Source organism: Cuculus canorus, chromosome 1 (genome assembly GCF_017976375.1).
Source record: "Cuculus canorus isolate bCucCan1 chromosome 1, bCucCan1.pri, whole genome shotgun sequence".
NCBI lineage: Eukaryota > Metazoa > Chordata > Aves > Cuculiformes > Cuculidae > Cuculus > Cuculus canorus.
The window spans coordinates 15,027,033-15,088,278 of NC_071401.1; the positions used below are offsets into that span (position 1 = coordinate 15,027,033).

General features: G+C 45.6%; 2 protein-coding genes across 2 annotated transcripts in view; one reads left to right on the forward strand and one right to left on the reverse strand.

Moving 5' to 3' along the window:
* The window catches only part of LIPT2 (lipoyl(octanoyl) transferase 2), a 2,889-nt gene extending 2,660 nt beyond the window's left edge, over positions 1-229 (reverse strand). Inside the window, exon 1 of the mRNA XM_054068474.1 lies at positions 1-229. This exon is cut by the window's left edge and continues 207 nt beyond it. Within this exon, the coding sequence (XP_053924449.1) occupies positions 1-226 (226 nt within the window). The 5' untranslated portion in view covers positions 227-229.
* Positions 230-20,200: 19,971 nt separating this feature from the next.
* Positions 20,201-50,421, forward strand: POLD3 (DNA polymerase delta 3, accessory subunit). Its single transcript, XM_054068453.1, has 12 exons — positions 20,201-20,450; positions 22,707-22,762; positions 25,258-25,360; positions 27,707-27,746; positions 29,329-29,461; positions 32,157-32,421; positions 33,762-33,834; positions 36,221-36,383; positions 37,695-37,810; positions 43,573-43,661; positions 44,478-44,559; positions 48,347-50,421. Exons 1-12 carry the CDS (start codon positions 20,391-20,393, stop codon positions 48,550-48,552), a joined length of 1,386 nt encoding a protein of 461 aa, XP_053924428.1. The 5' UTR covers positions 20,201-20,390; the 3' UTR covers positions 48,553-50,421.
* The last annotated feature ends 10,825 nt before the right edge of the window (positions 50,422-61,246 follow it).

Here is a 61,246-nt window from a genome sequence, read left to right on the forward strand (position 1 = left end):
CGCCGCGCCGCACCGCCGCCAGCCCCGCGCCCCGCGCCCGCAGCGCCGCCGCCGCCGCCGCGCTCGGCGCGCCCCGCAGCCCCCAGGCGTACACGGGCCGCGCCGGCTCGCTCAGCACCACGCTCTCCGCGCCGTCCCGCGCCAGCCCCACGCATCGATCCTGCGCCCGCACCGCCGCCGCGTACGGGCACAGCCCCAGCCGCACCGCCCGCACCGCCACCGGCATGGCGGCACCGGGGGGCGGGGGGAGAGCGGGGAGGAGGCGGGGAGAGGGGGGGCGGGGAGAGGAGGGGAGAGAACGTGGAGAGTAGGGAGAGGGGAGAAAGGACAGAGAAAGGGGGAAAGAACAGAGAGAGGGAGCGGGAGTTAGGGGATAGAGATGGGGAGAGGGGAGAGGGAACAGAGACAGAGACAGGATGAGACAGACAGAGACAGAGACAGAGACAGAGACAGAGGATGGGACAGGGATGGGGGAGCGGGGATAGAGAGAGTAGAGATAATAGAGGTAGAGAGAGAGAGGTAGAGAGAGAGAGGTAGAGAGAGATGATGATAGAGATAGAGATAGGGAACAGGGAAGAAGGGACGGGGATGGGGGACAGGGGCTAGAGGTGGAGTACGGGACGGACAGGGGAGAGGGGACGGGGGTGGGGGATGGGAGAGGGAATAGAGGTGGAAGATGGGACAGGGATGGTGACAGGGGATAGAGATGGAGGATGGGATAGTGATGGGTAGAGAAGAGGGGAAGGGATGGGAGACAGGGGAGAAGAGATAGAGATGGAAGACGGGGCACAGGTATGGGGGACGGAATAGGGATAGAGGATGGGTCAGGAATGCTGGAGAGGGTACAGGGATGAAGGTTAGGGAAAAGGGGACAGGGATGGGGGACTGGGGAGGGGGGATAGAGATGGAAGACGGGACGGGGATAGGGGACAGGGGATAGACGTGGTGGACGGGACAGTAATGGAGAGAGGGGACAGGGTGGGGCTTGGGGGAGAAGGGATAGTTATGGAAGACAGGGGACAGGGATGAGCAACGGGAGACAGGGATGGAGGACAGGTTGATGAGAAGCTTGACATGGTTCGGGATTCTGGTTGATGAGAAGCTCAACATGAGCCGGCAATGGGTGCTCGCAGCCCAGAGGTCCAACCGTGTCCTGGGCTGCATCAAAAGAAGCGTGGCCAGCAGGGTGAGAGAAGGGATTCTGCCCCTCTATTCCTGTCTTGTGAAACCTCACGTGGAATACTGTGTCCACTTCTGGAATCCTCAACGTAAGAAGGATATGGAGCTGTTGGAACAGGTCCAGAGGAGGGCTACAAAGATGATCAGAGTGCTGGAGCACCTTCCATATGAGGACAGGCTGAGAGAGTTGGGCTTGTTCAGCCTGGAGAAGAGAAGGCTCAGAGGAGATCTTCTAGTGACCTTTTAGTACCTGAAGGGGCTACAGGAAAGCTGGGGAGGGGCTGCTCATGAAGGCTTGTAGCGATAGGACAAGGGGCAATGGGTATAAACTGGAGAGGGGCAGATTTAGACTAGACATAAGGAAAAATTTCTTCACTACGAGGTTGGTGAAGTACTGCCACAGGTTGCCCAGGGAAGCTGCAGATGCCCCATTCCTGGAGGTGTCCAAGGCTGGGTTGGATGAGGCCTTGGGCAGTCTGATCTAGCGGGAGGTGTCCCTGCCCATGGCAGGGGGGTTGGAACTGATGATCTTGAAGGTCCCTTCCAACCTGAACTATTCTATGACAGGGTATAGAGGTGGAGAATGGGTCAGGGATGGGGGTTAGGGAAGACAGGACGGGGACCGAGGACAGGGGAGAGGGGATAGAGATGGAAGACGGGACGGGGGACAGGGGTGAGGGTTGGGGTGAGGGTTAGGGTGATACCGAAAATGCTGGCTAATAAAACTCTCTTAAGACTCATTTTGGGGGTTTAGAAAGCAAGCATCCTTTATCAGTCCTGGGCAACAGGAGGGAGTGATCTCCGTCAGTCATGTGCAACAAGAAAAAAAGCTGGGTACAGAATATATTTCCTATTTACATGCATATGTATAAATTTTCCCAGAAATCTTATACATATTCTGTTACTTTCCAAGGTCTAATTTTAATGTAATTATGAACTTCACAACAGTCAAAACTCTTGCTCGTTTGGACCTGGCTCCAGTTCTCTGCTTGACCTTGTCTTTAAGATACGAAAGTAGCACAAACAGAGGTGATTACAGAGGAAGAGACATCCATTCAGCACAGATCAGACTTCACACAAGACGTTATTATCTTCAAAGAATGAACAGTGTCTGGAAAAACGCTGTCTAAAAGAAAACATGCTATCAGAGGGACATTCTGTCTAACTTTCAAAAACCGCAATTGTTTAGACAGAACTTAACTGTACTTTAGCTTAAATCAAATATTCCACTTTTAGTAATAGTAACTACTTCGTGTATCAAGGTGAGAGGGGATAGAGATAGAGGACAGGGGACGGGGATGGGGGTCAGGGATGGGAGATAGGGGACAGGGATAGCTGATGGGGATAGGGGACAGGCACAGGGCGTGGGGGCAGAGGATGAAGGGGACAGGGGCACAGGGAATGGTAGTTGGGACTGGGACATGAAGGACTGGAGATGGGACATGGCATGAGACATGGTACAAGGAATGGGGTCTACGGTAGGGGATAGAAGACAAGGATGGGGATGGGAGACAGGAGACTGGGGACAGGTTTGGGGTTTTTTTTGCCTAGGGACAGTGTTAAAGATAGGGGCCAGGGCCTGAGGAGGGGGGATAAAGTATGAGGATGAGGTCAGGAGCCTGTAGGTGGCTGATAGGGCCCAGGGCTGCAGGAAGGGCACAGGGAGCAGAGATAGAGCCCCTGTTGCCACAGGTTGTGGGGCACAGCACACCAGTGGTAGTGAGGGGAGAAAGGGTGAGGTCAGGAGACGATGCAGCAGTGGCAAGTGGGATATGGGCAAGGCACAGGGATGGGACATCCTGGTGGGCTGGGCAATCACAGACCTATTCAAAATGGGGTAAAATTGTCATTCTGGGGTGGCACCTCAAGGTCATGGACTGTGAATAAAGTTATTGTACTGCTAAAGCGCTGATCTGCACAGCAATTAGTCACCATGTGATAAAACATTCCCACCTCCACTTTTTATTACAAATGTAGAAAATACCCAGGTCTGGTCAGACCACTAATGAGTCAACCATTAAAATCTGAGCAAGCTGTTCCCAGACCAAGTTATCAACTGGATTGAGCGTGTGAAAGTGTGTTTTGATTTTATAGAGCAATCGACTGTGTTAATAAACTCTTGTTTTTATCAAAAATACGCCTTGCTGGTAATTTGTCCCTGGCCACTGAAGGTAATTCGGCTATTGTCTGACAACAGTATTCTCTTCTGTGCGGGTATTTGCAAGGAAGGGAAGGCGCTTTCCTTTGTTTACTCATTTTCTTGATGAAAAGGAATGAGCGCTATAACGTCTGATAAAATAAATACAGCCTGGGGAGAGAAAAAAAGGGGGGAAAACACCATAAACCCCACCAGGTCGTTGTGTCAGCTTGTATTTGAGCACGGAGAGCAGCACCTGGCTTGCTTTGGGTAGGATCATCACCTCAATCACTAACTTCAGGACTGCTGCCTTTGGCAGGAGAAACTCATATTTTACACTAACATTGTGTGTGTATCAAGTTATTTCCTTTTTTTTATGATTAAGCATCAACTTCTTGCCTGGAGATCAAAGCCAAATGCTCTTCCTTTTTGGCTTGCTGTGCCACTGCATGCGTAAGAGGAGGAGAGTTTTGTGTAATAGATCTGGGTTCCTCGTAAATAAGATGACAGAGATGAGCGTGGTTGCATTGCTGGGGTATTTACTGTCAGTATCCTGCTTTTGAAGCAAAGAGGAAATGTGTATGGACAGTAGCCACAGATGGTTCACATGTTATCCTATCATGGTCTGAGTGGTTTTAAAGTGCTGGGTTTTTTTCTTCATCATAGGGTAATTTGCTGTTCTGTCATATCTTTTCCTTCAGGTACCTCAAACCTTAGCAGAGCGTCTTGAATTCTCACCAATCCTTTGATTAAAGAGCCCATTTTTCTGGCAAAAAAGCCTCCCCTGGGGAGCCTTAGAGCTAATGCAAGTCAGGGTTTAATAGCAGGAAGGGAAAGGGAGGACAAAGGTGGTGGCTGTGAAACAGGTGCCTGGCAAAAGGGACTGTTACAGAGAGCTACAGGCGGATGTGAAGAGCAACATCTTGGCTCCAGTGAAGTCCGGGACAAAATTCCTGTTGACTTTGGCAAGGCTAAGATGCCACATATTGGTGACAGAGCTATCCTGGAGTCACAAGCAGAGCCAGGAGCAGAGTGACAAGTCTGGGCTGTCCCTCGCACTTCCAGGTACAGCAACAGCAACCTCCTTCCCATGCAGCCCCAAGGCTTTCAGCAAACCTATTTTTTTTTTTTAAGCAAATTGTAACTCGAGGGCCACACCAGCAGTGGGACCAACTCTGCTCTGTTTGCAGGTACTAATAACAAGAATTATTTGAAGCATGCAGGAGTTCAAAGCACAGACTAGAGGACTAGAGCCCAGCTGTGCTATGGGCTACACGAGCTCAGAAGATAAAGCCTGTCCCAAAGACACTGTTGTATCTCTGACTGCGGTTCTGGAATGTCACTGCCTGCCTCGCTCTCCCATAAGGCTGGAAGGTGGTCAGAGGCTACCTCCTCCGTTGCCCTTGCCTGATGGGGTTTGACCCTGTCTGGTCATCTCCACCGACATCCAGCTGGGTCTCTAAGATCTCCAGCGATGGGGAGGTGTCCCAGCTTGGTGCTGGGAACCCTCAAGTTGTCGATTTACTTTTTCTTGATACCTATCACACCAGTCACATACCTGCAGGTTCCCATACAGTAACTTCTAAGGGTCAGCCAAGTTTCCTTTACAGAACACCAGCATGACACAATTCCCGCAAGAACCAGCTACCTGCATTTATTTGGAAGGACAAACATTTACAGTACATCTTATTCCATATTAAATCTTTCCTTAAGAGTGCTGGGAGGGAATCATTCAGACAGGATCTCAGTGGACGTGACTTGTAGGCAGAACTGCTCCTGCCTCCCATCTATTCTGACTGAAAAAATCCACATCCTCCAAGGCTGTGACAAAGGGGAAGAAAAACAAGGAAACGCACATGTAAGGCTATGCCGTGGGCTGCATGCGCCATAGGGTTTATTAAGGAAGTAGTTAAGGAAGCTACTTGCTGTACCTGGGGAGATGGGTCAGAGCCAGTGTGAGTTTCTGTGTTGCTTGTGCTTCTCTCAATGGTTGTCATCCTTTGACCCATCTTGGAGTCAACATTGCAGGCAGCTGTGCTTCCCCAACTTCCCATGCCACCAGGAGCTGGTGTTTCCACTTACAAAGCTTGGATGCATTGTTTGGCCTTCATTGACCTGATGAAGATGCTCTCAGTTTGCACCCAGCTACTGGCAAGTCACCCTGTCAGAGGTCACCTTCCCCTTTTACCCTGAGGGTGGTGAAACACTGGCAGTTTGCCCAGAGACATGGCAGATGCCCCACCCCTGGAAACATTCAAGACATGGCTCTGAACAACCTGATCAAGTTGAAGATGTCCCTGCTTATTGCAAGGATGTTGAACTGGATAATCTTCGGAGGTCCCTTCCAAACCAAACCCTTCTGTGATTCTATGACTCAATGACACATCTCCAGAGCTGCAGTAGAGGTGTGTAGAGATTAGAGCAAGGCTAGCTGCAAGGGACAGCCGTTTTAGTGCCCTGAGGGTGTTATACCTCCTAGTTGTGTGCTTTGAAATCACTACAAACTTCATCTGTCATATCAAATAGCTTCTGTTTGGCTATCTGGCCCAAGTAAGTTTGGTACAAATCACACATGGAGCCAAGCCTCAAATTTTCCTAGAATAACTCTCCCATGCACTTCCACCTGGCCTCTGACTCAAGAGGCAAGAGCAGAAGTTCCTCAGATGGGTTGTTAGGTTGTTACATATCTCCAGCATCTGGGAGTCAAACCTGCTTGTCAGTGTGTCCTTTAGAAATGCAGCTCTTTTGAAGTACCCTTGTTTTGTTGACTCTCTGCTTTTCATACCTTGGGGGAGCTGAAGCTTAGATTTAAGAGTTACCACAACAGAGAGAGAAAAAAGTAGAGCTAGTGTGTATCGATAGATCTCAAAATATTTTACCAAGGAGACCAGAATCCAGTGATAAAACAGTCAGAGAGATATCATACTGCAGTCATGGTGGTGCCACAATTCAGGACCAGGAGGAGAGCCCAGTCCTGAGCCTGCAGCTCTGTGGACCACTGCAGATGCTGTGCCAGACTAGACTACTCCAGCATTCACAGTTCAGGCAGGAAACGATGCAGGCAGTGGCTCACGTGGGCAGGGGATTAGTAAAATGAGCACACACTGGGCAGGAGTTAATGTTAGGAAAATAGAAGTGTGTGCTCATGGCTAGCATAGCAAGGCTTGGTGCTACAATCTTGGTGAGCAAAGTTCTTCACATCCCAGCCCCAGCTTTTTCATTTTTATCTCTATCGAACATGAATTTCGAGATGTCTTTGATTTGTTCTCTTTGTGCCTTATGCAAAAAAATTTGAAAAGTGACAGTTGGGATGGTAAAAACTGCCACTCCTTCTGTCTTCTCTTTCTGCTGCCAAAACCCTGCCTGTTCAGAATATTTTTCAGGAGTTAGCTCCCAAGAGAAGTTATTTCTGCTTTGAAGCATTGGTCTCATTTAAAAGATCTTATTTCAGATATTAGACCAGAAAAAAGATCATTTATTCCAACTGTCAGGTATTGGGCTTGATTCTTTTGCTTTCTGTGACAAGGAGCAGTTGAACCCATAAATGGTTGTCTGAGAGCTGGGAGCTGCAGTGGCAACAAAGGAAATTTGTTTGAGAAGACATCTCAGAGACCCACTCCATTTTTACTGGCACATATTCACACCAGTTGCTGTTCTAGTCATGTTTAAATCAATAATATTCTTAAAAAATATAAGTTGGTTGCATTCTGCTGCATTCAGGTGCAGATTTGCAGTTTATACTGTCTGTGTGCTTGCTATTTGTGTGTCACTACAGGGAGAACAGGGCTGGCATCACGAGGGACCAAGGAGAGGGACCAAGGTAGGGGTCTGAGGCACTGTCTTTTTCCTCAAATCTGAGCTAAAGCAGTGCTTAGAGGCCACAAACACACCACAGCATCCTTCCAGATAGCGATGTGATGGCTGCCTCTGTCTTACTAGCTTGGAACGCTGATTTCTCCTGTCTCTTCCTCACCCCACCAGGACTTCTGCGGGTCAGGGCCAGCTCCTGAGGCCACCACCTCCCACCCTCCCTGCTCCTCATCCTCCTTCACGGGCAGTTTGGTGTGGTCTGCGCAATCTTTTCACAGACATCCCCTCCAACAAACTATTGCTTACTCTGCCTCCACCAAAGGATCCCACGTAGCACTGGGGAGCACAAGAGCCCCAAATGCCATCTAATTTACTGCAGAGCTGGCAGGTCACTCTCACATCAACCCTCACGCAGCCAGAGTGCTGTGCAGCAGGGAAGGAAGTGCTGGGATGAATCCCTCTAGGATGATTTCTTCAGATGATCCTTTTTCCTTGCACTCTATGACCTTCTGTTGGAAAATGAGCTGGGAGAGACATAAGCTGTGCAAACTTGGGACCCAGAGCAGGGAAGAAACTAGTTAGGAATTAGAAGATGTTCACATGTCAAGTGGAAACAATTTGGTTTGCCTTTATTTGTTAAATGATTTTAGATTCTGAATGGGGAGAGCTTTAACATCTAAAACAACGCTCTTTAACAGTGCTCAGTATCTTCAAGGCCTTTTAAAACTCAGCAGCATAAATCTTTAGGCATTAGTGAAGCTCCTACCCCTCCAGCTCTTTTCTTCCATACTAGAGACCTGCTGCTTCTCTCATTTCCATGCTGCAAAACAGGTATCATGGAAGCTCATAAGATCATAATTCAGGTCCAAAGGGACTCAGGAGGTCTTGGGCACAACCTGCTGTGCAAAGCTATGTCAGCTCTGAGATTGGTCTGGGTTGCTCAGGGATTTATCCAGGACTTTATCTTGAAAACCTCCAAGAATAGTGATGATCAACCACCCCAGGGCCCCCTCCCACTGCTTGACCCTCTGCATGGAAAAAAGGTTCACTTTATATCCAGTCTGAACCTCTTTTGTTCTAACTTATGCCCATCTAGTTACCTCAGAGTATGAAGCAGGTATGACTGAGATCAGAACCAGATGCCATGGCATTTTCATTAACAAAAGAAATCTTCAGCTAGAATAAATTAATTCTTTCCCTCAAGCCAAACTGCAATACCGAGACACACACTGTGCCCTGAAGGTGAAAAGTGTAAATTTACAGTAACCAGGCACGTTAACCCAGGTCAGGAAACCATCCAGACAGCTCAAAGCAGGAAACTTAAAGGAGGAAAAAACAAAAGATGAAAAGAGACCTTTTTTTAAAAAAAAAAATTATGAGTAATGTATTAAGATCTGCACTCTCCTTCCGTAAACCAAACGCAAATGTCAACCCAAGAGCAAAATGCCGCAGCACGGGAATAGCTACAGTGAAACGACGAAAAAGAGAGAATGAGAGTGAGAGAGAAAGTTCATGGGAATGGAGGAGGAAGAGGATGTATATAATTTGTTACCAGCAAAACAAACACAATGCCAGCTCAGTAATGTGATTGTTGTGACCACAAAAGAAAGACTAGCACGCTGTGAGCCTGTGTGCGTCATGTGAGTTTATTTTAACACTTATTAAGCGTGTGCAATTTCCTTCCGCAACCTTTGCCAGGTAGAAAATTGTCACATTCAAGGAAGGATCTGTATCTGCCCAGAGTTCTCATGAAGTGAGTGACTTTGCTCAGAGCAAGGTGCGCTTCTGCTAGACGTGGTTGCTGTCACTGCATGCCCTTTTCAGCCAGCAATTCTTCCTCGGGGCTCTGTGCCCATCGGAGCTGTGCAAGAGAACAGTTGCTTGTAGGACTGTGCAAACTGTTCACCCAAACCCCAGATATTTGTTTATAATGGGTTATTCTTCAGCTTGTGCAGCACCACCGCAGCAGGTGATTTCAGAAGTGCAGTGCACACCATGCAGTGAGGATGGAAGGGAATGGGCTCACTTCAGCCACAATTTGAATGAGCTGAAGCTGCTGTGAAGCAGCGGTTGTATGAGGCGAGGTGCCAGCTCTTCCACTTGGGACACAACCCCACTCAGTGCGACAGGATTGGGGAAGAGTGGCTGGAAAGCTGCCTGGCAGAGAAGAACCTGGGGGTGTTGCTTGACAGACGGCTGAATATGAGCCAGCAGCGTGCCCAGGTGGCCAATAAACCAAATAGTATCCTGGCTTGTGTGAAAAAATAGCATGGCCAGCAGGAGTAGGGAAGGGATGGTGCCCCTGTACCCAGCACTGCTGAGGCTGCATCTCAAATACTGTGTTCAGTTTTGGATCCCTCAGTACAAGAAGGACATCAAGCAGCTGGAGCATGTCCAGAGAAGGGCAACAGACCCGGTGAGGGTCTGGAGCACATGTCTTATGTGGAGCAGCTGGGGGAGCTGCGGTTGTTTAGTCTGCAGAGAAGGAGGCTGAGGGGAGACCTTATCACTCTCTACAACTACCTGAAAGGAGGTTGTAACATGATGACAGTCAGTCTTCTCCGAGGTAACAAGTGATAGGACAAAAGGAAATGGCCTCAAGTTGCGCCAGAGGAAGTTTAGATTGGATATTAGGAAAAATTTCTTTTTTCAAAGAGTGGTGAAGCATTTCCAGGAAAGTAGAGGAGTCATCACTCTTGGAGGTGTTAAAAAAATGTGTAGACATGGCATTTCATGGCTTGTGGTGGACTTGGCAGTGTTAGGTTTACAGTTGAACTCAATGATCTTAAGAGTCTTTTCCAGCCTAAACAATTCTGCGATTCTCCGATTCTCTGATTCATGCCGCAACTCCATTGACACTTTAAACTGTCATAAGCCTGCAGTGCTGCCAGGCACAGCAGTGCGACCGTCCTGCTGCTCCTCAGCAGCAGCGTTTCTGTGACAGGGTGTCATGCTGGTTCTGGGGGGGACTGATCCAGCCTAAAATTAGCCTAGGAAAAAGTTTACTTTAACCTAAGTTGATTTCTCTGACCCAGTTTGCAGCATAACAGCACAAACACTTGTGCTGGCAATAAGGAGGAGATGGTGGGTGGTGGGAAGCAGTCAGGGAAGAACAGCAGAAGCTCTGGCTTGCACAGTCTGCAGAGTAACGTAGCTGTCTCGCTATTCCCAGCAATAGCAGCAGACTTTCATCACTCAGGCTGGCACTGTGCACCTCCAGGGCTGCCAGGCCAGCACGGTGCCCAGCTGTCACCTGCTGACTCAGACAAGGAATTGCATGAGAAGAGAGGATTTTGGAAATGCAGTGCCCAGGCTGCACCTTGGGGTCAGACCACCTCAGCTGTCATCGCTGTCTGGCCATTTGCAAGCTCTGTTAATTAGACAAAACTCTGACGACTGTAGTGGGTCTTTTTCAGAATTGCTGTTTCTTGCTGCCAGTTATCAACTCTGTTATTGGTTATTTTCCCCCACTAAACAGCCTTTTTATGAAGTCGAATCTCACCAGCAGTACAGATGCACCGAGATATCAAAGGACACACCTTCTGCCTGTTCTCAGAGCTTAGATCTTGCAGTGCAAGGGGTAGCTTAGATTTTCTAACTATTTTCTTCAACTTGAGTATAAGACAGGGAGGAGAGAAGAACTGACCCTGTTTTTTCATCCCGGGCACAGTATGTGACATGGCTGAGCTGGCACCTGAGATTTTGCTTCTGCTATCCCCTTGCTTGCTTGCCCTTGGGATACTGCAGCTGTTCATGACCCTGTGTTTGGGGAGACGCTTTCCTGTCCACTCAACTATGCTTTATCAGTCATTCTTTGGAGGATTTCCATTATTTCCTGGCTGTTGCTCTTGTTTACCTCCTTTAATAACCTGTCTGCTTGTGGAAACAGATCTGCATAGCTGCTAGAAAACAAGCTGTTCTGCCACAGCTCCTTCTGTGCCCATCCTACTATTGAATAAATGTCAAATACTCCATGCTGAGGCACACTAATTATCTTGACACAAAAGGCATCAAGAACAGGAGTTCATAACAGAACTATTCCATCAATCTTCTCATGCAAACAGCCCCGAGAACATTCTTGGCAGGAGGTGTGAGTATTAGTTAATAACCTGAAGTCAGAAAGGCCAGCTACTAATGTGTGTGGCTCAACATGAAAAATCTGTCATGATGCTTTTGAAGACGTTCATGTCAGTCATCTTTGTTTAGATGTGATAACACGTACTTGGTGTTAGCAGAGATTATATTCCTCTGGCTGATACATTCCCAGATGGCTTCATACACTCTTTTTCTACGATAGTGCTTGAACTTTATATTTTTATGTTTTGAAAAGAAACTCAATACAAAAATGCAAGAAATTTTGGCTCAAAAGACTGTAAAAGTATAAAAGTAAAGTGCTTGTACCATTATATGATCTCCATGATATTTGAAAAGTTACAGGAAGTCCCTGGTGACTGGAAGAAGGGCAACATTGTGCCCATTTTTAAAAAGGGTAGAATAAATGACCCTGGGAAATACCTAAGTGTCTGCCTCTGTGCCTGGGAAGATCATGGAACAGATCCTCCTAGAAGCTACGCTAAAACACATGGAGGACAGGGAGGTGATTAGTGTCGGCCAGCATGGCTTCACCAAGGGCAAGTCCTGCCTGACCAACCTAGTGGCCTTCTATGATGGGGTGACAACATCAGTGGACACAGGAAATGCAATCAATGTGATCTATCTGGACTTTTGTAAAGCCTTTGACATGGTGCCCCACAACATCCTTCTCTCTAAATTGGAGAGATATGGATTTAATGGGTGGACAGTTCAGTGAATAAGAAATTGGTTGGATAGTACCATTCAGAAAGTAGTGGTCAATGGCTCAATGTCCAGATGGAGATTCATCACAAGTGGTGTCACTCAAGTGTCCGTACTGGGACCAGTACTGTTTAATATTTTCATCAGTGCTACAGACAACGAGATCGAGCACACCCTCAGTAAGTTTGCAGATGACACCAAGCTGAGTGGTGCAGTTGTCACAGCAGAAGGACAGGATGTCATCCAGAGTAATCTGGACAAGCTGGAGAAGTGGGCCTGTGTGAACCTCATGAGGTTCAACAAGGCCAAGTGCAAGGTCCTACACCTGGGTCAGGGCAATCCGTGGATTCAGTACATGATGTGGGATGATGTGATAGAGAGCAGCCCTGCAGAGAAGGACTTGGGGGTGCTGGTCCAAGAGAAGCTCAACATGAGCTGGCAATGTGCACTCGCAGCCCACAAGGCCAACCATATCTTGGGCTGCTTCAAAAGAAGTGTGGCCAGCAGGTAAAGGGAAGTGATTCACTGCACCTATTCAGTGCTACAGACTAGAAGTCTGGCTAGAAAGCTGCCTGGAGGAGAAGGACCTGGGGGTAATGGTTGACAGCTGACTGAACATAAGCCACCAGTGTGCCCAGGTGGCCAAGAAGGCCAATGGCATCTTGGCTTGTATCAGAAACAGCGTGACCAGCAGGTCCAGGGAGGTTATTCTCCCTCTGTACTCGGCACTGGTGAGACCGCACCTCAAATCCTGTGTTCAGTTCTGGGCCCCTCACCACAAGAAGGATGTTGAGGCTCTGGAGCGTCTCCAGAGAAGAACAATGAAGCTGGTGAGGGGACTGGAGAACAAGTCTTATGAGGAGCAGCTGAGAGAGCTGCGGTTGTTTAGTCTGGAGAACAGGATACTGAGGGGAGACCTTATTGCTCTCTACAACTACCTGAAAGAAGGTTGTGGAGAGGAGGGAGCTGGCCTCTTCTTCCCAGTGACAGGGGACAGGACAAGGGGGAATGGCTTTAAATTGGAAGGGGAAAGATTAAGATTAGACATCAGGAAGAAATCCTTCACACTGATGGTGGTGAGGCACTGGCACAGGTTGCGAAGAGAAGTTGTGGATGCCCCATTCCTGGAAGTGTTCAAGGCCAGGTTGGATGGAGCCTTGAGCAGCCTGGTATGATGGGAGGTGTCCCTGCCCATGGCAGGGGGTTTGGAACTAGATGATCTTTAAGGTCCCTTCCAACCCAAACTATGATTCTGTGATTACCTATGCAACATTTTTTTTCATGAAAGCATGTAACACTGTGACACACCTCAAAACACGTGAGTGGACTGGGGACCAGCACCAGATTAAGACACTTAAATTTAGGTGTCTTCACATATGCTGGGTATCTCAAACTTTCCATGTCGCTAGTGGAGACTTCAGTTAGCACTGTCAGGGATGCCAGGAGTGATTTGGCTAAGACAGACAGCAACCAGCTGTCAGCAGTCATGCTGCTGTTCTCCACTGGTTGTCAGAGAGGACATTCATTTCTGCTTCCACCTTGAAGCTTATCTTAATAGTTTCTTAGTTGCCTTCCCTTTGTATTATTGCTGCCTCACTCTTTGAGCTTCTCAAGATTTTTTTATTATGAACATGTGTAGAAAAGAACATAGAAAGACCACTTACTCATGCAAACACAAACATCTGTCTCAAACATAGCTGTCTCCTACAGTATCCATTTTGTTCTAGTTTATGGACTTGCCTGTACTGATTATGACCCTCGAAAACCTAGAAGCTTGTCTTAGGTTTACAGTTGGACTCAATGATCTTAAAGGCATTTTCCAACCTAACTGATTCGATGATTCTAATTCTCACTTTTTCTGATAGTGTTTGATTGTAAGTCTTCCAGCTATGCTTTTCCATTTTGTATGGTTAACGAAGGAATCATCACCTTGACTCCTGCCTTAGCCATGACTCATCCATCACACAAGTTTCCTGCTGTAAAGGTCCCACTTATTCTATCTGGTTATTTGTAATTAATCTTGGTGGAAGGCAGAAGGGTGAGGCTCTGCATCTCCTTAAGCATCTGTCTTAGGACCTTCATTTTGTAACTGAAATCCTTTATTTTGCTCAGATGGGACGAACTTCTGCCCAAAAACTGGATTTTCATAAGTCTCTAACAGATTTGATGAGCTCCAAAAGGAAATGGGTGCCTGGATCTAGGTGGTTTTTGGACAGAGTCGATTAACTGTGCTTTGACACTGGGATGTCTACATTGCTGTTCTCCCTTCAGCACCGCTCTGTTGCTCAAGGAAGCCCCCCCTCATACGGCATTAGTTAAAACTTTAACAGAACTCCTTTCACTCAAATTCCTCCTCAGGCAAATGCTTGCCAGCAACTATATATAATAAATTTCCAGAGACTCTGCCCATTCTTTTTCAGTTTTTGGAAAGCACTTGTGAAACAACCATTATTACAAGTCCTCAGGCTCAATTTCTGCTGGTGCTGGTGATTTTGGCTGTGGGCACTTGTAAGTAAAAGACGTTTTGTTAGTAACAAACGATCTTTGAAAGAATTCTTTATAGTGCTTTGAGGGAAAAAAAAGGCTGGGAGTAGGGATACTTGAGCTTTACACCTGGGACTATTGAAAGATTCTTGGACAAATCACATAACCTCTCTGTGTCTCAGTGTAGTCATCTTTGAAACAGGGATAACACTTCTCTACTTCTACAAAGAAGAATGTATCCTTCATGTACTTTTCAGGGCCACATATGAGAGTACAGAAAATCCTATACAAAACAGTATTATCGAACTTCTAGGGGAATACTTCCAAATTATATTCAGATCCAGCATTAGGATTCATACAGCCTTCCATTGGCAAGAGCAATCCTAGGCACATGCTCTTCAGCATCTGTCAGTTTGCTGCATTGCAATGAAATTATTTCTCGTTCACATTTCTCCTTCTTTTTAAATTACTTTATGTATTTTACCTATGAAAAATCATTTACAATGCAGGGAGAGGAGACAGCGTAAGTTCTAGTCTTCAGCTCCTCACTCCAGTAAATGAGACAGTCTGTAGCTACACATTTCTACTTCAATGAGTAGTAAGTAACATTCACTACAGTCCACAAGGATCTGTGCAGCTCCCCCATCAGTTAGTGCTGTCTTTATGCTATTTCCAAGATGAATGTAGCATTCAGTAGATTTATGATGAAAACAAAAATGACAACATCGTCCAAGTTGCAAGGAGATCATTATGTACTGTGACAGGTGCTGATGCTGGCACTGAAAACTGGGCTGTGCATACTACCAGGGTGACTACTGCACACTTGGAAATCCTCAGGAGGATTTGTTGAGACCCAAGAGCTGCTCCATTTAGTTTGTATGAGTCTCTACTGCTGCATCTCTTTCCAGATTTCTTTTTCTCACTTTTTCACTAAAAAAAAATAATAAAAAAAAATAATCAAAGGTAACCCCAGATTCTCAGAGAATAAACTGGAACTCACAAAACCACAGGGCTGAGAGAGGACCTAATTAATTTACAGTGAGATTGCTGCTGTCTACACTGCTATCAGGCAGATGCACCTGTTTTACACCTTGGATCTAGGGCGTACAACCTGAAAAGCAGCAATGTGTGCCAGGTTGAAGGGCAAGTGGAGATACAATCACAAACAACAAGCCAGGGTATCACACACATCCCTGGTTAGCTTAGCTGGAGTATGATGCCCAGAAGCATTCAGTTTGGTAGCTGTTTGATCTCTGCTGATCACAGAATCAGAGTAGTTTGGGTTGGAAGGGACCTTCAAAGATCATCTAGTCCAACTTCCCTGCTATAAGCAGGGAGATCTTCAACTAGATCAGGTTGATCAGATTTTCAGTCAACCTGACATTGAATGTTTCCAGGGACGAGGTATTCTCAGCTTCTCTGTGCCAGTGTCTCAACACCCTCAGCATAAAATATTTCTTCCTTACATCTATTCTGAATCTTCCCTCTTTTAGTTTAAAACTATTATCCCTTGTCCTATCAATATAGGCCCTACTAAAAAGTCTGTCCCCACCTTTCTTACAAGCCCCCTTTAAGTACTGAAAAGCTACAATATGGTCTCCCTGGACCCTTCTCTTCTCCAGGCTGAACAACCCCCTCTCTCTCAGCCTGTCTTCCAGCCCTCTGATCATTTTTGTGACCTCCTCTGGGCCTGCTCCAAGAGGTTCATGTCTTTCCTGTGCTGAGGGTCCCAGAGCTGGATGCAGTAGTCCTGGTGGGGTCTCACCAGAGTGGAGTCGAGGGGCAGAGTCATCTCCCTCAACTTTCTGGCCACACTTCTTTTGATACAGCCCAGGATGTGGAGTGCACATTGTTGGGTCATGTCTAGCTTTTCAACCGCCAGTACGCCCAGGTGTTTCTCTACAAGGCTGCTCTCAATGCTTTCAACCCCCAGCCTGTTTGAATAGCAGGGGTTGTCCCGATCCAGGTACAGAACCTTGCCCTTGGCCTTGTTGAACCTTGTGAAGTTCACATGCCCCCTTCTCAAGCTTACTGCAGCCAATGACTACAATAACTGCATGGGAATAAATGCATTCAGAGTATGAAGTCACAAATGGGATCAGCAAACCTTGGTTCTATTTCTCTTCCTCCATCCTGACATGATGTACAATGTCAGGGAAATCTCGTAACTCACTCCAGGTCTCTTTGTATCCCTTTGTATCTGCTATTTCAGGAGTTTCATCTGGAATTCTCCGGACAAGTGGTTCAGCCTGTAAGCCATGGCACTCCATGTGGACCTCTCAGTTTCCTGAAATCGTAACGATAATATATAAATCAGGAAAACACCTATATGTTCATAAGGGTAACATTTCAGTCATATCCCTGTCACAGGAACTCACTTCTGACCCTAAATGCACATTTTTCATCTCAGCACTGCAGCCCACCTGAAAATGCAGAGCGCAGAGGAAACACGCATCAATTCTCTCCTACAGAAACTGATACTGTGGCAGTGTTAGACACTAAGAACTTATTTCTTTTATGTTGTTTATACCTAACTGTCAGTAAAACAAAGCCACCTGCATGCAGTGACAAAGGAGCAGGTTCCTGCCGTAACTGTTTTATTTTCCCAGTGAAGGGAGAGACCTATGAAATTGGCTCAGGGTAGTTTCATACATTATAGACAATTCCCAACCATTTAAATCCTACGCTCAATTTGTAGGCAACATTTTGCTAACCTAACTAGATGGTACATGGGAAAAAAAAAGCAATTCATTGAGCTAAAACAAGCTGATAAAGATCTCTCAGATCCAGCCAGCCACCACACGGGACCACACTGAAAACCAGCCAGAACAGGTAATAAGAAACATGGTAAACAAAATGTAGTATAATCCACTCTGAAAGAACCTGCCTAACACACACCAAACCACCTCATATGTTATCAGATTTTAAATTAACTTGGAGAAGTACTTATAAAACAATATCGATATATCAATGAAGAAATCTACTTGCTGTGAAGCTGTATTAAAAACAGGACACAAATGGGATGGAATTAAGAGTTAGAGATGGGGAACCAAAGATTAGGAATTTCCTGTTCCAGTATTTGTTATTAACATTAAAACAACTGCATAGAGTAGTATTATATTTAGTAAAAACTGCACAGGGACCGCGTGGGGACGTGTGAGGGGATGGCGTGTGGCTGTGGGACTGTCAGGGCAAGGTGTAAGGACGTGTGAGGGGACAGTGTGGGGCCATGGGGCCATGAGGGAATGGCCTGGGGGCCATGAGAGGATGCCATGGCTCTGTGGACTCTGTGAGGGGATGGTGCAGGGACATGTGAGGGTGATACTGAAACCACTGGCAAATGAACTCTCTAAGATGGATTTTGAAGTTTTAGAAAGCAAGCACCCTTTAACGCAGGCCTGGGCAACAGGAGGGAGTGATCTCCATCAATCGTGTGCAGTGAGACAAGAGCTACAGAATACATTTCCCACTCACATGCACATGTATAAATTTATCCGGAAACCTATTCTATTATTTTCCAAGGACTAATTCTAATGTTATTATGAACTTCACAACAGTCAAACCTCTTGCTAATGTGAAGTTTTGGAGCTAGCTCTGCCTGACCTTGCATTTGAGACAGGGAAAGGCTGCAAACAGAGGTGATTACAGAAGGGGAGACAACTGTTCAGCACAGATCATACTTCACACAAAACATTATCATCTCCAAAGAATGAACCGCATCTGGAAAAACACTGTTTGAAAGAAACCATGCCATCAGGGGACATTCTGTCTTTCAAAAAATACCATTACTTAGGTGAAACTTAATTCTACTTTAGCTTAAATTAAAAAAAAATCCATTATAATAGTATCTACTTCTTGTTTCAAGGAGATTGCATGGGATTGTGGGTCTGTGAGAGGATGGTGTGGGGATATGAGGGGTCAGAATAGGGATGCAGGAGGGGATGACATGAGGCCAAGGGGCTGTGAGGGGATAGTGTGGGGCTGTTAGGGGTTGGGGACACTGTAAGGATATGTGAAAGGATGGTATTGATACAAGAAGTAATTACTATTACAAAAAATTGAATACTTTTTATTCAAGCTAAAGTATGTGAGAATTAATTGACAAGTTTTGCTGCAGCTGGTTTGTACATTTAATTACCTTGTCATATAAATCTGTTTTGTATCAAGAGATAATATGCAGACAATCTCCAGACATGATGCTTAGTTGCCTAGCAAGATGTAATTGTTTTAGGTCAAGAGATAACCTGTCTTAGGGCTGTGAAAATTTATCGATATGCTTAGTTGCCTTGTAAGATGTAGTTGTCTTAGGTCAAGAGATAACTGAAGGAAGTCTCCAGACATGGTCGGAATCTCCAAACAATAATGAGCATTCTTTGAAGATTTATATGCTTCTTTGTCTAAAACTAGTACATATACCCACTGCTTTTTTAAGTGAAAGAAGGAATCATTTGTTAAAAGTTATGTTTGAATTAACTAAAATATACAATTCTGACACAAAGTTTTTTTAACAGGGCGGTGACTGTATCTGGTTGAAGGCAAATAACAAGGACTGGTACAACGGTCATAGGAAGGACCACCAGCTGGGCCAGATAGGGTCTAAAGACGGCCTAGGCTCTCTAAGAGTATGCGCAAGTAGGAAAGGTGAAAAGTTCAACATGAAGAAGACTGCCTGCCTTCAGCCCCAAAGAGCCCATCGACCACTACCATGGGAAAATATGCAGGCACTGAGAGGAGGAGATCTATGATAATGAGGTCCTGGAATTAATCTTACTATGATAATGAGGTCCAGGGAGTAATCTTACTAACCGTACTTACTTCTTGGAAAAGTCATGACTGTGTATGTTAGCGCCATGCATATGTATAACATGGCACAATAAAGACATACCGGCTTTGACACATGGTGTGCAAGCTCGGAGGAAAGATCCCCCTTGAGCCCTACAGACAGCTGCATACGTGCACCTAACTCTGCGTTTGGTGTCGTCACTCCGCGAGTCAGAAGATGTCATGCCTTTTTCAGAAGGGCATCCGATTCAGTGCTGAATTATAAAATAAAAATATTGTCTCGATTTTGAAGACTTTTTCCTTTTCAATATTTTACCAGTGAATGAGTGTTTCTCACAAGCAGAGTTAAGTTTCATCTAAGTAACTGTATTTTTTGAAAGTTTGACAGAAAGTCCCTCTGACAACATGTTTTTTTCCAGTGTTTTTCCAGACATTGCTTGTTCTTTGGAGATGATAACTTCTTGTGTGAAGCCTGACCTGCGCTGAACAGTTGTCTCTCCTTCTGTAATCAGCTCTGCCTTTCCCCGTCCCACACGCAAGGTCAGACAGAGCTGGCTCCAAAGCTTCAAATCAGGAGGAGTTTTGAGTGTCGTGAAGTTCGTAATAACATAAAAATTAGTCCTTGGGAAGTAATAGAATAGGCATAAGATTTCTGGGAAAATTTATACAAACGCATTTGAGCGGGAAATCCATTCTGTCCCAGCTCTTGTCTGTCTACACAGCATCGATGATCACTCCCGCACAGTACCCAGCCTTGATAGAGGGCTCTTGCTTTCTAACACTCCAAAACACGTGTCAGAGAGTGTATTTGCCGGCATTTTCGGTATCAGCAAGGGGCCACGGGTTTATCAGGGGACGGCACAAGGACGTAGGAACGACAGAGAGGGCAACGTGGGTCTCCGGCTCCGGAGGGAGTGGCCAGGCGGGAGCGCACGTCAGACAGGGGCGTGGCCATGCCAAGCTTGGGGTGGGCCAAACGGAGGGGGCGTGACCAAGGGGGGGCGTGGCCCTTGCGGAGCGGGCGGACACGGGGCCTACGCAGCGCCGCCGCCGCCGCCACCTCCTCCCCTTACTCCCAACTTCGCGTGCTGCGTTTGTCCCCGCGCGGCCGCCGTCGTCGCGTGCTGGTGCGTTGCCATGGCGGCGGGCGGGTGGCTCTGATGTGCGCGGGAAGGCGCCCGCCCCCCCTCCACCCCGCCCCGCCATGGAGGACGAGCTCTACCTCGAGAACATCGACGAGTTCGTCACCGACCAGAACCGCATCGTGAGTCCCGACAGCGGGGCTGCGCGGGGGGGGGGGGGGGGGTACACGCGGGCTGCGCGCTTGGGCCCCAAAGTCGAGGAAGGACAGTGCCAGGGCCTGGGGCGGCCCCGGTGCAGGAACTCCCTCCTCCCCGCCGATTCGAGCAGCCCAGACCCGCTGGGAGCAGCTGCTTCCCTTTCGATGTCGGAATCATCCAATGGTTTGGGTTGGAAGGGAACTTAAAGCCCATCCATTTCCACCCCCTGCCATGGGCAGGAACACCTCCCAGCGGACCAGGCTGCTCAAGGCCCCGCCAGCCTGGCCCTTAGCACCTCCAAGGAGGGTTATCCACACCTTCCCTGGGCAGCCAGTGCCAGTGAAGGTGAGGCAGAGCCCGTGCCCCCGGCCGACACTCTCCTGCGGGATAAGTGTGGGTGCTCAGCCTCTCCTGGCAGGCGCAGAAGAAAGGAGGCTTCTGCAGCTGCCCTGTCTCTCAGGGCTGTTTTCGCAAGTTTTAGGGGTGTTACATGCAGTCCCTGTCTATGTTTACAGTGTTTGCGTTTCCACAGGTGGCAATATACGGTTAATACAGGCTTCTAACAGGTTAGGGTTGGGTGCTTTTCTTGTTAGGATTTCCCCCGCCCCCTTTGACTGTGTTCAGTTCTGGGCCTCTCACTACAAGAAGGATGTTGAGGCTCTGGAGCGTGTCCACAGAAGAGCAGCGAAGCTGGTAAAGGGGCTGGAGAACAAGTCCTACAGAAAAAGAGACGGAGGGGAAACCTTATTGCTCTCTACAACTACCTGAAAGGAGGTTGTAGAGGGGAGGGTGCTGGCCTCTTCTCCCAAGTGGCAGGGGACAGGACAAGGGATAATGGCCTCAAGCTGTGTCAAGGGAGCTTCAGACTTGATATCAGGAAAAAAATTTTCATAGAAAGGGTCATTGAGTACTGGCAGAGGCTCCCCAGGGAGGTGGTTGAGTCACCATCCCTGGGGGTGTTTAAAAGACGGGTAGATGACGTGCACAGGGACATGGTTTAGTGGCAGACAGGAATGGTTTGACTTGATGAATCAAGAGGTCTTATCCAACCTGGTGATTCTATGATTCTATGACTTTAAATTAATCTAATGTCTCTGAAGAGAATTGGTAATGACACTGTTTATATCACAACAAAAGCAGCTGTCCCTAAATTCCTTATGCTCCCTATTTGGTGAGCTTTTTTCCCTCTGGAAAAAGAACCCCACTGTAGTGGCAGCAGTGTTTTAGCTCAAGGTATAAATGACGTGTACAAAAGCATACGAAGCAGTGTTTATTTCATAGAATCATAGAATCACCAGGTTGGAAAGGACCCACTGGATCATCGAGTCCAACCATTCCTAACACTCCCTTAAACCATGTCCCTAAGCACTCTCACTTTCCGTGAGAGGCTGAGGCAATCTGGAACACTATTTCAACTTAAAAGTGAAATTACTAATTATCATCTGTAGCCACTTGAAGCCTTGCTTTTTTTAGGACGGTTCAGAAAAACAGTAAGTGTTTGTGTTTCCTTCAAGAGGAATATTTTTGCCTAGAAAGTGATACAGTAAAGTTGGTGCATCTTGTCTGTCAAAGCAGTTGTATTAACATGAACTGTGTCATTATAGTTTGTTTCAGTAAACAGCTAGACTAATAAGAATTTAATTTAGCTGTTGTGTTTGAGACAGGAGAGGTCCTAGCCTGAGGATTAGTTTAAAAAGGCAGAGCAGGAAGAGAAACGAGTATGAAAGACACGCCTTGCCTAAATAATACAGCAAGTAGGTGGCAGGGCTGGATTTAGATCTGCAACTTGGCACACAGTGCTGTCAGCCTTATGATGCAGCTAGAGATCCTTGTGTCCGGTGAGAGGTGAAGGTGTCAGAAATCCCTTAAATCCTCAGTGGTTGTCTGGGAGAGCAATACAAGCTTCTTACAATTAAAAATTGTGCTCTATTTTTTTTTCTCCATCGTGGAGCTAAGCAGTGCAGGCATTTTGAAGGGCTTTGATTTATGTGATGGCATTTCAAGGTGTTCACAAAACCACACCTTTTAGGGTAGTTTGTTTGTCTCTTAGGCATTCAGTCTACTCATTAATGTACAGGTGGGTGGGTGGCCATGTGCTCTCACTTCTAAGAGGTTTTGCTATGGGTTTCTTAGAGGCCTGCGGTCTAAAGAGTGATTTGCCCGTGAAACAGATAAAGGATGGCAGGTTTAGCAAATCAAGAGAGATTTTCTTACTAAAGTATGCTTTTTTTCTTGTTCAGGTAACATACAAATGGCTAAGCTTTACCCTGGGAGTTCACGTCAATCAGGCTAAACAGTAAGTATTAGTGCATCTCACACCTTTTTGTTTTGTGGCAAAACCTTGTTAATCACTGTTTTTATTATTGTTGTTAATGTATTAAAATGATCTCTCTGGAAACATTTCAAAGTCCTGTTGTGTCTTCTCAGGTACAGCTTGTTGTGTTATTTAACATGCCTTACTCCTCCTGTAAGCAGATCTTGCCTTGACTTGCCGGGAGTCATGCTTTAGAGAGCAACGCCTCAGCTGGGCACCATATGCTGCTTCCTATCATAAATAGTTTGGTCAGAATAGACGTTTTAGCATTATATTACTACAGAAATGTATGTAGCTCGTTTCATCCTGAGAAGCAGATGTGTTTTCTGAATTTGGCTCCAGTCCTGCAAACAGAGACTCTGTGAGAATCTGCCACTGCATATCCTAGCTTAGGATATATATATATGTTATATATATATGTTATATGATATATATATATATATGATATGTTATATATATATAAATATATAACAGCACTGATAGTGATTGCACCTCATGTATGGCAAATGATCATCCGCTCTCATCACCCTGCTGCGTAGGGCGCAAACCATTACAAATATCTGCTTATTAGACTCAATAGGTACAGGTAAATGTTTGAAGGATGGGGAAGTCAGCTGTGATGTCAGAATGGTTTTGCTTCTCCAAAGCCGGCATAAGTGTAATCTTGTCTTGGTGTATTCCAAAGAATAAAAATTACTGTAACCTTTTAAATATCCTGTAAAACAAAGAATGAGCTCTCAAGGATTCTGAGGCTACACAGCAAGGTGAAGTTATGCAACCTTCAAATCTTATGCTTAAGAGTGTCAAGTCCTATAATACAAATCTTTTCTGTTCTTGTTTCTGGCTATAGCTTAGACCTAAAGGGGTATTTGCAGCATACTCGTCTGCAGTATACTGAGCCCAGCTTCACCTGTCTTGTATAAACAACTAGAATAGCAGCTCAGGCATCTACTGTGATGAAGAGATTGTTTGGTCTCTTTCCTCTGTATGTGTGTGAACAATTTAGTAAAACTGTGCTTCAGGTGATGCTGTAGACCAGACTGGAGAGCTCTGCTGAGGATAATTCTGGTCATACAATAAAGTAGAAGGAGTCAGAGAACTTTTTGCTGTGAAGAAGATGGCCCAGATGAAATGAAGGCACCTTCTCATACCCTTGAAAGCAACCTGGCAATGAGAACTCCTGTATCGTCTTTATGCTTAAAACTCTCTCCTAGAAGCTGGAGAAGTGCCTGATAACACAAGCAAATTATTTTAGTGAGTTGTGCAGGGTGCTAATTACACTCTGTCTCCGTAGCAGAAAAAATCTTCAAGTATCTTTACTAGATAGTGTCATAGAATCATAGAATCACTAGGTTGGAAGGGACCCACTGGGTCATTGAGTCCAACCATTCCTAACATTCCCTAAACCATGCCCCTCAGCATCTCGTCCACCCGTCCCTTAAACACCTCCAGGGAAGGTGACCCAACCACCTCCCTGGGCAGCCTCTGCCGGTGCACAATAACCTTTTCCATGAAAAATTTTTTCCTTATGTCCAGCCTGAACCTTCCCTGGCGGAGCTTGAGGCCATTCCCCCTTGTCCTGTCACTTGGGAGAAAAGGCCAGCTCCCTCCTCTCTACAACCTCCTTTCAGGTAGTTGTAGAGAGCAATAAGTTCTCCCCTCAGCCTCCTCTTCTCCAGGCTAAACAACCCCAGCTCTCTCAGCCGCTCCTCGTAAGACTTGTTCTCCAGCCCCCTCACCAGCTTCATTGTTCTTTTCTGGACACGCTCCAGAGCCTCAACATCCTTCTTGTGGCAAGGGGCCCAGAACTGAACACAGTACTCAAGGTGTGATCTCACCAGTGCCGAGTACAGAGGGAAAATAACTTCCCTGGACCTGCTGGTCACGCCGTTTCTGATACAAGCCAAGATGCTATTGGCCTCATGAAGTGTGCAGTAGTGTCTCTGCTTGGTTATCTGGGACGGTCATCATAAATCAGAGGTATAAGGAGCTGAAAGCTTGAGTCTCAGCTCTATCTCATCATCAGTCATTTCCTCCTGTTTCTGATCACCCTGTCAGTGGATGTGACTGGGATTGTATATATATACACCTGACAATGTGGTTATGTACCAAAAATCACCAGTTCCTCTCTCAGGTATTTCAGAATGCTGGGTTGTAACAAGAGGAGCAACCTTCCTTGAAGGGAGGCTTTGAAGTAAGCTGCTCAGAGCTTGTAAGAGAATCTACAACCAACTACTAAAGCTTTGAGATCTTTTATTAATTTCATTTTGGTTTATATGGTTGTTGGACTGAGATTCTTCAAAGTGGCAGAGGGGAAAGGTATCTCAGTAAGATTAATTTAATGCTGGTTAAAATAACTGCTTATGTGAAATGTTTCCACATCAGGCTGGCTTTGCTCTTTTTACATGAGCTTCACAGAAGGGGTGATGCCAGGCTATTTCCGTTCCAGGTGATTAACACTGGTTTCTTTTGTGCAGGATGCTGTATGATTATGTTGAGAGGAAACGAAAGGAGAATTCAGGAGCTCAGCTTCATGTCACCTACTTAGTAGCAGGAGACCTCATCCAGAATGGACACGTTGTGAGTGTTTTATTTCTCAAAACTCTCTGTGAGCTCTTTGTTTTTCCATCTTATTTTGTAATCTTTCAGTCAAAAGCTGAACTTGCTCTCTTTTTCCAGGAACAGACACGGTGTGCTACGGCTTCTGTATTTCCACAAAATAAAGCACACTGTCCCAGCATACAAACAAGGGAGAGGAAAGACCAGTTAGTCATGGTTTTGTAATACAGTGCTGAAAAATGCACCACGGTTTTTATTTAGTTAACTTAAACCCTGTTTCTAGTCATCTATCAATCCTACCACTAACACTGGCCAGCAAATTTTCTGAAGCAGTCTGGAGGGGCCCTTGTGAAATCAGCTAATCCATTTCCCGGGGTCTTCTGTGGAGTGGAGGGTAGTGTTTGGAGAGAGCTTTCAATTAGAATAATAAATAGGTGAAGTTGTCTTGTTAAAGCGATTTTTTTTTATCCTGGTATTCAAGAAAACAAATTTACTTACTGTATTTTGTATTTAATACTGACTTATTAAGGAAAGGAATCACTACTTGTTGTAATGTATTTATGTTTTCTTGTTGCTGCTTGTCAGATTTTCAAGAATATCATCTAAAATTTCAGACAGGCACTGCAGGGGTTTTTGAAAGAAGATGAGAAAATTGAGTCCATGTTTCCCTTTGCTCTCAGACAAGTGCAATAAACAAACACTAAATGCCTTTGACATTCTATTAGGTATCTATTTGTATCTTTATATACCCAACCATCTCTTTCATCTGCAGTCTTTCTTTAGAATTAGTACTCCTCAGTGTGTCCTGGCTTTTAGTTGTAGATTTGGGGGTGGGAGCCCAACAAACCCTTTTTTCTGTTTTCATAAATAATAAACTGGTTCACATGCATGGAGTATTCTCTTTAAATCTCCACGTCTGCCTGAAATTGAAGGTAATTATTTGTTGCATTATGCCTGTATAATGAAATATATTTATTTAAAGCTGTACGGGTCGTGTCACATTTATAGCATGAGTTTAACAGTTTTTTCCCCTGGAGTTTCTTTTGGAAGGAACAGAGGTTTGTCTGCACCTTCCATTATTTTTAAATTTGCCATAATGTATTTAAAGTAAAAAAGTGAATTCTGACATAGGATACAAGTTGTTTATTTTAAACTCTGTCTTAGCAGCTTATATATTTTTAAAACAAGATCTACCAAGGTAAATATATTAAGGTAACTTTTTTTCCTTGTTTTTAAATATCTTTTTTTTAAATGCAATGCTAGTAGGGCCTGCTAAAAAAGGTACCTTGCAGTTGTACTAAGTTGTTAGGGGCAGAGATGAAGCTAAGACAGGGTTTGTTCTGGTTATACCCTGTGTGGCGTTGCTGGTAGGAAAAGAAGTTAGATCTGGAAGATACTTCCAAAAGACATGCAGACATTGGAGTAGCTTCTGGTTGTCGCTTGGTGCAAGTCAGTTTTAGGTAGGAAAGGGCTGGGAGTGCTTCAAATGCAACCCTGTGCTGGCTGGTAACCTTGCAGTACTGTCTGCTGTCAGTAGGTGTAGCCACAAGGCTGTGGATGCAGCTTGCCTGAGGGAGTTAGAAATAGAAATCTGTCACAAATAATTCTCATCGTGTCTTAAAGACTGCTTAGTCTTTACTTGCAACTTTTTATCTGCCTCAGCAAGGAAATGAGACTCTCAGTCTATCGTTTCAGGTTGCCTACATTTTCTTGCCTCTTACTCTTTTGATGGCTAGTCTGTGATATCAGTTAAACACAAAATTAGTGGTTGGATTTTGTCCAGTCTGTCTATTTGATACTCTCTGTATTAATCGCAGCTTGCTGAATGTGATAGAGCAGGTCTGTAGAAGAGCCAGTCTGAAGACTGGCCGTAGAGCATGTTTCCAGAAACATTAATTTCTGGCTTTTAAATTAATGCTGAATTTCTCATAGTGTTTTGCTTCTCTCGTGCTTTGTTTGTGCTATGGATTGCTACATTAAAGTTTACTGGCAATCTGAATATACGTGGGTGATGTGGGTTAATGGGACATATTTCTAGCAGTTGGGTCATCAGCTGTGTTAGTTTGCTTTTCCCCACTGTGCTGTACAGTTGTTTAGTTCTCGTTTCATCTGTCTCTCCTCTCCTGGTGTCAGGAACAGAGGACAGAACATTACTTTAGGGTTGCAGTGATCTGTGAAACAGTCTATTAGAAAAGTAGGAAGGCAGAGCTTTCAAAACTGGTGGCTAATGACTGTTCAAAGGCATTGGCAGTGTTCTGTGCAGCTATAAAGCTACACCTATAATCTGTGGTCTTTCTTGTTCAACAGATTTTATGTGCAAGAGAATATTTTCAAATTTTAAGATTTACATTTATTTATTTTTTACAGTGCCACAAGGTTGCAGTAGTGAGAGAGGATAAACTTGAAGGTAAGCAGATCATGAAAATTGTGGTTTTAACTTTTTTCTTTGAAAGAACAGCAGAGTGAGTAAAACTCAGACCTTGCCATCTGCACGCAAATGCCTCATTGGGCTGTTGGATTCAGGTGTGTGCTTTTTGTACTAGCTCTTTCTCAGAATTTTGAATATCTGAGCCAACAGTTGTGTAACTTCACAGACTTGTGATTTGGGTCTGATTTTTTTATTTTTTTTTTTTAAACACTGAACATTTTAGTCAGCAATTCTTTTCCACCTCCCTGCCACTAACAGGCAGCTCCTGCTTAAAGCAACAATACCTGAGCAGTGTAGTGTCTTGATGTTTTAGAACAATTGTGAGCTCCAGCTCCCAGGGATTCTGAAGCAAATAATTCTACTTATTGGTTAAATGCCACTGCAGTCTTTGCCTAAATTGACATGGTGGTTAATTAAATCTCCCATGAGAGCATTCTCACATTTGCTTTCACAGTAAAAAATGAAAAAAAAAAAACCCAAAACAGGTAACACAGCTTCCTGAAACTGCTCTCCATGTCCTGTCAGTTGTCTTACTATATTCGCAGGCCTGGAATCCCAGATCCTAATAAGATCTGATCAGTAGCAATTGTAATACAACTACAGGCTCTTCATCCCTTTCAAATAACCTCTTTGGCATTTGAGAAGATACTGTGGCATTTGTGACCTTAAATACCCATACCAATGATCTAACTTTACTTGAAAGTTTTGTGTTACTTTCCTTTTGAAATCTGAAGTGAATTTCTAGGTAAAGTTATCTTCATCAGGGTAGTAGATTGTCAAGCAGTGCAACTACTATTTGTCATGTTTGTTGAATTATGTGTGCTGTGTAATGTTCTGTTTTGCTGTAGAGTAAAGCGTTGTTCATGTTTTTTATATTAGAAGACAGGCCAAAGGTATGACTTTCATTTGGAAGAGGCTGTGATTTGCAATGGGAGTAGGACTGCGTAGTCTAGGATTGGCCCCAAGAAATGATTACTGTGTGTATTTTTACAGTGCCTAGAAGCTCTGTCTCAGACCTCAGGACTGTGTGGAAAGAGCAATATCAGGAATGACCAAAGAATTCCTAAAAAACAGCCCTGACAGTCTAAACAGCATAGAAGAGACAAAACATTGATTTCAGCAGACTACTAGAGAAGACACTGTGACGCTAGTTGATACAGTGGATGCTACCTTAATGGCAGAGAGCAATTCCAGCAGGATAAAGTTATCATCGTTTATTTCTATTCTTAGCTTTAGGCAGTCATATAGATATTCTGGATCCCAAACACTGGATATTTTGAAGGTAAACACAGAAAGATTGCTCTTAATTCATTTGTGTAAGATCCAGGGGTGTATAGTGGAAAACATGTTTTACAGGCTTGGGGAGTCTGTTACCTTGAATTCTCAGTTAGTGAGCTTTGGAGGAAGGTACAATTCAGTATTTTTATACATATAACAGGTCCTTGCTGTTAAGTGGTCTGTCAGTCTTTCTCCGTCCTTGGTAGAACCTGATACTTAAAGTTGCCACCTGATTTTGTAAAGGCTGTGCTAACAGAAAACTTTTTTTCATTCCCCCATCCAGCAATGAAGTCTAAACTAGCCACGATTGCAAGTGTGCATGTCTACAGCATTCAGAAAGCCTTGCTCAAGGACAGTGGGCCACTCTACAACACAGACTATGATATTGTCAAAACAAACCTGCACAACTGCAGCAAGTGAGTTCTGTCTTGGTTTTTCTTCTCATGCTGTGTGATTTGAGACTAATGAGATGTTGCTACATAGCGTGCTTCAGCAGAAGTCGATGGTTACTGGATTTTTAGAAAGCTTGAAAAAGATATCTTCCAAGTGATGCCAGACCAATCCCCAGACAGCACATGGTATGATTGTTTCATAAACGGAGCTATTTCCAGCTTATAGTTGGTTCACTTGCTCTGTTACTCCAACGGGCAGACGGTTCCAAGTACCTTTCTTCTCTGATGGCTAGAAACCTTTTTCTTATTTCCAGGCCACACTTAATCATAACCATTTTTATCCAACTCTCGGTCACACAATGATAGTAAATCAAAACAGACTTAAAAAACATGAGTGATGTCCTCAGCAGAGCACTGACATGGGTTTGGCTTCTGTTTTCATCCACTGGCCTCATCTATCTCCCTGGAGATATCTTACAAGGACTCCTTCTCCCTATATAAGATGAGAGCCTGAGGTGTAAGGGCAGCACAAAACAGATCAAGCAGCACAAGGGTCCTTCATGACTGAACTAGAAAAAGATTGTCTTAAAATTCAGAGGCACTTCAGTCTCTAGTGGTCATTGTCTCCTCTCGTGAACAGTGCCTGGCACATGTGGCATTTCATTTTTATGTTTCTTCCACCATGACCGCTTCAGCTTGATGTAATCGGGATGTACAGTGCCATGACCAATACGTTTTAGAAGGGGGGTGCCTAACTGTCTTTAAAATGATGACAAGAGAGTGGCAGAGAAAATAATGTCCTATAAGGAGTGTGTTTCAAATGTGAACGTCAGTACCCTGGTAAGGGGTAGAAAACCCTGCTTCAATAAAGATGTGTGGCTGTAGTTGCCTTGTTCCAGCCTGTCTACTCTCGGGCACACTTGCATGGTGATACTTCTGTGCTAGAGGAGTCTGCCTTTCACACTTCTACATCCAGAAGGTTTAGACAATTCAGACTCTGGAATAGCTTTCTGAAGCCTTTGTGTAAATCTCTGCCTGGCTTTTGAGCAGAATTTCCCAAACAATCTATGGAAAATTCAGCTTCTTCACTTATGACCTGGCTGAACTAAATTCAGAGTGACCATATTCCCTCTCCCTTGTCAACTACGTGAACTGTCTGAATTCACACTTGAGACAAGATTCCTGCAGTACTTGCGAAAGACACGTGCATGTTTAGAGTGAGCAGAACCTACTGGCTTCTTAGGCTTCCCTCTCAGTCCATACATCTCACAAGCACTGTGCAAGCACCTGTGGTTTATGGCATCTATTGTGCTGTGAAGACAGTGGAGGTGGCTAGATGTTGTACTGATATATGTAACTAGATTTAATGCATATTGCTAACATCAGCTTTCCAAGCAGAAGCGGCTCCTTGCTTGCAGAGCGTAGTCCCAAGCATTGCTTGCTTTTTCAGTGATTATTTAGTGAATTTTGGATCAAGCCCATAATTTATAGTCACACAGCAGCATTAAGGCAAGCTAGCTTTCCAGGCACCTGGAATGTGTGAGGTTTAGATGTGTTTGCTGCACAGTCAGTATAATCACTGGTAATAAAACTGTTTGTGAACAGGAGAGTTGATAGTATGTGTTGACTAGGGGTGAAAGCTGTCCAGAGCACTGTGTTGACCATGCTGAAAACAGATTGAAAGCATAAAGGAAAGTAGGCATATTTTTGTTTTATGTCTTCTTTCCTTCCTTTAAAGGCTTGAATGTCAAGAGATTGCTGCTGCAGCCTAGAAATGCTGTAGAAATGTTGTTTTGTTAATATATTACAGTTTCTGATCCAAGTAGAAGTGGACTATGCATATGAGCCACTAATACTGAGGCACAGAAATTAATTGGCAGAAGACTGGTTTATTTCTTACGCAAATGAAAATATGCAGTGTAATTCAGTGGATTGGAAGGCGTGAGTCTGTGCTCTTTTGTGGCATTTCTGTAGGAAATCTGGAAAGCCCTGCCTGTGATTTGCACAGCAGGGAGTAGAGTTCAGTTATTTTTGGGTACTGCTATTCCAGACTGTCAGGGGATTGTATTGTAACTGTGAGCACATCATTTGCTTCTTGTATCTCCGTATCCCCAAACAATCACGTTTCAGACTGTTGTACAGCTGAGATGTATCTCTGTCTACTAGTGATTACATGGAAATGACTTTATATAGTTAAGTCTGAATGTCACGGATATCTTCTGAGCCATTTAAGCAGTTTAGCTTCAGCTATGATTTACTTACCTGTCCAGTACAATTGTGGCTGCTTATTGCAGGAGTAGTGGACTCTGTCAAGGCATCTGAAAGTTGTAAATGTTTTGGATCATCAGACAACCGTACAATTTATGCTGCAAACTTTAGAGCGCGTAACCCATTTAGGAATAAAATGCAGTCTTCTCAATCTCCACTATTGGTGTGGAGATGGGCTTTTCCCCTCCATGAAATCTGAACAGCTTGGTTGGTATTTGAGTGGTTTGGCTCTTGCTGAAAGGTTCAGCTGATCTTTTCAGTAGAGATCTCCATCGTGTTTATTCTGTGCCATCCTTTCTTTCTTGTCCCATGCACAAATTAGATTGCTCTTTTTTTTTTTTCCCCAAAAAGAGAACATGGGGCCAGAGAAGCAAGGTGCTTCAGGGGAAGAAATTGAGGGGCGAAAATAAGAAGTTAAAAGGCTAATTAAGCTTTTCACTTCATCACACAGGTTTAGTGCCATTCAGTGTGCTGCAGCAGTCCCCAGGGTGGCAGCTGAAGCTTCTCAAGCACGGACGTCTGTGCAGGCTGGTTCCCAGCCACCAAGTGACACGAATGCAGTCAGCGTACCTGTGGTCAACGGCCACGGTCCATCGACCACTAAACAGACCTCGCAGCAGCCCAAAGGGATCATGGGAATGTTTGCAGCAAAAGCAGCTTCCAAATCCCAGGACACAAATAAAGAAACTAAAGCAGAGGCTAAGGAGCCCCCAGGTGTAAGTTTCTTCAGACCCTTTGGCAGCCCTCTGGGTTGATAGGTTTAATGAACCACTCTTCTAGCTTTGCTCTTACTCAACCTAAATAATCTTAAGTAGCCGTAGTGCAGCCTCGTCTGCTGCTTCTAGTGATAAACTTGCTGTCCGCTGGGAATGCTTAGTCACACTTTTGTAAGTATTTACAGTGCAGTCATACCTTCTGTCAGTCGTCTTAGGGGGGAGTATGTTGTGCTACTCTTGACCTGTCCACACAAAAGTGTATTTGTCGTAACTTTGATGCTTTGACATTCCTCCTTTAGCCAGATCTCTAGCGAGTGTAAACCAGCATAGCTGCATTATTTAGGCAATTGTTCCGTTGTCTTCAATTATGGTGATATATCCACCAGTTGAGGATCTGGCTCTCTCCATTGTGCTTAAAAGGATTTGTTTTGAGCAGGAAGTGAAATGTGAGGAGTCCCGGTCTTAAAAGTATCAAGGTGTTTAAAGTTGGTCTGCAAGGGAACTTTCAGAGCTTGACCTGTGCAAGACTAAATTGTTTATCTTCTGAACTGCTGTTTTTTCCACAATAGGGTTATGTTTTGATTTTAGTTAGTATAATTGTTTTCAAAGCAATGTGGCCAGTAAATGGGTATTAAGATGCTAACATTCCCTGCATGGATTGGCTTTTTTATAACAGCTGAGTACATTTTGGTTGACTTTTCTGATTTTTATAGTGAATTTAGAACTGGTAAAGTATGCATGTCTGTGTGTTTTGGGAACTTAAATGTCTGGTTGTGGGTTTTTGCATGAAAGTAAGTGGGATTAGGAGGCCAAGCTTCCTTGAGTGTATTTTTCTGTGTGTGTGTATGTGATTTTTCACTTTGGTGGTGGTTATATTAATGGGAATAGAACACGATATTTTTCGCAGATGGCTCCGCAGAACAGTCTACATGCCAGAGTAGCTGGATAAAGTCTTCATGGTTTGGCCAATCTGTGTTCTTTCATCTGTCGGTTACTGTGAATTGAGGCACTGATAGTTTGCAAAAAGAAACAGTTCTTTGCTGGGAATTGACCCAAGTCCCAGCTACTCATTTCAGTAACACTGTCAGCCATCAGATGGGAATGTTACCTAAGTTAGATTTGAAGACCTAGCTAAGGAGTCGCAAGTAACTTATGTGGATTGACCGGTTAAGATTAATGCCTGGTATCTTCACATTCTCCTAAACAGATGCTGAAATCTAAGACACTGTCTAGACAATAAATTGTACATCTTTATTTTGCTTGTCCAGAACCAATACTATGCATTCTGAGAACTGTGTTATTTGAATAATTCCTGTGGTTACTCTTCTGTTTGCTTCCAGGTGTCTGCAGTAAGCAGCAAACCACCAGTAAAGAGCAACATAATGAACAACTTCTTTGGAAAAGCTGCCATGAGTAAGTGCTTTATAACATGCATCTGTTTTCAGAAACCATTGTGGCCACAGCCTAGCAGCCCTGTGCAGGTTAAAAAAAAAAGTTTTAAAATCATGAGCTATATTGGAAATCATTTTTTTTTTCCAAAGCTCAATAGCAAGTAAAAAAAAAATTAGTGATACCAGGTGTCTTGTTCTAGTGCTGTGATGGGAGGCAAAACCAGAAAGGAGCAGGACTCCTCCTTCCCACCCCACTAATTGGATTTTGTTTATATCCTCTCTTATTGTTTTCCATAGCATTCATTTGCTCTTTTGGACTCAGGGGGGTTAATGTTTTGTGTGCAGCTTTTAAGGCAAAAATTTAAGAGTTGTAAGTGGAATTTTTCAGACAAAAAACTTGCTGTATGGAGATCAATTAAAATGACGTATCTGGGCAGACTAACCCAGGAAGGATTTTTAGTGCAGAAGACATCTGATTTAAAGTGACTACTTCTGGCTGTAAAATATTGGTAAAATGTTTGCCAAAACCTATTAGGCAGAGCGTGTTAATAATGCTTTATTTTCATCACAAATCACTGAAGAGTCTATAGTTAAAATTAGGGTTAATTTCTTTACTGCAAACTGAAGAGCTAAAAAATAGAGTATAAAAATGAGAGCAGACCTTCCTCTTTGAGCAAGGGTTTGGACTGGGTGGGCTCTGGAGGTCCCTTCTGACCTAAATTATACAAGTCTAAAGAAAATACGCTGAAGCTTTTGAATAGGCGTTGGGAAAGGACTGTAGGTCTTTCTTCAAAGATGCCCTTACAATAAGGAGTCAAAGAAGAGTTACTGGGTGCAATAAATGGCAAAGTTCTCACAGATGTCTGTCAGAGTTCGCAAGAACAGCTCCAGCACTGAACACACGACACACAGCACTGCTGGGCATCTTTGGCTTCCTGTTTTTGTGAGACTGAGGAGCTGAAGATGCTTTCAGCCTAAGTCTCACAAGCCTAAACACATTTACTACAATTAGCTCAAATTCTTAAGATCTGAGAGAAGCCCTAGACCAAATTTCATACGCTGAAAACCCCAGAAGTTGAAATTGCATCATAAAAATAACTCACTGGTGATGGAGAAAGCTTTGTGGATGCATTCCTGTGATTTCTGATGGGGTTCACTTCTCTGCTGAGTCCTGTCAGGGAGCACTTCAAGGAAACTTGTGAGGTGGCTTCAGGGAAGAGGCAAACCAAACAGAACTGGAAGTGATTATATGTATAGAAGAGATAGGGAATAAATCTTACTCCTGGAATCATCCTGTGTGTTGTATGTCTCTCCTGGCTTCAGAGATTTTGCTGTTGCCAGAATGTCCTGAGTTAACAATTGGATCTTTTGGCTCTCTGTTGTTGATCATAACTAACAGAGCTGTCTTTCACATTCTTGCATATGAGATGTTTTCCCTTGCTCGATGACGCAACCAGCCTGTTTTCCAAACAGTATCAGAAAGGCGTTGGCATGAAGTCTTTTAGAGTCCTCTCGGCAGCCCCTGTTCCTATTGATATTGTAGTTAATCCCATTCTTGAGTGATTTTCTTTGCTTGGGCATCTTGTGCTTGGGATGACACAGGTTTCTAACTTGTCTGCTCCTCTCTTCTGGTGGGGCGTGTGTAAAGCTGCTGAATGAAGCCCACAGGCAGTAATTAGGTGCTGGTGTGCTCACAGCACCACCTATCAAGATGTTAAATTTTGCCCTCCACTCCCACACGCTATCTCTTCTCTAGTACTAGATTAAGCCTTTTGAAGAATTGTTCCCATATGTGGTGCTATGTAGGCAAAAGAGGCTGCATCTTGATCGCATTGCAGTTGGGGTGAGACAAGAAGCCGCTACATTACTGGAAGTACTAATGATGGGCTCTAATGTCATGCAGGATGCGGACTGCACACACCACTCATTGCTCTTCATCAGTCCTGATTCTCCTGTTTCTGGGCACTTTTTTGCTTGACTAAAACTCTAAATTAGAAGAGATAAACTGCCTCTAGAAATGTATGTGGTGTTATGCCAAGGCAGGCTGTCCAGAAGAGGGGCTCCCAACCCTTCTGTGGTGCCTTTGGTCCTGGTGACTGTGAGGGCTTCTGCCACAGCCTCCTAACCCTCTTCTGCAGAGTTCAACTGCTGCAGGACGCTTCGCTTGTAGCGGGCTTGGGCTGTGCCATCAGGAACAGCAGAACCAAAATGCTAAATCAGCTAGAAAGTTAAGCATGCCCTTTCTTCGTGTATGACACAACTTGGTCAATCTAGATCCCTAATGTTCTTCTATATCTGTAGTGTTTTCTGTATTTTTAGTGCACAGCATTTTGTTTAGCTGACTCCTTTGTAAGTTGTCCTTCGTGCTGAATACCCAATATTTGCTCTTTTTTAATGTTTACTCACAGATAAACTCAAAGTCAACACTGTGTCTGAGCAGCCAAAGGAGGAGAAAGAAGTAGTCAAGCCTTCAGTTCCTGTAGCAGAACCAGAGTCATCACCTAATACCATAGTAGAGAAACCTGGGAAGAAAACGGAGTCTGCTAGAATTCAACAAAAGGACAAAAAAAGGTGGGCTATGCCATTCAGGGTGTCTGTAATCTGTTAATACGTTTGTTGATGGCCTGCATGGAGCTGCCTGGTCACACAGTGCTGGCTCACCTCCTGTTTCCAACTACTAAATTGCATTAAACCTGGCTAAAATTGTCTCTCTCAGAAATCTTTCCTAATATTTCTTTTCCATTTAGTACTGTAGATGCCTCAGGGCTATTTGTGCCATCGCAAATGGGAAGGGACACAGTCCAGGTAGTCTTCAATGGGAGGGGGTGGCTTTCCATGAGACAACCTCACGCTGTGAGCACACTTAGTACAGACCCCGCAAGCGATCTGTGGGGGCTGGCAGGAACACCTGTACTGCAGGGAAGGTAGTATATTCCCAAGATTATATGTATTCAGCTTCCAGCACACAAAGTTCTGCTTGTTGATTTCCATAGCTAATGTACTGCTGCTTTCAATGTTGCTGGTTTACTTTGGGCTGAGGCTCCAAGTTAAAGTTTAAGTTCAGTTCTTTGTGTTTAATCCAACCCAAACTGACAGAGACAAAAAATCATTACAGTCTGATGACTCTCTGGTGGCCTATGAGTAATTAATTGGTGGTCTCAATCTGGTTCTAACTAAATTGGTAAGCACACCACCCACCCAACCATTGCAGTAATGCTAACTGGCCTTCTTATTGATCGTCTTACTCGAAAAGCCAAGGGCCAGGAAACTGCATGTTGGCAGTGTGGTGTTGGGAAGGCCACTTGGGCTGTACCAGCTCTATGAGGATACGTGGGCCTTTAGCCTCCAGGCTTGTTAGTCTGACACGTCTCGCCAACATTAAAAAGAAAGAAGCTATTTTATTTTTCCAGTAGTCTTTAAAAATGGCTCCAGGATTCTGAGACACTACCTCATAGTCAGTCAGTGGCAAGCACTCTGTCAAAAGAGCTTCTGAGCGATGCTGGTGGGGACATCAGTGTTTGGGAGCCTGAGCTATAGAGACAAAATCAGAAACACACTCTTGCCAGGTTGCTGTGGCCAAGCTAGGTGAGGTACTGAGCAGCAGTTGAACTGCAGAGGGGCTAAAGAAATCCTCCTTGTTTTGGAGAGCTGGACATGGGTAAAGATGAGAGGCTTGAAAATGCTCGTCCACCTGTGCTTGATTTTATATGTGAGAATACTTTAGCATATGTGATGCTCATGTGTTTTTAAGAGCTACAGAGATATTTGTCTTCCTTACTATCAGTATTTTCTCAGGAGTATGCTTGCCTAAACATGCCTGATGCTTTCATGCTCGCACAAGGGATAACATGTGTCCACTCCTTCATTTTCTTTTTGTGGCAGTAAAACGAAGAAAGTGGACAAGTCAGATAATGAGGAAGAAAGAGATTCTGAAAATAAAAAGAAAATGAAGAGGAAGCGAATCAAACAACTGCAGTCTGACAGCAGTGACGAGGAAGGTAAAAGATGTGTAAACAACCAGACATGTTAGTTCAGGGGCCTGATTTTGACACTATTACTATCCAAGTCTGTTGGTCAACTATTGAGAGGATAGTTTAGAGGGCTAAAGACCGTGCAAATGGCTGTAGCTTGAGCTTTCTGTTTATCTTGTGGTGCAAGCACTTGGGCATACAGTTGAAATGCCTCAGTCATTCAGTCTTTGTTTCAGCTTAGCTCAGATCTGGCTGTCTCTTCACCAAGTGTGCTGCCAGTCACACTGACGTGTGGGAAGGAGGTTCTCAAATCTCCTGTGACAGATAGCACGCTTTCCAGAATTGTAGGACTGGTCATAACCAGTTTATTTGGTGAGTAAACACTCACTAAGTGACCTCCCCCACTCCCAGGGTCATTTTTAGTATCTTTCGTCTGTCTGTTTATAGAAATAATTTGGAAGACAGCATTGGAAGTAAGACTTCCAAAATAATTTAAAATAGAAGATAATAGAGAAACTGGAGGCAAAACAGTTGAGCCATATCCGATGCGACTCTGCGTCTCCTCAGTGGCTGTTGGCTTTGATAGGAGTAGAGTGCCCAGAACATCGCAAGATTCAGGTTTATAATGAGGAACAGCAGGGCTGGATTCCAAAGAATTTGGATAATTGAGGTGACAAATGCCGTTCAATATAGATAACTGGAAAATAAGTTGGGATCGAGCTAGGGAGTATGTGCTAAACAGAACAGTCATCCAACAAGCTGATCAGGAAAAGAATTTGGGGATCATTATGGACAAATAATTGAAACCATCAGTTCGGTGTATAGCTCCAGTAAAAAAAGGTGAAACAGCAAATAGGTTGTATTAGTGAAGAGGTGGACTCCCAACAGGAGAACTGAAGCTGTTTGCTTTTATGTAGTACGGCTAATACGTGAGAAACAACTGTGAAATGAAGAGAATCTGTAATACAAGTTAGAGGGATGAATACTTTTGGATATTAGAAGTTATTGTGCCACCTTAGGCCTATGTTCATGGTTTCTGTTTTGCCCAGCATAATTTCAAGTGATCTGTCATCGGGCATCTATCACTTCTGCTCAGATTATTCCACAGGATGATAAATCTCTCGGGAAGCTGTTCTTCATGGTCAGCCTTAATTTCATCACGTTACTGTGTTCAGCTCCTTGTTTGGCCTTAAAAAAATTTAAATACCATAGAGTGCGGGCATATATTTCTTTAAATGTTTGTAACCTATTATCTGGTCTTTCCATTTACTCATCACTCAGCCTACTGACAGGCTGCGTTGTTTAGCCCTGAAGAGGGAAGACTGAAATCAGCCACTTGAAGTGCCGCTCCTTGCTGGGCTGTATTCTCTCAGTTCATCCTTTCTTTGCTAACAAGAGCAGGCAGAAATGAGCCCTGTGTTTCAAGCACGGTAGGGCTGTGTGGAAAGGCTGCTTCTTGAAGCGTGAAGGCTTGTTGGTTCAGTCTTCCTTGCGGTGACGTGAGTTGGGCACCCCCAGCTTCCTGTGTTCATGACAGTGCACAGAGCACACAGCAAGCTGAGAGGTGACCACAGTTTTCTTTCCTTATCTGTTTATGTTGTAACTCTTTTCATGTCCTGAAACTAAAAGAAATGCGGTCATAAAGGAGGTTGTCATAAATTGAGGTGCACTTTCTATAGAGAGTATTGCAAACTCCTTGCTGCATGCTCACTTTGAGGTTTGAATTTTAGAGTACTCTGGTCTCTTGATGAATGCCTGTATTACCTTACCATAATAGTTAATGCCTTTGAATGTGGTTCTATGTGTTTCTCTTTATTCCAACGTCTGGTCCAGAGGCTAGGCGTGTACTCCTACCTCAGTGCATGCAATAGGTCTATTTAATTGTCCTCCCTTGTTTTATTTGTGTTCTTAAGTGCAGTTAACTGGATTTGCAATTAGAAACCACAGTTCTGATCTGCCATTCAGGTTGGGGAGGGGAGTGGTTGTCTTCTTAACTTCTTTCTCGGTAGCTTTAGACATTAAAAATAACACAAATAATGCTACCTACCCATTGGTCTGTGGGGAAGGGTCGGGTTTTGGTTTGCTTCTACTTAACCTGCTGGAGATGTATGCAGAAAGTTTGAATTTCTATTTGAAACATTTTCTTGACATTGCCATTTTTCCTCCTGCATCTAGTCCTCTTTGTTCTTTCCATTACGTTGAGAATCCGCTTTGTGTTGTGTATTAGAATTGTAAATTTATGCAAATTATAGCTTGTGGATACAAATTTGTGTATTACTTAGATTAGCTTATTACTATTCCCCATTTCAAAAGGGGAAGGTTAGAATCTTCTCTGTTCTTCCTTTTGAAGCAAATGGCTGTTTAAACCAGCCTGATTAAGCCTGTGTTCAGCTGTTGGGTTCTGCTGCTTGCCCTTCTAAGCCCAAGTAGATGAAAGAAGATAGATTTGAATTCTTTGAAATACTCATACTGGATCCAAATTGGTAACATTATGTTCAGTATTCAAGCATAGGAATGAAAGTCGGATAAAATGAATAAAAAGAAAATGGTACAGCAGCTGGGCTTTGAGAGCATTTATCCGTGGAAAGGTTGGAAACAGGTTGCTCCAGAGAGCAGGGGCAGTTTTTATTCAGCAGTATCAATGAGCAAAATGGGGCCTGGAGTGACATTGTCCATGCTGCATCCCTGTGGGAGCAGGGAGGAAGGCACCATATGCTGCACAGCATTTGGAAATCACTGCCACGCAGGGCACAGTTCATCTGCCACCTGCGTCATTCACCCACATATGATCAAGGGGTGAGGTTTACATATGCAAAACGCAATATGGGAAGCTGTACCACCAGGACAGGTATCGAAGGTTAACAGTCTAGCTGCTGCTTTTGCTAACATACCACGCTAAGCTGGCTGACCTCCGCTTGAAGCAATCAAGGAAGTACTTGCACAGGCTGCTCTGCGTAGCTCAAGGAGGTGCAGCCTCGGACAGGGGTGCTAAACTTCCCTGCGGGTGCAGCTGCAGATACAAGGGGACGCTTGTCCACAGCCATTGCTGTGATTGAATGGCATTCAGACAGGGCTCCACCTGTGTAGCTGCTTGTAAAACCACTGCCCTTTTTTCAGGCAGACTTAGCGACATTTTGTGGGTTTGAAACTAGGTCCATAGGACTGATGCAAAGCACTGTATGTGCGCTCTTATGTCAAGGTAAGTCTTTTGCATTTTCTGTATTAGTTTGCTCTTAATGTACTGAAATTAGCCCAAAATAAGCTCTTCTTACATGAGCGTCAGCACATTGTACCAAGTTGAAAATAGAGAGAGTATAAGGCACAATCCTCTCCATTTAAATGATTTTTCATTAAAAAGTTATATTGGTGCGAGGGTGCCTTAGTCACCGCAGGTTGTTTTGCTTCCAGTGCCAGAATAAACTACACAAGTGTGTCCACAGAGGACAGGAGGTTTTGGCAGCTTGAGCTATACTAACACAGGCAGCATTTCACAGTGTTGACAAGTGTTTTACAGCCACTTTGGAGGGTGATTTCAGTGGCACTGTAACCTACAAACTCTATGGGTTTCGGAGAGCCGCAGCATAAGCACTAAAGCTTCTCACAGTTTTTCCAGGCAGGGTCAGAGCAAACTGAACAAAGCCAGGATTTACATCTTTGGTACATCCAATTGCCCAACTTGTATCCATTTCATGCAGCTGTTGCTGTTGAGTAAACTGTGGGCAGCAGCTAGAGGTTGACTCAGGAGTTATCACATGTCAGAGGGCTGCGTTGCTTAGAAGAGGATAATAAAGTAATGCAGACATAGCTTGATGGCAGTCCGAAACGCTCTGACGTGGGGAGAAGGTGCCTTCTGCCTGCCAAAAGCTGAGGGAACTTCTTTGAAGGACGCTGAAGATAAGCCCAAATTTCCCCCAAGCAAGTGCAGTGGAATCTACATGTGAAAGTATTTTCAGCAGCCTCTACTCGAGCGTGGCAGAGGTGGTGGGGTTTCACCAGGCTGTTTTCCAGCCCTCTTAGCCCGTGCTCTCTTAGAAAGTATTTTCAAATTGATATGGCCAGCCTGGGCCACAGGTCTGGTGAAGTAGGTTTGGTGCTGTGCAGTATATGGATGCTTCAGCCTGCAGTTGCTGGGACAGTATGGTGATAAATACTGAGAATTTTTAGTTCCTCGTAGCTCTTTGCCTGCAGTTCCAGTTGTCCCAGCAGTTAGCACCTTAGAGCAGATCCATTGTTTGGTTTTATCTTTGCACAGCTCGTCAGAGCAAGGTGAAATACCGAGTCATGTTATCCCACTCTGTTTGCATTTCTGTGCCTCACTTACTGAAGTAGTTAGGAGGCTGAGTCCGTGCTTGAAGAATGTAATTTATTATTTAGCCTTGGCTGCCAACCACTGTTTCACTTGAGCCCTTCTTAACCTATGAAGGTCAGTTGGCCATATGCCTGGCACAGTCATAACTCTTAACACTGACCTAATCGGTTGAGACAGCTACAGATCCAGCATTTGTGTTACAATGACAGGATGAATGCAGTGCTACAGCCAGCAGAGCTGGGAGGAGAAGCCAAGCAGGCACTCAGTCCTCCTGTCCAGCAGCATTGTTGTTATTATTAAGCAAGAGGTCAGATGAGGAGTTTCTTCCCCCACATTCCTAGCTCTCCCCCACATCCTGGGACTTGCATGGACTTGGACTCAGAGAGGACTCCTTAAAACCATTTAAATTACCCACAGAGCAAGGTGTTGCTTCTTCCCCTCTTGCCCTGCACTGACTTTTCTTCTCAGTCATGGCTCTGTCCCTCTGCCAGCCCCACAGAAGAGTGACTCTGACTTTCTCTTATGTCTACAAGCCCTGCTACATTCACTAAGGCCAAGTTTGACATTGCTGGTAAAGGCTCCAGAGCTGGTTTTGCGCTCTACAAATTTGTGAAGGTGGCCTTGACCATTTCAGTCACTTTTGGCATTGAAAGGTTTCCACTATCTCCATCCTTGCACACGAGGGAGAGCATAGATGATGATAGGTGAAAGAATGGGCTTAGTTTTTGAAATTACATGGTTTGGCATTTTGTTTGTTTTTCAAATGAAGGGTTGGGAGGTCCCTCAACGATCTTTTAAGATGGGTAGTAGTATATTGCACTTAATCCAAGAGTAGTTTCAAGCTGATAACATTGTTTGGCATGTGTAGCACCACCTATTAAGCAACGGCTGTTTTACTAATGGGGGAGAGGTAGAGAAACTAAAGTCATCCAGTGTTTTGGGAATATGTAGTCTTAAATCCTGACTCTTTCAATTTCAAAACAAATTTCAGTCTCTGTTTTTAATAAGCAAGTGAAATGTATGGCTAAAATATGCCAGTTTCTGTGCCTATTTTTAAAGTTCCATTTGAAACTCAGGGTGGCCTGATCTAGTGGGAGGTGTCCCTGCCCGGGGGGGGGAGGGGGTTGGAACCAGATGATCTTTAAGGTCCCTTCCAACACAAACTATTCTACGATGGAACTGATTTTGGCTTCCCCAAAGTCCTAAATGCATTTCCTGTCCCACCCACCACCCTCCTTCCTTTGGGAACTGCAGTGCGTGGCACCTAGCATAGAGTGAGCAGTCTGGCTGGTGGCCAGTTTCTTCAAACAGTTTGTCCTGACGTGAATTAAACAAATCTGAGTGAGAACTTGTACATCTTGATCTAAATACAGGTTACAAGGAGTTGCTCAGAGTTGAATGAAATGATCTGATACAAAAGGGTATCTGCAGAAGGGGTCATTAGGCCTGTGTACTATCAAGATGTTAATTTGCTTGGCAGATGTCCCACTGCCTTCCACACCTGAGGAGGAGAAAGCTCTGTCTCCTGCACCTGCTCTGAAAACCGAACTAGAGCCTGCATCCACAGAGGTAAGAGCATGTTTGGGTTATTAACTTCTGGTTTTATCTGACTCAGTGGGGATTGCCCAACCACTTTTCAGATGCTATGGTGTCCTGCTAGCCTGTGAAGTCCATCACTTCACCCTGTTTGGAAGAATCCACCATGTTCACTAGTTCATTTTCAGGACCATTATTTAAACTCTAGCTTTTCTGCTGACATAGTGCAGTTTTCTGTTTTCTTCTTTTTTTTTTTCCCCCCCTCCTAATAGTTCTATGAATTATGGCTTGCATTTGAACACTCTTTCCTCTGAATCTTGTCCTCAGGAGTCAGGAGAGGGCCAGAAATGAAACCAGAGAGTCTTGGTATTCAACCTTTTATTGCAGTGAAGCTGCTTTGCAAGGGCAGTGGGCTGCTGTTTGCAAGACGTTAACCTCTGAGCTGAGAAAATACATGTAGCTGTACTGAAAGTGCAGCTGTTTGTTACAGCGGGAATTCTGACGTCTTGCATACCTTGTTATTTCCTCATTCTTCAGAGGTACGATGGAACAACCCTGGTGCCACCTTCTCACATAACTAAATGTATTTCAAAATGTGCCTGACAGACAGGAAAGCTTGCTGTCTCATTTTTCTGTTTATCTGAAATTTAACTCAGTAGGATGGGGAGAATTGTGGCACTAGCAGAAATGAGACTAGGATATCCTGGGAAGCCACAGAACTAGAAATTAGATCATGCTCAGCTTCATTAGTGTGACTAGATTTCACTCCTGGAGCTGATGACTTTATGACCTGTGTACAAGCACGGGGCCTTGGCTCTTGATTTTTCACAATACTGCAATGTACTCCAGGTTTCAGCTGGAGGAAGGAAGAGGAAACGGAAGCGTGTGCTGAAATCCAAGATGTTCATAGATGAAGAAGAAGGCTGCATGGGTAAGACTAGCTATCTCTGACACCTCAACGGATCTAGCTTTATTAAAGATGTGTTGAAGACTTTCACAAACCAGCCTCTCCCAGGCTTAGAAAGGTTCACAAAATCACTTTGTTATTCCGCTTGAACCTCATGCTTCCAGATTGAGGTAATTGCCCTTTGGTGAAGGCCTGGGTAGGGATTCGTGGAACTGTAGCTGAATCCTTATTCTTTTTTATTATTCACAGGTTTTCTTTCATTTCTTCTCCCTTCTCTCCTGCCAGCTTGAGCACCTCCTTCATTTGCTCTCCTCTCCAAAACTGCATGTTTTTAAAGATGGTGCAGAGAGAGGTCCAGGTTTTGGGATAAATTCTGTCTGGGATAATTTTGTGGGTGTTTGTTTGTTTTTCTTTTGGGATTAAATCCAGGGCTGTGCAGCAAAGCTTGATTATACGTTAATATAAACTTTAAATATCTCAAATAAACAAGGAATAAGTTGGGGCTTAAATCCTTGTGAGGATTTCTCAGTTTCTGATAGGGACTACTCTGCTTTCAGGGAGGAAGAGAGTCTCTACAGAAGTACTGAGAGCCCAGTGGCTTTGAATTCCGGGCTGTGACTGGATGCACTTTCCTCCTCTGACCTGGGGAAAGCTGTGTAACGCCACTGTACTTGTTTCCTCCTCTGTGTCCTGACATAAAAGTAGAGCTGAAGGAGCTTAGAATATTTTTCCTTTTTTTTTTTTTCCAAAAAGGTTGTAAAAATTTGAGAGTATGGGATGTGTTTTTGTAGCACTGTTGTCAGCTCAGTTGTATTGCATGCTTGACGTTCTCCAGCCTTACTGAGGAGAGATCAAGGGAGCTCAGCCAGTTCTAGGAGATCTGTTGCCATTGTACGGGTTTGTCATTGTGCATGAGCGTAGATATACAGGCTTGCTTGGCCCACGTTTGGAGCTGCTTGGGTGTGAGTCAGCTTGTGTCTGCTTGCACCTATCTGTATAGTTGTGTCTTATGTTTTCTATTAAATTCACACGTCTCCTTTAAAGAAATACAAAGGTAGTACTCAGCAACTGGCTATGCTAGTAACTGAAATCTCAAGTACTGGATTTTTGTCCAAGAATTGGACTTTTCAAAGTTATCGACTGCTTTGGCTAGTTGCGTTATGGAGTGTTATAGCTGTCTCGTCCCAGAAAGAACCACTAAAACACTTGGAAGTAAAATGGAACAAAAAAGCATTAGCTGGGGAGTTGAGTTGAACGAGGTCTGCATCCAGAACTCTCAGTGATGACTGTTCCGGGTTTAGCTTCCAGACAGTGCTCTTCTCTCCCTATTCAGCCTCTTCCAAATGTACCAGGCCTGGGAAGGTTGCCTTTCTTTCTCTTCTCTTTGTGCCCAAGGGGTTTAGTAGTCTTGTGAAATCCAGTTTACACTTGGTATAAATTTTGGGGTTGTCCTATGCAGGGATAGGAATTGGACTCGATCCTTGTGGGTCCCTTCCAACTCGGGTCATTCTGTGATTCTTTTTTACAGTCCATATCCACTAACACTTTATGAAAAGGGAAGTGGAAGCCCCTGTTGGGCCTTTGGGAGACAGATCCTCTAGGAAGGAGAGAGGGATGGAGCTGGGATACTGAGGAACTGGGTAGGGCAGAGGTACAGCTTTCTGTACTAAAAACCTACTAGTCTGTTGCACAGAACTTGCTGTCTGGTTATTGTCCAGTTTCCCTTCTCCCCTCCCCAGTCTTTCCATACACAAGCCTAATCATTCAAAGGCTAAATAACTTGCAAATCTCACAGGCTAATGTAAATTGTTGTTATTCCTTGAAATATAGGGGCACTTTGTCCCTCTCCTTGATGTCCTTTTTGACTAGGTTTTAGACACATAAAATCCTAACATTAGGATTAGGTTGTACTTTATATTTCCCCATGATTTTAAGTGGTCATTTTCACAATAGCTGCAATAGCAAGGAATTGGTGTCAAAAAGCAAAAGTAATTTAGGGATTAGCCCTAAGGGAAATTGAGCAATTAAAGTATCTGTGGTGTTAAGCACAAGGCATGTTCCCATGCATCAGCTGGGACTCAAATCAAGTGCCTGCTCTTAGCCTATCACAAAGGGGAACTATTAAGATTCTTTGAGCTTAGTGCATTTCTACTCTTCACTTTCCAAAGCATGAAATGATGCACATGGATTTGTATATTGGAATATATATGTGTGTACACTGTAGGTAAATTCATCTTACAGAACTGATTTAAGTTAGAGCTCACATAATTTGAGTTACTGTGGTTTAGCAAGTCTGGCTGTGAGCTGAGCATCAGTAGCCACCCATCTGCCTGCCTGTAGATGCCACATATACAGAATTTTTAAGTTCAGTTGATATCTCAGTAAAATAAAGTTGATCAAAACTGTGTTACCTTGCAGTTGGAGAGGATAAACTGTGTGCTTTTGGAGTTACCAGCAATTACTGACAGGGGTGACAAGCGATAGCTTTTTAAAGCTCAATAGCTGGCCAGTGGTCTGTGAAAGCTTTTCACTGAAAAGCCACTTGCCTCTGAAGGGAGGTTTACAGTCCCTATTTGAGCATCTGCTAGCAGTGCAGAGCTGGATTTCATTCCATTCCTCTTCCTGGTCTCTGGTTACGTAAAAAACCTTATTTAATTTGATGCATTAATACAAGTGAAAGCCAGTTTCCCAGAAGAAGGGAAGTTAGGACATCTGTTTGAAAGAATACAGTTGCTAAAGAAAAATGGCTTGCTAGAATACCAGAGCACTGCTGGGAAAGCTGATACAACAACATTTACTAGTTTCTGATGGTGGCTTTCATCAGTGGAGCTGACTCCAGTTTAGTTTGCACAAGCATTGTTTTATATCCTTTAGCTTTCCATCGTCAGGCACTGACTGCAATCAGCTGGCAATCCCATTCAGTCATAGTCTTTGATTTCAATCACAAGTTTGGATTTATTTTTTAAGGGATTTCTTTATAATTGCCCTGCTCACCCACCTGTAGAGAAAGAAGCTGCCCTCAAGGTTTCTGCTCCTTCTCTCATGTCTGAGATGCGCTGTTTGCTTGACTCTTTCATGACCTCCTGACGTGTGTTGTGCTGGTGAGGGAAGGATGGGTCTGTCTCTGGATTGTCTTGTCTGGGTTTCAGGACAATCTGATTGTTTTGGCCCCTGTGGAAATCTGACTAAGTCAGAAATGTGTTTTTTAACGTAAGATAAATGTTCTGTCATCTAATGCTAAATTATTGATTCTGATCTTGTTCAGATTCATCCCTTTCTGATAGTTGCTTATCAGCCTGTGCAAGATGAATTGATGGCTGCAGGCCAGTCCCTGGTAGAGAAATGTCTTAGCTGTGGAGGTCTTCAGCACAGTTGGGCCTTGTGTCTAGCAGAGGGCAATGCTTGAAAAGGTTTGGAGAGGGAACTGTCCTCTCGAGGGCCCTTCCCAGTGTTGAGCATTGGGCTGCTACTGTTTAAGGGTGGTTTTATGGCCTGTGAATAAATGTGGGGGGTGACGCCAAGCCATTCTGAAAGAGCTGGATGACAGTAAAGCTCCAGAGTCATTAACCTGCCATCTTACACTTAAGAAAGGGGGAAGGCAGGTTGACTCAGCATACGGAAAGCCAGTCCAGTCATCTGGATCTGCTGCAGAGCTGTGAGCAACGGTCTTAATTCCTGTATCGGGCATGTACTCCTTGAACCCAAATTGCTTATTTCCAGAAACATAGTGGGAAGGCTGCAGTGGAGAGGTCTCAGCTCTTTGGTAAGCAGGCTTAACCATTGTTATCTATTCTTCTTTTCTTTTAACCAGTGACTGAGAAGGTTTATGAGAGTGAATCCTGTACAGATAGTGATGATGACTTTGCCAAGTCCAAGCCACCAGCTCCACAGAAGCAGCCTGTGCCACCTATGAAGAAAGAACCAAAGGAAGAAAAGAAGAACCTGAAGAAAGGGGCAGCTACTGGCAACAGAGCCAACAAACAGGCCTCCATCATGGGTTTTTTTCAGAAGAAATGAACTGGGTCTTTCTCCTGGTCCTATTGGCAGCTTGGGAGTGTTGCTCTCGATGTGTGGCTTTCTGAAAGCTGCTGCAGTGGAGAACACCACGCAATCTTCAGTTATGTAAGATATCTTGCTTACTGTGTAAGTAAGCCCTCTGGACTAGATTTTGTATTGGAGAAAAGTTTTATTTGTTACCACAATACTTTCAATCGTCTTTACTGAGCAGTGTGGGAATCAGCAGCTGGAAGCAAAATGTAGAAGAACCCTTGAAAGACTGTTAATCTGCTCACATGAAATTGTATTTTTTTAATGTGTTCTATCACCTGTTCAATGCTGAAAACCTGTTTCACACATGATAGATGGACTGAAATGGGAGCCAAATTGTGGTATTATTTTCTATTCCCCTCTCTTTTTACACCCCCAGCTCTCCAGACTGATTTAAATGTTCACATAGGTTAGAAGCTGTGATATAGCAGGTCTTCATGCAAATACTGAAGATCTGCTTCAGCTTTAACTGAACGAAATGAGCTTAATTTTCCTTTTAAGAATGGTAAATAGTTTTTGCTCTGCCTTTTATAAATTTTTTTTTGGACAAAGCAGTGCGTATAAAATTCTCTTACTCTTTTCTTCCTTGAACATATCCTCTGTAAATTGCTCAGATGCCTAATTATAGACTGGGACACTGTTGATGCTCTATCTTTGCAAAAACATCTTTGAGGCTTCCCACACAATTGGCTCTATTGTAACTGGGGGAAGGCTTCGCTCTTATTGGGAAAGCGATTGTATCTTTAACCTTGAAAGTTAATGAGTCAGAGGGGAGAGTGTTTAGAGGGCACTTCTGATAACACCAGTCCAGGTACCTGCTGTCGTCTGAAGAATCGCACACTGCTGTTTGGTTTTATTGGTCTTGGTTTGTTTCAAGGATTTTTACAGGCATAAACCAGACACCCAAAGTTTTGTAGGACATCTCGTCATCTGCCTGCTGAAGGAAGTTTGTCACAGCAAGTGGTGCTGAGGAACCAGTTATTGGAGATGAATAAAGCACTGAAGTCCTGTTAATCGGGAATGAGTTGCTGTTTTGGATGACTTCTTTTTTTTCTAGTGCTAAATTCAATAGGTACATGTAAGAGGCCAGGTTTTTCAGAGGAAGGTTGCTGAGCATTTCTGAAGCTTGGCCTGGTGGAAGCTCCCAAATGGGCAACTGATGTCATCAGAGGTTGGTTTTGAGTGGTGTTAGGCCCACGTACTTACAGATATGTATGTACATATTGGCACAGAAAGTATTTGTGTTTAGCGGAATGGTAGATAAAGTCTAAAGAGTGTGAACCAAGGAAGAAGTGTTTTCAGGGACCCAGCTGAAAGTATTTCAATGGCGGCCAGTAAAAAGGCCAACTGTGCGTATTTACATGATTTTTCTGAGCAGGAGATCAGGCTGGGGACTCAAGTTTTGAACATACACCTAATAGTGACCAACAGTTGATTTGATTGAAGTCACATCACCTGAGGGAGCCTGCACCCTTAGCAGATGTGAGAGGATCTACTTGAAACCTGCGCTGTTTCTGGATTTGTGCCCATGCTTGTGTCCTGTCTGGGTGGGTTCAGCTGTGTGGATTGCTGCTCTCGGTGGTATTCAAGGGTGACCTCATAGCTCAGCACCCTCCCCGTGTGGCTCCTCAGAAGTGTCAGAAACTTAAACTCTGGGCTTTCTGAATTAGAGACCTTTAGGGAAAAGAAAGAGAGCTTTGTTCTGACCTTTGTGAAGAAAATGTAACTGTTCAAAAAAATACACTGCTGTAGCATTTATGTTTTCTTGGTGGAATTGGGGGTGCTTTCTGAAAAGTAATTGTAAGTAACACAACCCATTAAATACATATTTTTCTTTTGTCCCTGCTATTCACTGAATTATGTGCTGCATCCTGATTTCCAGTGGTTGCTGTGACGCCTGACTGCGTGGAAGAATATCCTGGGTGAAGTGAGTAAAGAGTTCTTCCATCAAAACGAGGGCTGGAATTATTAAACTGAGCACTTTGGGCATGTGAAATATGGGTGAGAATGTCTCACAATATCAAGATCTGTATTGAATTCTGGCCCCTTGAGTCTTATTGCTGTGGTGAGTGTTGACAGGATGTGGTGTCCTAGTGCTCTTGCACCTCACCTCTACTGTGGTCTAGCTGGAGCTCACAGCTCCACCCCAACTCCCTCTGTAACAAGATCAACGTCATAGGCGACTTCCTCAGGAAAATGACTTAATGTCTGAAGAAGCAAGACACAGGCAAACCTCAGACTTCCAAAAATCATGATCTAATACTACCCCCTCCTGCAGTTCAGGGGCTGCCAGCCCCAGGGGACCCTCGGCTCCCTGGATGCCCCCTTGGTGAGGCTGGAGCATCCCCAGGCACTGTGCGGGAACAGGGAGTGGGGCTGGGTCCCCAAGCCGCTGGTTAAAGAGAAGGTTCCTTCTTGCTGTCTTGGCCAGATGTCACCCATTTGGCACCCAGTGGCTGGTGGGGGCAAAATGTCTGGGAAGCGGTGGCAGCTCCATGCAGCTCCGAGCCAGGCACAGGCCCTTGTGGCAAGGAGCACATCTCCTGCCTTACAGTTGACTCAAGACTCAGTATTGATGGCACTCAGGGTTCAAAAACCTTGTCCTACAGCTACAAAAATCTTGCGGATTTCCTTCCTCGTGCCCTTGCGTCTCTCTTCCAACCATGTTTAAACCCTCAGAAAGGGCAGTGGGAGAGGATGTTTGTTCGTTTAATATTGTGCTTGATAGCATGTGTTATAGTGTTTCTTTGCTCAGGCTCCCTGAAAGCCTTTTTTCAGACAGAGGAAGCTTCATCTTTTTTTTCCTAGTGGGGAGAGGAGTTGAAGCAGTTGCACTGTTGGATACTCTGGGACAAAGCTGTTGTTGCACCAGGCTCCTGTGGGCTAAGGTGACTGTGTGCCTGGCAAAGAACTGGAAACGCTGCTCCTAGGGATGACAAGTCCCCACCCTTGCTAAGGAGATAGCTGAGCTGATTTACGGCCCTCCTTCCTCTGAGGCAGAGCCTGCTCGGAAAAGAAACTTCATGTTTCCCTCTCTGGTGTCAGCCAGCCTTTACCTAAAGAAAAACAGAGAAGGGATCCAAGGAAGCACTGCAGGGTGCTAACGTGGGGTAACAAAGGGCGAGCAGCTGAGCTGGGCAGGGGGTGTCCCGGCGGCGTGTGGGGAATTGTTTTGCTCTCTGAAGAGGCGATGCCAGCTCGGCCGCAGATACTGGAGCGAGGAGCAGCAGGGCCTTATAAGGAAGCAAAATGCGGCTCGGCAAGGCCGAGCACCAGTTGGAGGGGAGACAGGCGCTTGCCAGGGCTGTGCGTCAGTGCCTCGCTTCTCCCCAGCCATGAGGAATGGCTGCAGCACCCTGGGGTCCAATACGAGGTGTGGATGCTGCCGAGCGGGATTCGGAGCACCCCCTGCCATGCTGGGATCGGCTTCGGTAGCAGCAGATTGCAGAGTCTGCAGCCTTCGATGCCGAGATCCCAGCGGAAGCTCAATAGCAGCTCTCTCGCTCTATCTGCCCTCTGTGGTGGCCTCTTCAGCTGGGGGAGGATTAAAAAAGTGTTAAAATGGGTGGTGAAAACATGGTGCGATGCTTCTGGCTTTCTCTCGCTTGTGTTTTTTTCCAAGGCACATAGAGCTGAAGGGAAAAGGGTGGTATTGGGTAGACAAGTCACTGTGTCTTTTCTGCTCACCTCTCCTTCTGAGATCAGTCTCTCCCTGCTGGTGGGAAGGTTTCACCCATTCTCCGTCAGAGCAAACAGCAAAGCCACTCGTGGCCATAGCCAGCAGCATGGGCTGCTGCACCAGCATCCCCCTCCCAAGGAAACTGCTGCTGAATCAGCCAATGACAGCTCCTTTGAGCCTTGGAAAAAGGCACTGGAGACACTGGGGGCTCAGAGAGCACCGAGGAACCATCATTTCCAGACCCTTAGGGCTCATGATGCTTTAAAGACCTAAAACATCCTTCCCAGCACCAAGAGCTGACAATTTACAAACCAACGTCTCTGCAAGGGTAAAGGCAGGAGGCTGAGATAAATCCAGGTTATGACTTGCTTGTACAGGCTGGTTATTTCAGGTATTTCAGTGGCTTCTGAGAAGATGGAGATCTCCACGTTCTGCTGATCCCGACTAGCCAATGGGCAGGTACTCGGTTGAAGGAGGGTGTTAAATGCAGGGCAGTGGGGCTGAAGTCCAAGTGAGTTTTGGAAACCCTGCCAGAGGAGACTCTCTTAATCCTTGTCTCATCTCCAAGTGTCACACTGGGGTGGGGAAGAGCAGCCAGTGCTGTCCCTGGACAAAGATGGACCACGCTGACCTCCGACAAGGGCATCACCTGTTCCTGATCATTTTAAGGAAGATTATGGGTGATTCTACCCATGTTCATGTCCCCTGGCTGCAAGGTACCAGAGATGCTGTTTCAGCAGAACAACTTCTGGGAGTGCTGGTGCCATTATTTAAGCCCATGTCCAATGAGGATCTGTGCACAAATTGTGTGTCCTAAGTCATTATTTTAATTTTTTAAGAGGTTTCCCATCTTAAACCACATCTTTTGCAAGGCTGGGAGGAGGGAGTTTGGCACCTGGAAGTTGCCTGGAGCATCCCAAAAGCTCCCATTTGGAAATGGGCAGCACACCAAGGTAACTCATCTGCAGGAACCCCCAGTCTCTGCTCTAATTTTTGAGCTGGATCTCATGTCAAAGCTGGCCCTGCTCTGGGGCTTGGATGGGAGACCTTGAGGGGTCCCTTGCAGCATCCACAACTCTGGAAATTAAACTAGTAGCTGTGCAATATCACGGCAATAATATTTAAGCCCCAATATGGCATTCTCTAAGGTGAGCTCTTCCCTGTGGTGTGTCTGCTGAAATAGCCGCTCTGTTGAGTCGCATGCAAGCTGGTCTGCATCAGAAAAACACAGCAGACTGTGCCCATGTGCAGCTGAGGAGTGAGTAGCAGGGTGCAGCCGCTAATAGCGCCAGCCTAGAAAGCATCACCAGAGCTTTCAAGCTATTACAAAGAAGAGGGAGCAAAGCTGAAAAAACGCAAGGAGAAAAAGCAGTTGTGGGGTTTTGGAGAAGTTTCTTCCATGTCCTGCTCCCACGGTGGGTACCACATCCCGCTACTGTGGTGGGTACTACATGCACCAGCTAAGCATCCCATCCCACTCACTGAGCCATGAGGCCACCAGGATGCTGGGGGAGATAAGCGATTCTGCTGGGGTGCTGAGCATCCCAAAACCTCAGTGCTGAGCACCCTGGGGCCCTCAGGGCTGAGCATCACCCCTAGGTGCTGACCACCCTTCCTCTGAGCCGAGCATCACTTAGCCTTGGTGCTGAGCATCCCATGATGCGGCTGAGCTTCCTCCCTCAGGCCTGAGCATTCCCACTCAGGCCGAGTCCCACAGCCCTTTTATGCGGCCCCATATCTCCTGGCAGACATATCCATGGCTCACAGTGGCCCATGATGTCCCCATCCCCACAAGCATCCTCGGAGCCGGGGTTTCTGCACCACCCAGCACGTCCCAGTGCTTGTTTACTCCTCACGTCCTGCCGTGTCACTTCACCCCAGCGCTTCCTGGGCTGGTGTCTGAAAATAGATATTTTTAACCTTTTAAAAATAGAAAGTCTCGCAGAATAGCAGCTCCTGTTTTTCCATTCCCTTCTCATTTCATCTTACAGCGAAACAACCCAAGCTGGGCTGCGCCAGGGGTGGTGGGAACCCAACCCATAAACAGGCTCCTGCAAAACAGGCACTGGGGAAAACACACGTGTGTCTTGAGAGTGAAAAGGGAAAAAAAAAAAGAAAATGAGAAGAAAAAAAATTCAGAAAGGCTGTCCACCTTTTGCACGGAGCCTTATTTGGTATTTTCATGAAAAGTTATATCTTCACACTGTAAAAAGTGCCACTTATTACTCATGCTTTACTAGGTAAGTGTATTTTCCTTGGCATCAAGTGCATTGGGGTTTTTTTTATTTCACTACTCCCGTACAAACTATTTCGAAGGTCTCATTAGTTACTCCGTCAGAACTGGCGCTTTTTGCCGCTGTCTGGAGGACCAGGCTATTAAACCCGAGACAGAACTGCTGTTTGTTCAGTAAATATTAGGCTTGACTTCGCGGGACCGTAAAATTACAGCGCGGGTGTCCTGCGACAGCACACACAGGGCAGCCTTTCAGCCCTGGTAACCGGTTGCCCCAGTGCCGGCTGCACGGACGAGGATGTCACCCCAGCCCTGTGGCACAGGCATCACCCACCCTGTGGTCACTACAGATCCCTTGGTCACAACATACGCGTGGACATCAACTTGTGCCCATGTCACTGGTGCATGGACATCCGCCACCCCACAGGCACTACAGATGCATGGATGTCACCTTGTCCCCATGGTGCTATGCACATAAATGTCACTCTGTCCTTATAGGCGCTATGGACACAGGGATGTCACTCTCTCCCTTTTGCCACTGCAGACACACAGGGATGTCATGCCATACCTGCTGTTGCCACATATTTGGATGAAATCTTATCCCCATGGCACTGTTTATGTGTGGACTTTGGCCATGCCATGGTCCATGTGCTTGAGAGCAGCCCTGCAGAGAAGGACTTGGAAGTGCCAGTCCATAAGAAGCTCAATATGAGCCGGCAATGTGAGCCACTCGCAGCCCAGAAGGCCAACTGCATCCTGGGCTACATCAAAAGACGCGTAGCCAGCAGGTCAAGGGAGGGAATTCTGCCCCTCTATTCCTCTCTTGTGAGACCTCATCTGGAATACTGTGTCCAGTTCTGGAATCTTCAACATAAGAAGGATATGGAGCTGTTGGAATGGGTCCGGAGTAGGGCTACAAAGATGATCAGAGGGCTGGAGCACCTTCCATGCGAGGACAGGCTGAGAGAGTTGGGCTTGTTCAGCCTGGAGAAGAGAAGGCTCAGAGGAGATCTTATAGCGAACTTCCAGTACCTGAAAGGGGCCACAGGAAAGCTGGAGAGGGGCTGTTCATAAGGGATTGTGAAGATAGGACCCTATCCTTTCCCCCTTGTGGGGAAAGGTTATAAATTAGAGAGGGACAGATTTAGGCTGGATATTAGGAAGAATTTCTTCACTATGAAAGTGGTGAGATGCTGGTACAGGTTGCCAAGGGAGGTTGTGGCTGCCCCATTCCTGGAGGTGTTCAAGGCCAGGTTGGATGGGGCCTTGGGCAGCCTGATCTAGTGGGATGTCCCTGCCCATGGTAGGGGGCTTGGAGCTAGATGATCATTAATGTCTCTTCCAACCCAAACTATTCTATGATTCTGTGATTCTGTGATCCTGTGTATGGGTGTCACCATCACTATGCAGAGAGTCATAACCTTGTCCCCTTGGTCACAACATGCACACATATGTCACCTTGTCCCCATGTAACTAGTGAACAGACATCATCCTGTCCCACAGTCACTACAGATACATAGATGTCATCCCATCCCTATAGTCACTACATATGCATAGATGTCACCTTGTCCCTGTGGACACTGTGTACATGTGGACAATACCCTGTTCCATGGTCATCACATATGCATAGATATTACTGTCATGGTACCCAGGTCAATGTCACTATGTCCCCATGGTCACTGTGCACACACATAAATGTCATCTTCTTCCAGGACCCCTGCACGCTCATGGACATCATGCGGACCCCACAATTGCTTCATACACATGAACATAACTTTGTCCTCAAGGTCAACACAGGCACAGGGACATCATCCCACAGTCACCACATACACATGGGTGACTCTTTAACCACGTACATACCAGTGTCACCTCCCCATGATTGCTGTACACACACAGCAGACATCGCCTTGTCCCACAATGGGTGTATGTGGCATTTTGTCCCTATAGTAACTACATTCACACAGGCATCATCCTGTCCCCATTGTCACCTCATGTACCTGAGCATCACCTTGTCCCAGGGTCCCTGTGCACAGATGGACATCATCTCATCCCCAAGGTCACAACAAGCACATAGGCATCACCCTCTCCCAGGGTCCCTGCAAACACAGAGATGCAATCTTATCCTCATGGTTACTATATGCCCATGGCTGTCACTTTGTCCCAGGGTCCCTGCACACACACGGATGTCACCTTTTCCCTGTGGCCACTACATACACGTGGACATCACCTCGTTCCCAGGGCCACTGCATGCCCACAGATATCACCTTCTCCCAGGGTCCACACACACACACAGACGCCACCCTGAACCCCACCCCTGGAGCCACGCACCCCTCCTGCCCTGCCACTGGGAAAACAAGCAGCTGAGAAGCCGCGCTGCCAGCCCCATGCCTGTCCTGCCGGCCACCGCCGCCCCACGGCCGCCTGGCCCCAAGCCCAGGCCTCAGCGCAAGCCATGGTTCCCAGCCGCTCTAAAAGCCAGCTTTGTGTTTTACAGTCGGGCCCTTGCTTGGCATACGATTTTAATTAGAGTCTGGTTACACGGCTCGGCAGATGTGGAATGTATTTCTTAGCCCAGGTGGAATAAATCTATTGCCATAAAAACCAACCCCCCTGTTATTAATTTCTCTCTTCTAAATAGCCCAGTATTGAGATGCACGGCCCCCGCAGCCCCCTGCCTGCACCCCCTCAATGCAAACCCTTCTCTAAGTGCTTAATGAGCTTTAATTTTATTATATTCCCCTGCTGTACGAAACGGGCTTCTGGTCCCAGCGCAGGTTCCCGGCTACCGGCCCTGCTGTGAGAGGGACTGCAGGCTGCCAAGGACTCCAGTGTGGGGCACCAGTCAGCCCCACGGCTGGGGGTGGCTCTGGGGGGCAGGCACAAGGGTATCACCCTGCCCTGCACCCGAAAAGGGACGCTTGATGTTGAGGATGGCAGAGCTCAGCGCCAGCTGCTGATGGACTATCGTGTCATCCCGAGGGACAGGGATGCTCTGCTCAGGGGTATTGGTTCCCCCGGTTTGGCGACTCGTGTCTGCTGCAGGGGGCACAGGGACCAGCTGTGCGGTCCCAACCAGCCCAGCGACATCTCTGCTCTTCCCAGCTCCCCATTGAGGCATAGGATGGCCACAGGCATGTTCCCTGTGGCTGAGCCCCATCCCCACACCATCACCCATCCATGGTCCTTGGAACATCTCAGTGTGGGCAGAGATGAAGGCAGAGCCATTCAGAGAGGCATTAAAGGGGAGAACCATTATCAGATCTGGGGTCTCAGTCCTACACTTGCTCTCATCCCCCTGCATCCCAGCCACCATCCTACTGGCCACTCCACTGTCCCCAGACCCCTCTCTGCTAAGCCTCACCCAAGGAGGGGACAGAGCCCCCAGACAGTGTCTAGTGTGGCCGTTGCCAACGCGGTTCCCTCCTCATCCTTCGCTGCAGGCACAGTCCGGCTCAATGTTGTGTGGTGCCTGCCTGGTGCCAAGGCACAAAATGCCAGGAATTAACTCACAGGGATGTTATCATAACTCCAGCAGCAAAACAACTGCTGCACACTCCCAGCCTCACCGTCCCCAAGAACAGGGCTGAAATGGGATGCTACATCCAACCGGGGGATGCTGACGTGAGATGGAGATGGGACACGGTATCCTGCCCCCAGGGAATTATATCTTCTCCACCTACCCTCTGTGTTGTCAGTGCCAGGAGGGTGTTTGCAAGTGTTTGGGTGTTATTTCCATGGGTTTAGGGGCTGCACCCAGCACGCAGTCCCCACGGACGCAGCCTGTGACGGCACACCATCACATAAGCACCACAGCACCAGCTCACTCCTGTCCTGCTAAATTTGACATCTTGAAGGCTTTTCACCTGTTTATCTGAAAGCAGGCATGATCTTCCTCCTCCACCTACTACTCATCATCATCATCCTTCTCCTCCTCCATCACCGGTCTCGCTCACCCACCACCACGTCTTCTGCTAGGGCAGCCAAGCCCATTGTACATTTTAAATAATAATATTAAAATAATAAGATTATTCTTTTAATGATGGATTTCTGGCATTCCTCCCATCCCACCTGGTCACATGCAATCCTAAGGGAACTGCAACTCTCTAGCTTTTATCTGCATTCACCATGTCCCCTGGAGCTCAGCATGAGCCTGTGCTTCAGAAAGGACTTTAGGAGTAAATTTGGGCAGGTGGGACCTGGCTGAGCCAGCAGATATACACAAGTTGGATCAGCAACATCACCTCAGCCATCCCCTGCCACTCCCATCCTTATATCCCAGAGACATCTACTGTAGGGGTGTTCATATCACCCCATATTGCCTTGGTTTTGGCTACGGGGAGGCTAGTGGAGATGTTGTCAAAAGCTTTGCTAAAATCCCAGCGCATCCCATCCCTGGCTCACCCTCCATGCACACAGCTGGAAGTTGAGTTGGTCCTGATCTGTGCTGGTTGTCCCTGTCTTCTTCTCATCCTTCACTTGGAGGCATCCTTCACTCTAGCTGGCATAAAGCAGTGGTGGCAAGAGTGTTTCAGCCCCCAAATACAAACTCTCTGCTTTGCCCAAGGAGGGCAGAAAAAGAGCATCAAGGCATGCCTTTGGCAGGGGCACCCAAATCCCGGCCACCTCTGAGGGCGGGAATGTGCCCGCTCCCACTGGCTCTGCAGTGTTGCCGGCAAGGGTCCAGGTATGGTCAGTCCGAGGCCATCCCATGCCAGCGTTGCCAGGTAAGTGGATAAAGCTGCTCTAACCCTGGGAAAAAAGGCATTGTCATGACAGGACTGACCAGACCCTGGGTCAGAGCTGAGTGCTGGAGAGAAAAATCTGTTCCTGTGGTGTGGGAAGCAGCATTTCAGATCCTGAGATGATCAGACATCCCCTCATGGCACCCCACGGGGCTGGAGAAAGCCTCAAGGTGCTCTCAGAGATAGAAACTCAGAAATAATAAAAATAAAAACCCAAAACCAACCAACCAAAAAAAAAACCCTCCATCCCAAAGTGCTGTTACCTCAGGGAGGCCAAGAGTCTCCCCTGCTTGGGTGCAAATCAGGAGTAATCAGGGGCCAAAGGCGTTCCTGCAGGTCTTCGACAGTGAATTAAGTCCTTCTGGAAGATCTTGGTGAGGCCAGAATTATGGCTATAAATTGGAGGGGGGCAGATTTAGACTAGACATAACAAGGAAATTCTTCTCAATGAGGGTGGTGAGGCGCTGGCACAGGTTGCCCAGAGAAGCTGTGGATGCCCCATCCCTGGAGGTGTTCAGGGCCAGGTTGGATGGGGCCTTGGGCAGCCTGGTGTGGTGGGAGGCGTCATTGCCCACGGCAGGGGGGTTGGAACTGGATGATGTTTAAGGTCCCTTCCAACTCAAACCATTCTATGATTCTGTGATTCTACAATTCTATGGGTAAGTTCAAATAGGGACAAGGTGAATATGTGGAGCTGCTGGTGAGTACAGTGATTCCAGATGCAACATTCCAGATGCAACACTCACCCCCAAGCCCTGACCCATCTCCTGCCAGGAACCAGGGGGTGTACCTCAAAGAGGGTCATCTCTCACTCACCCTATTTCTGGTGGTTTTCCTCAACCTGAGGAGACATAGGTGGTGGGAAGGATGTCTTCATGGTCCGGTCCTCTTTAACTGACTATGCAGTGCCAAGACTGGCATTTGGCAATTTCAACACTCACTGCAGGGAAAAAACACCCCAAGAAGCAACATCTTCTCCTCAGGATCCCACCTCCTCCAGTAGGGACCATGGGCTGGAAAAGAGAGCAGTCTCTGCCCTGTTGGCATCAAAGCAAGGGCTGGAGCCCATCACGATGTTCTGTTTGGCCTCTAAAAAAGCTCTAAGATGTCTAAAAGAAATCACATTCTAGAAGGAAGGAGAACATGACAAAGGAGAGGAACATGCATAGATAGCATGGGGTACCCCAGGACCTGCTGAGTCCATCCCATGGGGACACCAGGATGTCATTTCCTCAATATCTCCTGCTGATGTACCCCACTGCACCATCCTATACCAAGATGTTTGAACAACAGAATCCCAGGGTTTTGTGGCTGCAAGAGGTGTCTGCTCCCTCTTTTTACCTTGGTATAAAGGGAATAAATCCTCAGGCTCTGTGAAAACCAGGGCCTGAGCCCTCCCCACTAATTCCCAGCTGGGAGACTTGGCACTGGGCTCACCCGTAAGTTTTCCCCCAGCTGGCCTCTCTTCTGGCCTGCTGGCTGGTATTCTGCAATTGCTTTTGTGCCAAGGATCTGTGGATGACGTTATCCCTTTTCCTCAGACCAGGTGTAAGGAGCATGGCTGCTCCCTGGGGGTGCAGATCTTCACGGGGACCCTGGGAATGGGGACAGCAGGGCTGGTAAGAGCACCATCCAAGGCTTATTTGGAGCCCCACACAGAGATTGGACTACTCACCTGCTGGTCTCATCAAAAGAAAGAGCAGTGAGCTACAACCAAGCTATGGCTGCAACTCCCAGTTCCCACCACTTCTTCACATGTAGCCTATCATCTGTCTTCTCCTTGGACCTGCAACATGACCCCAAGGGCCACCAATTCACTTGGAAGCTGACTGGCAGCCAAGTCAACCTGGACATCCACATCCCACGCAGCACACATGCTGCCCGGCCCAAGGAAGAGAGGCAAAGCTCAAGGTTTTGGTCATAGAAAAATGATTCCTCTAAGGCAATGATGGGTGAGGCAGGTGAAATGAGGTGTTATGGAGAGAAGAAACCATCAGGACAGCTAAACCA

What these genes read in the sequence shown, in the direction of transcription:
- POLD3 (XM_054068453.1), top strand. Translation starts at nt 20,391, where the DNA reads ATGGAGGACGAGCTCTACCTCGAGAACATCGACGAGTTCGTCACCGAC. An exon ending in CTTTGGAAAAGCTGCCATGA is followed by an intron (nt 33,835 to 36,220) that starts GTAAGTGCTTTA and finishes GTTTACTCACAG; the next exon opens with ATAAACTCAAAGTCAACACT. An exon ending in TGAAGAAGAAGGCTGCATGG is followed by an intron (nt 44,560 to 48,346) that starts GTAAGACTAGCT and finishes TCTTTTAACCAG; the next exon opens with TGACTGAGAAGGTTTATGAG.